At 40.3% G+C, this 72,089-nt stretch overlaps 3 protein-coding genes across 3 annotated transcripts; 1 reads left to right on the plus strand and 2 right to left on the minus strand.

Moving 5' to 3' along the window:
- Positions 1-6,351: 6,351 nt before the first annotated feature.
- On the plus strand, positions 6,352-11,734 carry PLAGL1 (PLAG1 like zinc finger 1; the record flags this gene model as incomplete). Its single annotated transcript, XM_084229068.1, has 2 exons — positions 6,352-6,503; positions 10,495-11,734. The coding sequence occupies 2 exons, from the start codon at positions 6,352-6,354 to the stop codon at positions 11,732-11,734; spliced, it is 1,392 nt and encodes a 463-aa protein (XP_084085194.1).
- A 3,575-nt stretch (positions 11,735-15,309) lies between these two features.
- On the minus strand, positions 15,310-40,880 carry ZC2HC1B (zinc finger C2HC-type containing 1B; the record flags this gene model as incomplete). Its single annotated transcript, XM_084257873.1, is given in 8 exon segments — positions 15,310-15,374; positions 20,540-20,648; positions 24,130-24,269; positions 30,449-30,587; positions 31,112-31,231; positions 33,236-33,313; positions 33,315-33,421; positions 40,853-40,880. Coding segments are annotated over 8 exon segments (786 nt in total).
- Positions 40,881-41,885: 1,005 nt separating this feature from the next.
- LTV1 (LTV1 ribosome biogenesis factor) lies at positions 41,886-52,132 on the minus strand (the record flags this gene model as incomplete). The annotated part of the gene is made up of 10 exons (XM_084257885.1): positions 41,886-41,996; positions 42,126-42,326; positions 42,510-42,562; positions 42,836-42,975; positions 43,840-43,967; positions 45,198-45,453; positions 45,814-45,955; positions 47,297-47,384; positions 50,958-51,131; positions 51,971-52,132. 10 exons carry the CDS (start codon positions 52,130-52,132, stop codon positions 41,886-41,888), a joined length of 1,455 nt encoding a protein of 484 aa, XP_084114011.1.
- Between the last annotated feature and the right edge of the window lie 19,957 nt (positions 52,133-72,089).

Here is a 72,089-nt window from a genome sequence, read left to right on the forward strand (position 1 = left end):
TCTAAGTCAAGTGCATAGATTCGATGTTCTAATGCTATAGTGCAATCAACTGGACAGTTCCTCATTAATTTTCTCTTCTGAACATTAAATAAATAAATCACTTCCAGCTTTCTTGTGTATTTTAGGCCTTGTTTCTAAGAAAATAAGAGCTTAGTCACTGGATGAACAAAATCAAGTCTCTGATCATGGTGACAGTAGGCAGCAAATGTGGCTGTTCAGCAGGCTGGGCTAAGGGGATCCAGAGGGAAAGCCAGTGGTGCTTCCTGCCACTGAGTGCTAAACACAGCTCCACTGTCCAAACATAAGGTAGAGATGCCCACGGGGCTGTTGAAGGGACAGTTCTGGAGGGAACACAGAACCACCTTCGGTGAAGGCGGTTTCTTACCAGTTTCCTCTTTAGCATTTGCTATGGTTTTCATAATCTTTTTTCTCCAACATGGACACCTTAGCCCAACCCCCTGGGTTGTCACCTGGACTGTTAGAGTCACTTTCTCTTGTGGTCTCGCAGTTTCACTTTTCTGAGGAAAAAGAACTCATTCCTGAGCCTGGAGTGACAGGGAGAAGTGGGGCTTTGCCTGGTGGACAGAGGTTTCAGGACACCCCAGGAAAGGGCACGTGTGGAAATGAGAGAAGCGTGAGAAAACCCAGCACTCAGATAAACAGCACAAGGGCTGATCTGTGGCCTTAGGAGCTTGTGAGCCACTGAAAGAGACTTGCAGGGTGACAAGCTGTGGATCTAACTGTGTGGATCTAACTGGGGCAAGAGCCTCTCTCCAAGTGGTGTGTTAGCTCTGGTATTGGTGTGTTTTCATGGTGATATCCTAGTACTTCACTGACACAAGATGTTTCATGGTGTGTGCTAGTACACACACTTTAATAAAAGATAGCTAACGATGCTGACCAGTGAGCTCTTGTGATTCTGAGGGCAGCCCGCCCTCTAGATGAAACGTAGGCCTGTCTTACATTTTATAAGATCTGTTAAATTGTCACGTACCCATATTTGAAATGAAATTTGTACTGCTTGAATACAGAACATTATTACCGAACCTCTTTAAAAAAAAAACAACTTTAATTTGCTAAAATGTAGTGATTGAGGTACAAAATGTATGAGCCATGGGTTAGGAAATACCAGTGCTTTGTGAAATATTGAACTGAATTGATAGCACCAAGAGGGATGCTCTTTTTTTTTTTTTTATTGAGGTACATGTTCTTTAGCCTGTTAGAATCGAAGACCTTTCAGAAAATCTGAAGAAAACTATGATCCCTCTTCCTATAATAATTCACTGCACATGCCTCTTGATTTTACACAGAATTTCAGAGAAATTCACAGGGCTCCCTGCTCTCACTGAAGGCTGAAACCCCAGCCATAGTTCTGGGGGCTGGTTCTCACCAAGGCCCTAGAGCCCCTTTTTTCGCTTGGTAGATGGATAATGAGCCCCAACTCTTCAAATATTATCTTAGTTCAGATACAACACCTAACAAACTTTACAATACTTGCACAAAATAAAAATAAGCAGTAATACCTGCCTAGAAGTTTCTGGGCATCTTCTTTCTTTTACCATCTTCTTTCTTTTTCTGAACAGTTGTTTTTTGTTTTGTTTTTTTTTTTTTTGGTTTGTTTTTTTAATGCTAAAAGTGGCTACCAAAGTCCTTCAAAGAACTGATACTGAGGGAAGTACCCTCCCTAGGAGCCTCTTAGACCCAAGGAAGTAATGAATTCCCACCCTCCTTCCACAATTAGCTGTTTCATATTTTTTAGTATAAGAAACAGAACCTAGTTAGTGATGCTTTTAGAATTGACCTTAACACATTTATATAAAAACAATCCCAGATTTTGGGAGAATGAAAGAGAAACATTTGGAGTAGGACTCTCTTATCCATAAGGAATGATGATGAATGGAGTAAAAGAACTTAAAGTGTGTCCCTGCTGGAAGACTAAAAATGGCAGTTCAGTTTCCTTTTAGAAGTGGGCCTTGCATTGTGTCACCAGGGACAATGGAAATAGAAGCCAGAAGTCATAGTTTATTTTGAGAATGCTGTAAAACATTTGTCCCCCATTAGATGATTGTGTTACGCACATTGGGGACGTCCTAGAGCTACACTTGTGCTCTGACCTCTCCCTCTGCCGTCCTATACCACCAGCCCTCAGGGAACACAGGCCTTCCTGGCTGTTGCCATATATACATGTTCTTATTCCAATCTGATCCTCTCTCATCCCCAAAATAATCAGCATGATCAGAATGAAGCAGATGGCACAGCCTTCTTTGGCATACTGGCAGATCTGTATCCCTCACTCAGTATTTTTAGAATCAAGGGGATTGAAAATTATGTCCTGAGATGTTTTGGGGGAAGACTTACTATCTTTCCAGGGTGACAGGTGTTGAAATATTAGCGTATTTAAGACTCAAATACAATCTGTACGTCAAGTCACAGAACAGACTGATTATCATCGGGACCCTTTGTCAGTTCTCTGTGAGGATTGTTGGTGGTTTGCCAGATAATAGAAAGTTAATCACAAGTCTGTTTTAAGGATGTGGTCAGAAAGCGCATCAGGTTTCAAGTAAAGATTGGAATCAGCAGCAACAACAGCCAGTTCTGGTCAAGTCCATGACGATGGGAGATGTTGTATTATCCACATGGTTTATTTTTAAAAAGTAGCTGAGCTTTGATCCTCAGCCACAATGAATTTATAGTCTCTTGGAAAGATGATTTTATAGGAGTTTGTGATTCTATCATGAAAATAGTACAAATATTTATATTTTAGGTCTATATGAATGACCTATTTAAATGCAAAGTTATGGTGCATGAAATTTTATAACATGACTTTCAGTTCATCATAAAAAAAGACTTCATGAAGAAATTAAGGAGTGTTTACTATCATATAATTCAAGTCAGCATTTGAGGATCAGTTGTGTATACTTTAGCATTTGGATTAATATAAAGACCTAAATCTCAAAAGATAAAAGTCTTGGGAAAAGACACTCATGCAATTAGTATGAAAATACTTAAAAGACACCTTTTTTCAGTCTTTGAAAGTTGGATGAGAAACAAGAAGTTGGAGGTGTGTCTCACATGTAAATAAAATATGACCATGTCTGATCTCCCTGATAACACCCACCGTCTTTGCAGCCCAGAGGAAATGTAGGTAATGCTGTCCATGACTGCTGGACTTTGGAATCTAGGGAAGAGGTTGAAAGTGTATTTTTCAATGTGAAAGGACAGTCATTTTTAAAAGTCAGTGAATCTTTTTCCTTTGTGTTCTTGGTGTGTTAGTCAGCAATCAGTCAAGGTTGCTATCTGTCGAGAAACAAAGAAGGCAGGCTTTTTCCTTGCAACCTCGTATGGCCTTTCTGTGTGTGTGAGCGTGTGTATTGTCCAGACAACCGGTTCCTCACACTATGAATAATGGATGGTGAATTATAGGTAGGGAAAGAACGCGTGTCTTTTTTCCATTACATCTGTGGCTAAGTAGTTAGACCCGTGCGCTAATGTGTAGCTGATGGCGTCTGCTGTAACCCTAGTGTCTCGGCAATACTATTTATTTGTATGGTGTGTTTTTAGATTAGCTTTCAGATCCCTCTTGTTTGGGGTAGTTGTATCAGGTGGGTATCGCAAATGAGAAAACAAACTCAGGACAAAGGTAACAAATGGGTAAGCTGGAATTTGAACTGGGGAATCTTTCCATGTATTCATAGCACCAGTGACGGGATCTGCATATCCCTCCCACGCTCAGGGCAGCACCTGATGGTGAATCAGCGACAAGGTTGTGTCTGAGGGAAAACATGGCCACGCCTTCCTCTCGACTGTGAAACTGAGTCTGTGGGTCCCACACAGCAGCCACAGACCGGTCATGTCTCATAAAATAAGAGTTGAGAGAATGAATTTACTGGGGGTTGAAAAAGATGTATGAAGTTGGGGGTTTGTGTAGGTGGGAGAAATACAAAAGCCTCACCACAGGAGCAGCTCCCTCTCCTCAGTGATGAGGGCTCAGGGAATAAAGGAAAGGTAAATTTCAAACTGTATGTTGTATATACCATTTTAATCTTTTTAAATAGACTTAGAGTAATTTCAAGTGAATGAAATACAATGATAAATTCTATTCCTTTTATAGCCGGGTGGTTATTACCGCCAGACTTAGGCTGGATGAGAAATAGGACGCATCATGAGACCTGGCAGCAAAAACTCGGCCACGCAGGGTAGAATTCCTCGAAGGTGTTATTTATTTTTTTTTTTTTTGTGGACAGGATAGTGGTTGGGGATGCCTCAAGGTAGGGCCTCTGGCTTGAGCTAGAATCTCAGAAGTAGGAGAGTTGGGGGAGGTGGGGGGATGGGTTTGGCTAGAGCCGGGAAGGGACTTCAGGTCAAGTCACATGTGGTCACGGTGGAATCAGGCATGAGCGTGCTGCCATCAGAAAGCGGGTCTGGTGCCAGGCTGCTGGCTGCGAAGGCCTGTGCCCTGGCTTTGGACCAGGGCTAGCTCTTCAGGTCAAAGTGCGCACGTCAGCTTTGAAGGTTCCAAGCAGGTGGGGCAGGACAGCAAGGGGTGTCTGCAGGGTGCCAGCTCCTTTATGAACTCTGACCAGACACTAAAACCACCTGAGCTTAGTTGATGAGGAATGAGAGAAATTCACTGCAATTTTTGCTCACTAGAAAGGGAATGTAGTTTTGCTGTGCATATGTGCTATGGGCTGGTATTTTTTAAAGATGCTTGAACTATTATAGTAAAAGTTCATCTAGCTAGAATCTGGTATCTGATCTGAATGTAACTGCAAAGGTAAATGAAAATTAAACTTAAACAATGAAGAACCAGTGTACGGGCCTGGCAGTGAATGAATGACTGCAGGTAGCTGATGCCTCAGCCGTCTGTGTGCTACTATCGGTCGGTCCGTTTACCATTCTTGTCCTACTTCTTTGACCAAGTTCAGAAAAGGCTGGCCTGTGGACAAAAGCTCCTTAAGAGTGTTTAATGCAAGACTTCTTACTCTTAACTTTTTTGTTTAAGTACTGGCACTCAAAAGGTTAGCATCCAGCCCCTGAGAATCACTCCCTAGAACTGCACAGTGTTCTAGGTAGCCAGGGGCGCACTGTTTGCTTGTGATGCAGCCTGAGCCTGGGAAGGCTCCTCAAAATATGGCCTCCCCAGTGGGAAGAGAAGAGCCTGGCCCCGGGTGACTTCGTCTGGGGTGGCAGAGTCTAATAATGTGGGTTTGAGAATAGCTACAGGCAGAGGAGGCAGCAGGCCACCCCCGAGAAGTGGCATACCCACAGGTAGTTGGGTTGGCTCTCCAGGGTGCGGCTGGGGAATGAGGAAGTGTCCCCAGAAATGAAAGGGGAAGCGATTAGCAGAATAGCTCATGGAGGATGGTGCCTGGTCACCTACGCAGCCGAGCCTTCTCTCCTGAGCCCTCGGTTTTATTTCCGTGGGAATATTTTCTGTCCCTGCAGGGGCACATCAGTGAAGTAAAGTAGCTTTACTCACGGTTTGTTTATGTCTGTCCTTCTGCTGGGTAACTTTACAAATTCACTTAGCATATACAGATTATTTCTTCTCATCCCCTGGAAGTTGAAACAGGTGTAATAAACAACTTCTGTTGTGCTAATGTGAGTGTAGGGGAATAGCCTGTGGTTTGAATAAGCAGGGGTGGTTTTTGTTTCTGTACCAATAAGACACTCGAATGCACCGGGGGGGAGTTTTCTTTTTTGAATCGGTTGACCTAGCCTCACGCTAACCTGAAATTGTGGCTTAAAGTAGAAATCCTGAGTTATGGAAATAGCTGTGTCTATCACAAAGGACAGTGTGCGCGCCACCATTGAGATGCTGGGTGTGCGACCCCTCTCCATTCAGTAGAGATGCAGACAGGTGGATTCGTATGCAGGAGGGCCTCTTAAAAAGCACATGGGAAAGCTGGAGAACTGTGCAGCCTTAGAGCCACTTAAAGAAATGTGTGGATTCTGAACTGGTGGGGGAGGAAAGGCATTGTTTTCCCATGGCTAATGCAAGAAAACTGTTCCTCTTCTCTCCACAGACAGTCTGGTGACCCGGGACATGTCCCAGCTCTAGTGATGCAGATTACCTTTCTGTTCCTGGAATCTCATCTGTGCCTCAGACTTTCTTCTCTCAGCTTGAGACTGCATAGAAATTGGGATGTGGGAAAGCAGGAAGCCGAGCTAGTGGTCACTGAGAGGCCCGTGTGTGTGTAGAAGCAGGCCCAGAACCACGACGCTGCCTCTCCCCTGGAGTTAAGCTGCCCTGGCTCTGCTGATGCGCTCAGTACCATCCTTGCATTTGTGCTTAAATGGCACAGCTCTTGGTCAGCGCATCTGAAAAGGAAAGTGTGAGAAGCAAAGCCCATGGCCACCTACCCCTGCCAATTATGTGGCAAGACGTTCCTCACCCTGGAGAAGTTCACTATCCACAATTATTCCCACTCCAGGGAGCGACCTTTCAAGTGCTTGCAGCCAGACTGTGGCAAAGCCTTCATTTCCAGATATAAATTAATGAGGTGAGAGGCTTTAGAAAAGGTTATGTACTTTCACACATACCTTGAAATGGCTTTGCAAGCCCTCAGCACAGACACTGTGAGGGCAAAGAGATGCAGCGCGTGGGTGCCTTTTAGCCTTTAAAGCTGTATCTCCAGTGATGACTGTGGTGTGGGGATAGTCTTGCTGTATGTGTCAGTTCGCTCCCTTCAGCAGATAATCCCTGTCCGCCTACAGTCTGCCCGGCCTGAGAACAGAATGCTGGAAAGAGCCCTGGCCAGGAGACAGTCATGCGCACACAAAATGCAGCTCAGGGCCGTGACAGAGCCTTGCGGGGAGGGAGTGATTCCCGGGAAGGCCTCTCAGGGGGGTACAGTCTTCAGCTGGGACATAGAATGACTAGGGGGTGGCAAGAGGGGGTTCCGGGACAGCCATAGCATTGACGTGCACGTGTTCAGAGGGACGGGGTGGGCGAAACGGAGCAGCTGCTGACAGGCCGTGTCCGCGGTCCCGAAGGGCTGGTTTTCTGCTCATGGGTCTCAGTGCTGGAAAACACGAGGAGCTCAGGATGTTAGAGTATCTGGTAGTATCTGGAGAAGAGGCCAGGAGACTGATTTGAGGTGTGAAAGGTGGAGGGCTGTGCAGATCCTCACAGTGAGGATGGAGAGCAGGAAACCACTCCTAGTTTCAGTTTTCCAGCAGCTTCTCAAGTTGGGTCTAAAACCACCCGACCAGGTGGAATCAGTTAGGTGTACACATGTTGAGTAAGTGCATCTAATCAGATTTTCAAGGTATTCATGATATACCGCAGGATAAAAGCCACTGTTTCAGCAGACAAGAACTTTAAAAAAAAAAAAAAAAGTACATTTAGTCTGCTTATTTTATAAACGCCTACTAGGTACTCATTCCAAGAAGGAAATGAATAAGATGTCGTTTCTGCCCTCCAAGGATATTTGTAATATGGAAAATACAAGTGACGCTCTTAAGTCAGTAAACGGGGCCGTGTTCTGACTGACAGCGAACACTGTGTGTGCTGAGTATGTGGACCGTGCAGAATTCCCGCCAGCGTGCCCTCCTCGTGGTACCTGGTTAAGGGAAATGTGCTGTTTGCCTCTAATATAAAGCGTCAGTCTTAAGACTGCTTACATGTAAATGCACCCACAGGTGAAGAGAGGCTTTCCGTAGAGTGGTATTAACATGGTCACATTATTAAGCTGTGGAGTGCTGCTGGAGGGAGGCACTTGAAAGACTTTAAAGAAATAGAAATTACACGCCTATTTCTTAAGAATATCAGTATTCTATGTAACGTAAAATAAGTTGCTTTTTAAAATAAGCCTATTTTTAAGTGTTTTAAAATTCATATATGTTCTTCACATAGACCATTCTCGAGTTGCTGTAAATGTAAGTACTGAGTGCCTACTGTGTGCACCAATTTGTTGTAAGGGCTTCCTGTTTTGCAAACAAGCTGCTGCTGTGTACACAGTAATTATCCTCCCCAAACTGAAAGCAGCGTTTGCTGCAGTGAAGCCACAATGAGGATATTATAACTGGGTAAAAACCGAAACACATATAGGAGATAAATATTTGGGAAAGACAGTGCAGCTAACAGATTATTGGAATGACAGGAATTAGGAGGGATTACTGTGGTAAACCACACTGAAGATGTCTTAAGCAATATTTAGGAGGTGGTAATTCTGAGCAGGGGAAACAACTGGTTCAGTTAAGGGTGTGAAGTGAGGCAGAAAAAAGGAAGCAGTGTACTTTGTGCAAGAACCGCCTTTGCTGACACAGCCTGACAGTTCTTGCCCCTCTGGCTCGAGCAGTGACCTAGTAAAGGAACAGAAGGGTGAGGTGGCAGGTGCTTTACGGTTTGCCCTTTTTTTTTTTTTAAGGTGGGGGGTGGATAGTATCCTAGCCCATTTCCCTCAGTCGCAACATAAGCGCCATTTTATAAGCAGAGGTTGAAGGAGAAAATAACTGACTTGCTTTTCACTAAAAAGGAGAGCATGGGTCCCAGCACAGCATCCCCTGAAAGCAGCCAGATGAAGACAGCAACAGGTGGACAAGATGATGTGGACGAGTCCCTGGGTGGAAGTCTTAATGTCAGTAGTTGTCCCCGAGAGTTTGATCATTGACACCATCCAGGTGACACCCAAGGGAGTGGTATTTGGTGTTGACTGTAGAACAGAATGAAACTGACTTTGTAGCTTGTGAAGCAAGCTGAGGGAAGTTAAGAGAAGGAAACAAGTTGTTAAAAGTAATTTCAAGAATAAAATGATAATGTTCTAAATTTAGACTGTTGCATTAATAAGTAAGGGATGAATGAAAAGGGAAAGAATTGGATACAAGGCAAAGAGTGGAAAAAGTTCGAGGGACAGGCGCTGGTGAAGGCTGGAAGTGATGTTACTGCCCAGATACTGGGAAAGCTGTGCCCTTCTCCGAGGTGGTCCGGGGGCACGGTAAGGAAATAACAGGTCCAAAACTGTTAATCTGTGATAGTGAAATCTAATCAGATACCCACCCCCCCAAAGAGGCAAGTATTGATGATCCAGGACAGCTTTGGGGTCCTGTTAACTAGCACTAACCAGAAAGAAAGGAAATGGTTTAAATGACAAGTTTGTAGACCCGTTCCCCTCATATCTATTCCTGATGATCTATCTGAGTATCTTGTAGATACTGGTTGTTTTACCCTCTGATAGGCTCTGAAAACCTTTTCTGCAACCTACAAATATGTTTAAATGCATCTGGAACTTGGTGACACCAGCGCCATTTCAGATTCTCCAGGACTAGTGCATTGGCTCCTACCCTCAGCACCCTTGGTCCCTGCCTCACAGAACCCACCGTGGCACAGGATCCCTTCACATGCTAGGCTCTGGTGTGCTCCAGGGAAGGGTTGGAACTGACTTTTTCTATCCTCTGCCACACAGCAGGCTACATGGTGTTTTTTTGGTTTTTATTTTGGAAGGGAGAAAGGCTAGATGTGTGGTTTTACAATGTTGTGCCTGTAAGACAGAGTTGCAATTAAGGATGTTATTTTGTAAGAAATACTGATATGTAGTACTTGGTGTTTAATATGACATTTGTTGAGTTTTTTAAAAACAATGGCTTAGATTTTAGGAATTCATTATAATTATGATAGAAATGGCATGGAGATGGTTTTCCCAGACTGATTTGTACTTTTTGAAGATCAATGTGAAATAGCTATTTAGAAATTTCAGATTGACTAGGACGACAGTGTCCTGAAGCCCAGCTAAAAGCTTATAACTGTTGTTAGGAGTCACTGCTGAGTCCTTCTGGAAAATGTCCTTTTGAATTCTGCTTATGAAACGACCATTGACTTTCAGGAAGGAGGGTGAAGGTGTCTGAGAGGGAGATGGGGCTGTACATACCTGAGATGACAGCTGACAGCAAATTATTCAATGAGCGAACCAAGACTTAATGGAAAGATCTTGTGGAAGGTTCACAGCATAGGTGGTGGGTTGGCATTCCGGGTCCAATTAGACACTACTTCTGAGGTTAAGAATAGCCTTTCCAGTATCTTCTGAACTTTTTCTCTGTCAAGATAAAGCTGGAATCATACATAAGAATAATAACCTAAAACTAGGGTTCTTGTGTAGAAAGCAAATTAAGTCACTTCTAGAAATCCAGAAATTTCTAAAAAGCATAGGGTATAGCCATTTAAACCTTTCTGAAAAAACTATTTTTCATGATCACACAAGCTTTTATTTCTTGTATTTGTTTAGCAATCTATCTGTACATACAGGAAAGTGTGTTCTCAGAGTATTCTTTGCAGGTGTGACAATCACATTACGCCTTTAGTAGTGCCTGCTTTTTTCATTATAAGGTTTTATGTGTTCGTAGTATCTGGAAAATATAGAAAAGTATTTTGGAAATGAAAACGATCTCTTCTGCCACCACATATCAAAAACTATTAACATTTGAATATTGTTTCTACACCTTCCTCCAGCTCTTAGAAAACAGTGTCTATTGTGAATTTTTTCCTTCTGCTCATAGGCACATGGCGACACATTCACCCCAGAAATCTCACCAGTGTGCGCACTGTGAGAAGACCTTCAACCGGAAAGACCACCTGAAGAACCACCTCCAAACCCATGACCCCAACAAAATGGCCTTTGGGTGCGAGGAGTGTGGAAAGAAGTACAACACCATGCTGGGCTACAAGAGGCACCTGGCCCTACACGCGGCCAGCAGCGGCGACCTCACCTGTGGGGTCTGCGCCCTGGAATTAGGGAGCACAGAGGTGCTGCTCAACCACCTCAAGGCCCACGCAGAGGAAAAGCCCCCTAGTGGAACCAAGGAAAAGAAGCACCAGTGCGACCACTGCGAGAGATGCTTCTACACCCGGAAAGACGTGCGGCGCCACCTGGTGGTCCACACAGGTTGCAAGGACTTCCTGTGCCAGTTTTGTGCCCAGAGATTTGGGCGCAAAGACCACCTCACCCGACATACCAAGAAGACGCACTCACAGGAGCTGATGAAAGAGAGTCTGCAGCCTGGAGACCTTCTGAGCACCTTACATGCCATCTCTCCCCAGTTCCAGCTGAAGGCTGCCACCACACTGTCTCCTTTCCCGTTAGGAGCGCCCGTACAGAATGGGCTTGCAAGTAGCTTGCCAGCTGAGGTACATGTCCACCCGCTCAATCCTGCAGAGCAACCCCCTCAACCCATACAGCCGCTGCCAGAGCCCCTTCCCCCCATGCACCCTGTAGCACCTCCTAACTCCCCTCCTTCAGCTCTCCAGAATCACAAGTACAACACCGGTTCTACCTCATACCCCCCACTTGCAAGCCTGCCCCTCAAAACGGAAACTAAAGGATTTTGCAATATTAATTTGCTTGAGGACTTGCCTCTGCAAGAGCCTCAGTCACCTCACAAGCTCAGCCCAGGTTTTGACCTGGTTAAGGGAAGTGCTGGTAAAATAAACCTGCCCAAGGAGCTCCCTGCAGATGCTGTGAACCTAACAATACCTGCCTCTTTGGACATTTCCCCTCTGTTGGGCTTCTGGCAGCTGCCCCCTGCTTCCCAAAATGCTTTTGGGAATAGCACTCTCACCCTGGGGCCTGGGGAGTCTCTGCCCCATAGGTTAAGCTGCCTGGGGCAGCAGCAACAAGACCCCTCACTAGCCATGAGCACTATGAGCCTGGGCCAGCTCGCCCTGCCTCCCATCCCTCATGTGTTCTCAGCTGGCACTGGTCCGGCTATCCTGCCTCATTTCCATCATGCATTCAGATGACTGCTTTGTAAGGCATACGTATTCTGGAAGATGTTCTTAAGAAGCATTTAAGCATCAGTTATAATACAAAGAAAGACATGGAAAACAGGACTGGACTATGGCTTATTCAGTAATGACTGCCTTTGAGATAAAGTTCTTGAACTGCATGTATTGTGCCAATCTGTCCTGAGTGTTCACGCTTTGTACCAAATGTAATAAGCAAGTATTCTGCAACACATATTGTCATAACCGACATCCAAATGAGGGCTGCTATATTTAGGTGTTTGTCATATTGAATTTAATCGTAAGCCATGATCATAATAATGTTAACTAAATAACTTTATGTGGCACTGCCTAGTAAGGAATCATGGAAAAGTCTGGATTTCTCCAAAAAGGGGACAATTTTTAAGATAAGAAAATAACCTTTATATTGCATCTTATAACTAGGCTGTGTATTTCTTTTCAGGGATTTTTCTACCTTCAGGGTTGGATGTAGTTTAGTTACTATTGTCATAGCCAACCTGTAGTTTTACAGAAACAATTCCTTGTGGAATAATAGACGTCTCCATTTTAAAAAAGCATTTTAAATGTAGTTTGAATATTTTCCACAAGATGCTACAATGTGAGTTATCATTTATTTCATTTATCTTAAAGACTAAACTGGTTGTCAGTTACAGCTGACAGAAAAAAGAAAAAAAAAAAAAACACTGTGTAGCCAGGTTAAGTGGTAAAATAATCCAGGCGTCAGTCAAGAAAAGCATTTTGCTGACTTTAATATTGATTATATTTTTAACAGGAATTTAAGAAAAATATTACTGGAATTTAAAAATATATATATTAAACAAGAATTTTCTTTGCTCTGTCTGGCTTAAAATACTACTCTGCTTTAAGTTCTTAAGTATTATTTTTAATCAATAAATAAATGCATTTAAGTCAATATTAGTTTTTATTCAAAAAATATTTTGCAATGTAACTATAATCTTTTGAATTTGGTATCTAATGAGTTTTAAAAATATAAAACCTAACCTTTTTTTTTTTAAAGCTTTTGTCTTTTGTGTTTAGAGGCTTTCTATATGAAGATATATCTTACATATAATAAACTACAAATTCTGCATATGGCTTGGTTAATTCTTCCATTCGACACCGCCTAATCATCAGATAGAGATATAAAACATTTCCAGCTCCCTCATGCCCCCTCCTGGTCATTAATTCCCCCACAGAAACTACTATTCTGACCTGTGTTCAGCATCTATTGGAAGCTATCTTATTTTTTTGATACATACATTGCTACAGTTAAATTGACAGTGCTAAGAACTTACTGTATACAGTAGGTTCTTAGTTCTTTAATGATTTCTGATGTGTAGGTCAGAATACTAGAGCAGTTGAGGCTACTGTCATTTCATTTTATAATGGAATCTACCATTTTTCATATAAATTAGATATTTGCTTATTCCTTACTGCAGTCTCGTCAGAAAGTATTCTGCCCACCAGGTTCAGGGCACGTGTTGGTCTTACCTGCATACAGGGAGGAGGGGCAGCAGGGAAAGGGATGCTTGAGTTCTCTTGCCCATCAAAGAAGCTTGTTTGCCAAATGTGAGACAGGCCTGAACTGTGATGCTGATGACCATAAAGAGTTCGGGCTTTGCAGGCGAAGTACCTGGGGAAGAAAATGAGAGAAGGGGCCACAGCAAACCTCATCAGTAAAAAGCTAAGCTCTGTGATGTCTAAGTCAATTCCCACACCCCTCTCACCTCTTCAAGGGCAAATGTCTTCCAAAGGAAAGGACAGGCCGGGGCAGGAGCAAGGTTCACCTCAGCTGAAATCTCCCAAGAGCCATTCATCTTCCACAAATAGTTGAACATGCTTAGTTGTTTTCAGTTGGATACAGAATGCATACCTCATTTACCCGAGCACAGAACAGTGTGTGGTCCCCATATAGGTCATGCAAGTTTCAGATGTTGTGTTGCTACACCACAAGTGGAGGAACTTGGAATTCTACTTACATTTAGGTGGGGAAAAAATGGCTTAATTCCTAATTGAAATTATCTGAGTTTAAGAAAAAAAAATAAAAATTCTTAGATTGAGTTAAGTATCAATGACTCTACAAAGGGCTTATTACCTATTAAAATGGCAAAGAAAAGGAATAGTTGACACACCACCTCCCAGCAGTGCTCTGTGAACCTAGCAATGGAGGAATGAACAGCTTGACTTGGCCAAGACGAGTAAATAACCTTCCAAGGGTGGAGAGTTTGCTCTACCCTGTTCCCTCCACCGCACACTGCCGTGTTCCCCCAAATCTCTGTACACTGGTGTCTGTGAGGCGGTTCTACATGGTCTACTGCGCGTGTATACATGCCCATGGCATAGAGGCAATCCTACATCTAAAACAGGAGTAGTGGGCCTCCCCGGTGGCGCAGCAGTTGAGCGCTGGGTTGCAAAGCTGCCCGCGGCCTCTGCGGCGCCGGTTCGATCCCCGGCTGCTCCCAGGCCACCGGAGGAGGATCCCACATGGTGCGCAGACCTCTCCTGCCACCCACTGCTCCCCTCGGCAGTGTACTTCAGTCCTTCTGCCTGCTCTGCTTCCCGCTCTAGCTCTGGTGAATTCTCTCACCCTCCCGCGCTTCTGACTGTACCCAGTGCATGTATAAACAAAACAAACAAATATAATAAATAAATAAATAAAAATGCCTCTATAAAAAAAAAATAAATAAAAAATAAAACAGGAGTAGTTACTAATTAGCAATTACTAATATTTATTAGAGGCAAATGTTAAAGCTGAGATTTCACAGCTAACATAAAAAATGAAGCTAAAAAAATTAATTTCCTCATAAGTAAATAATGCTGGTCCTCCAAAGACTTTCACTACAAAGCTCTAATATCAAAGCATTTTGTCTAAAAGCCTATTAAATATCCAAATTAAAAAAACTCAAGCGAATTTTTAAGTCAAGCATTATTCATATTGAGGTGTTCTTTAATGATTTTGTTTAAAAATTTTTGTAGGGTGTATACAGGAGAATTTGAGGCTAGTTTTTACTTGTACGTGATGTCTGAAGAGGTCTATAAACAGATGTCTGCTGTTCCTCCTTAGGTGGCATTCCTGGGTAGATGGTCACCCCGGCTGAGGAGCTGCAGGGAGCCAGTCTGAAAGCAAGAAGTGCAGGCATTTACTTTAGAATGCCATTGTTTCCACATGAGAAAATAATCTAGGCCTCATTAAAGTTTTAATTGTTCTAAACAATTCACAATGTAAAATAGTTTCCAATTTCATAGCACGCCTATTCAGTGTCAGTCTCAGGGAACTGTCCTTTTCTGGTGGGATGTTTGGAAAAAGGAACAGGGCAGAAGCCTTCTAGGTCAAAATGAGGCATCATTCCCTTTTGCTATTAAATCAATAATCAAGAACAATGTCACTTAACAAAAGAGTAAATTTCAAGAGGAGATATTTTATTAATCCATTCTAGGGTGTGCCCAAACTTCTCTTTGGTTTGCCTATTAAGGATTTATTCTCCTAAAGGCTAATTAGTTGTATCTACATGTTAGATGACCACAACACCTGGATTAGAGATTATTTCTTATTCTTACCTGGCCTCGAGGAATTAATCTTTTTTAGGAGATTTAGTAAATCCTGGTCTGAGTTTTGCTCCAGAAGCAGGGTCCACTGCTAATCTTTTGCAGACATAAACAGATTTGTTATTATGTAAAAGCAAACATTAGCAAGAAAAAAAAAGGAATGATTATGAAATCCTCACATTAGATTCAAGTCTTTCTTTTTTTGCTGTGCTGTGTTTTTAACGACAGACACATAGTCTCTTTCCTGGGCCAAATAAGGAAGCCAGGGACTGTCTCAGGACCCTTCTGTTCTCTGCCCCTCCCCCTTACTCACCACCCAGGGTGAAGCCCTTGGACTGCCATATTTGAGGCCCACATTTATACAACTGGGTTATTCACATCTCTCCCCACTTCTATACAGGCGTTCAAAATGTACCAGGATGCACACAATTCTTTGCCTGTCCTCATGCTAGAAAGGATTTGATGAGCCTATGAAAGCATAAGAGCCTTTCCATCTCTCAGGTTATTCCCACAGTAATGGGAATTACTATGGGAATAACCATTCTTTTCCTTTATGCCAGCAGCACAGGAGGTATGGTCAAGTAGGAGTTTATAGAAATGGGCACTTATGCCACAGTCTGTTCTGGGGTACATGATAGGGGGTGGAATTCCCAGAGAAATTGTTTTTTTGTTTTTTTTTCGTGAAAAGGAAGTAAGTCTCCTTTGTCCTGGAGACCTCCTTTCTAATCAACATTGTATGGACGAGGAGTAACCAAAGAACCCTATCAAAGGACCCAGGACTAGAAAGGGATTTCAGTGTTAGTTTTACTCAACAGCTACACATTTTACTTTTTCCAAAGCATCAGCAACTAAACTTTTGATACTACATTTGCCACACAATTGAATCAGGTCAGGAGGTAAAATGCTTTGTTTGACCAAATCCACTTGTTCCAAAAATATAAACAGAGCTCCCTCCAACAAAGCTGTCTAACACAACACAGTTCACTCAACTGATGAAGCAAGACAGCTCTAGAACCCAGACGATACCTTCATAGTGATCTGAAGTCTGTCTATATAAATGCACTGGAGAAACTGCTACTGAGAGATGCTTTCACAGTAAATCAGTCCCTCTTACATCAAAACCCTCCAAAAAAAGCCACTAGTAGTTATTTGATTACGAGGCTATAAACTCATTTCCCACCTCAACACAAGAATTTTTGTGAGAATGTGGTGAGTCATACTTTTTCCTAAAACAATTTTATACATGCACACACACTTAAATATAAATGCATACATTATATGCAGCTGACCCTTGAACAATGTGAGTTTGAACAAGACAAGATTTTTTTCTGTCTGAGGATTCCTCATTTGTAGATCCAACCCACCCCTCTTGTCGGTTCATTGAATCAGCAGAGGTGGAACCTGTGTGTATGGAAGAGAGGACGGACTCTAAGTTATACATGAATTTTTAACTTGGAGGAAAGTCAGTGGCCCTCACCCCCACACCTTCAAGCCCCATCCCCCATTGCTCAAGGGTCAACGGTACATGTACACTAAAATGGATGGACAAAAGTTCAATAGACTCTAGCATTTCCTATTCAGTTACTCAAGTTGTTTACCCTCTCTGAGCTTTCCTCACCTGTAGAGGTAAAAAGAGGTTTACCCCCTGTGTCACTGGAAAGATTCAATGAGTTAATACACAAAGTGTTTACAAGAGGATACAAAGTAAGTCTGGCTTATCTCCATGAAAAGGGATGTTTTTCGTATAGCAAAAAATGTAGAAATATCCTATCTGCTCAACATCAGAAAAAAATAGCTAAATAAATGGCACTGGGTTCTTTTGATCTGATACTATGTTTTAAAGAAATTCTTCTCCCATAGCGAAAAGTTCAACAGGTATTAATGAAAAAATGAGGATGTGCACATGGGCTGTGAGCCTGTCTGATTAAAAGAGAACAATAACCAAAAAAGAGGAGTATAGGTAGAAAAAAAATTGGAAGAAGATATCCATGTTAAGAGGGCCAGCTCAGGGATTGGAATTGTGGGTGACTTTTATTTTCTATGCTTTTCTCTCTATTTGCCAATACCTTCTACAGTAAGCATAAATTTCTTGCATGATCATTTTTAAAATGTTCTTTCTCAAAAGAAATTAGTAGGATAACTTAAAGCCGCTAGAAATGAAAGTTCCTGGCCATCACAATTGCCTATCTTACATAGGTGAGAGAGCCCATGGATGTGACATCAGCACCAGTCACAGAGCTGGGGTCTCTTGCAGAGCAGTGACAGCCCCAGCCCTATTGCCAGCCTCCCATTCTAAGTTTAACTTCTCTTTACACCCCAAAACTTCTCCATGCTTTGGCCAAATGCACCATATTTGTGTTTAGGTAAATCCTCAGCAATCTTCCTTTCATATTTTGTTCATTCCTTCTGTAGTTTCTCTCCAATAGTCAAAACCTAGCTCTTCTGAAAGCTCATCCCAAATGCCTCCACCTTCACAAGGTTCCTCTCTCTCAGACTGCCGCCTCCTCCATAAGGCCTCTTGAGAAATGCTGATCTCTATTGGATTTGGCTCCCCCTACACTTATAAGAATCCATGGGGACCCTGGGATGAATAAGGATTATGACTTAGGGCCTCCCCGGTGGTGCAGCGGTTGAACGCTGGGTTGCGAAGCTGCCCGCAGCCTCTGCAGTGCCGGTTCGATCCCCGGCTGCTCCCCGGCCACCGGAGGAGGGTCCCACATGGCGCGCAGACCTCTCCTGCCGCCCGCTGCTCCCCTCAGCAGTGTACTTCGGTCCTTCTGCCTGCTCTGCTCCCCGCTCTGGCTCTGGTGAATTGTCTCACCCTCCCACGCTTCTGACTGTACCCAGTGCTTGTATAAATAAATAAATAAATCTTAAAAAAAAAAAAAAAAAAAAAGAGTAATGGTCAGAGGAGATAGGATTTAAAAAAAAAAAAAAAAAAAAAAAAAAAAAAAAAAAAAAAAAGGATTATGACTTAAACATATCTCCCCAGAGTGTGAATTTAAAAACACACATGGGAAGTACTAATCCTTCTCTTACTCAAGAGAGTGGAAGAATGTAAACCAGAATTGTAGGGGGTTAACTATTGACCAGATGAAAGACAGTAATAGGACTCATGTGGAAGGGAGATGACACTACTGTCAGTTTAGAAGTAGCAAAGCCCATCGATAGTGATTGTAAAAAAAACCTTAATATTATAAATAGGTTAATACTGACCATAACAAGAGCAATGGACAATAGGTGCGAATCTGATTCTCAAGGAGACCAGTTTACATTAAGGAAAGGCACTCAATGCTTTTCTGAGTTGTAAGCATTTTGGGGAGTTCACCTCCCCTCAGTGTGCTTCTGCTTCCACCCCAAGAATGGCTCCAAATGAAATGTGACTAATAAAATGGCTCTCTAAACCTGGCAGTCATAATTTTATTTTTTTAAAAAGATTTATTTATTTATGCATATAAAAACGGAGGTACAGGCCAGAGGTGTGGGGGGGGGTGGTGGTGAGAGGATTCATCAGATCATAATTTTAAATGTAAACAGGTGAGGTCACAGGAAAGAACGAAATGTTAAAAATAATAAATAATGCCACAAAACTGTCCCATACAGCTAATTTACATGACAATTCCATTTGTATGCCGATAATTCAAGTGAGAATTAAGATATCAAGATACCTACTTGTCTGCCATCTATTTCATTCAAAAAGTATGGAGCGCCTCATATGTGCCAAGAACAATTCCAGCAGGCAGGTTTATGACAATAAAAAATCTGACAAATTAGACAAAGTCCTGCCTTCTAGAGCCATACTTTCCTTTTGGTGAAGGGGACAGGGAAACAAATATCTGTTAAATATTATCTGGCCTTAAATGCTTTTTTTAAAAAAAAACAAACTACAAAGGGAATCAAAGAGGGCTTGATTCATTTTAAATATAGGCATTGGGGGCCCTCACTGTGAAGATGACACTCAGCAGAGAACTGAAGGGAGTGAGCAGAGCAGACTGGCGGTGGTGGGAAGGGGCGAGGGTGTACTGGTTTTCTGGTGCTGATACTTTATGTGAAACTGGCAATTTCCACTCTAGTTTTGCTAAGATCTCAGAAATAATACTCCTGATCAGAGAGGGCTGTATGGTCAGAGACTAAGTCACGTAGCCTTCCTGGTGCATGTCAATTTATTCATGCAGCTTAATGGAGAGTGATATCACAGTAGGCATCTAATCTGGATTAGTGGTTTACTATCGTGAGCCTTGAACAAATAACCTCTCTGAGCCTGAATTTCCTTTTCCACAGATAGAAAACATTTGAAGAGTTATAGAAAGGAAACTTTTCCTCCTCAGCTTTGCTGAGATCTAACTGACATAAAACATTGTGTAAGAGCAAGGTATACAATGTAAAGATTTGGTGCAAAATGATTAGCATACTGAAGTTAATTAAATTTCCTCACATTGTTAGTGTGTGTGTGTGTGTGTGTGTGTGTGTGTGTGTAGAACATTTTAGATCTACTCTTAACAACTTTCAAGTACAGTATTGCTGATTAGAGTCACTATGGTTTACATTAGATTCCCAGAACTTACTCATCTTGTAACTGAATCTTGCACCTTTTGATCATCATCTCTCCCCATTCCTTCCTTCCTGTCCCCAACTCTGGCAACTACTATTCAACTTGTGTTTTTATGAACTTGACTTTTTAGATTCCACAGGTGAGATCACACAGTATTTGTCTTAGATACAACTTATCTCACCTAACATAACACCTCAATGTTCATTCACATTGCTAGATGGCAGGATGCCCTTCTTTTTTATGGCCGAGTAATATTCCATGCAATATATACCATATCTTTATCATTTAATCCATCAACAGGCACTGAGGTTGTTTTCCTACCAGGATTACTGTGAGAAATAGTGTAATGAACGGAGGAGTACAGATCGCTCAAGATACTCATTTCACTTCTTCCCTTATTTTCAACACAACTTTTATCTCCCGTGCTCAGTCTCTTTACAATTTTACTAGACCAGAGAGTGCTGGTTCTAGACCCCACTGCTATACTCAGTTCTGACTTCGTATATTGTCTGTTATCTAATTCTGATAAATTAGGAGACATTCCGTCTTAGTAAGTAATCATTAACCTCAAACCAACCCACATATCTTTATACCCCAACGCAACACTGAATGTCGGAGCTATTGTCAACAGCTGATCAATCCCAAAACCAAAAGGGTGCCCCTCACACTCTATCACCTGAGCTGTGATGCTCACTCCGACTCACCCGACCCAGCTGAAACCACACTGGGGCCCTCCAGGGCCCTGTTCTGTAGCAGAGTTCCCACAGCTCTTGTTACAGTTGGGTCGGTTTTTGGACTCATCTGAGGCCTACCCTACAGAAAGAGAAAGGTGGGGGATATTTTTGTATTCTCAGGTAGCACATAGGAGGTAAAGCTGTTTGCACTTAGCAGACAACTGAATCTATCTCCGGGGACCCACTGTACCCAGGGCAAAGGGACATACACCCAGCACCCAAGTTAGCCTGGGTGCTGTCCTCCCAGCTGGTACACAAAGCCATGTCTGGGTTTTGGAACTTTCATTCCATAATCAAGCCCTTGAGGGAGCAGTGATATGTTAATCCTGCAAAATCAGTTGTATGGAGCCATAAGAAATCACTTAATGTCAATAAGGATAGTTATGGAACATTTTAGTTTTTCATTATACTTGAAGATGATTTTGTTTTTAAATACATGAACAGAGAAGAAAAACAGACATTGGCAGGCAGCAAATGTTTTAAACATGGAATTCCAACATTCCGCTCCTACCCTCCTACCCAGCAGCAGTAGCAGCGCAGCTGTATTCATACAGAATAAGGACCAAAAGCTTCCTTGGGAATTCCTTTTTACCTTGCTATTGATCCCACCTCCATTTCCATGGACGCTACAGTATAGAGATAACCTGTTACTCTGAAAATTCTCTCTGGGGCAACAATGACTATGAGATTACAGAAGGCAGCTCATCCCCATCCAAACAAAGAACACTATTTTTAGAGGCCCATATTGGTCTCTTTTGGTTAAGGGTATAACACATTTTTAAAGCTGATTATGTTTAAAATAGAAACACATTTCAGCTGTTAACAGCCCTTCAAAACTGAAACAACCCTCCCTTTTCGTTCCACTTCTGAATCAGCCTCACTATTAGGCAAGGCCCTAGAGTGGTGAAGCTGGCATAAGGGGAACAGCGCTGCTGTTCAGATACACTCTACAGTGAGTTTACTCAGAAAGCAGGCAATTCAGAAAGCAAGCAATTTTTCTTCTGTGTCCCCAATCACCACTTAGCTCTGGAAAACAAGGAGAGGAACAGGGCCAAGTCACTGGTTACGCTCAGGACAGCCAGCTGGCCTTCTTCAGGAATAAAAAGCACTTCCTTTCGCAGCTTCCCTGTGTTCCCTTTGGCCCCACTGACTTCATGGCCAACTAACTTCATGGATGGGTTAGAAGAACCATTTGAAGAAATGTAACAAACCCTTTGCTTCTTTCAAAGCATAGGTAGAATTATACAGAAAAAACCCTTTCAAAATTAAGTTGAATTCAAGTGCAAAAGCAGACATACCCCCCACCCCCAACTCTCAGAGAGGGGAAGAGGGCTGGGGTGATGTGGGAGCAGGAAAGGCAAAGGAGTCCTGTGTGCCAGGCACTGAGCTAGGCACTGATACCATCTATACTCTACCCAGCAACTCAGCAAGGTATAGATTAAAGTGAGTCTCAAAGAATTTAAGTAACTTGTCCAAGTTTACCTACAGATGGCAAAGTATAGAATCTAGTGTCAAACCCTACTGATTGCAGGATGTGGCTCTTTGCACATTACACTGCTTCCCACACTATTTCAAGTGTACAGACTGAATCTCTACGCTTATTTTTATCACACCCACCCAGCCCTAACACTCCTGTCTCCTCCCTCCTGTGTCCTTTTATCTAGATGGGTAGCATTGACATCTACCAGCCTAGGCTCTAGAGCTGAAAACCTTGTCAACCCCAATTCTCTCTCACGCTCTAGCTAATCAGCTTTGCAGTCCCAACAACTATTTCAGAAACACCCCTACCACCTACATCCCATCTGTCCTCTTACTCCAGGCTCTCATTCTTTGCCTATTGCTGTGGTTCCTAACTGGTTTCCTACCAACTCAACTTGAAATTAATTGCAATATTTTTTCTCCTAAAAAATCTGATTCCAAGTCACTCCAGTCTGTACTCTTCAACCAGTCTACACTGCCTATAGAATGACTCCTGAGTCCAATAATTGACAACTGGACAGAGAGAAAAGCCATGAAATTTGGTCTGTGGAGAAAAGAGAACTCAGAAGCACCGGAGGAAGAAGAGAGATGATGGAAAGCTGGAAGGAAGACTCCCTGGGTTCCCCAGGGGCTTTCTAGTTCCTGTTCAGGGCCCTCAGGGGGGCTGACCTCAGATTTTAGAGCACACACCTGATCAACTCTTCTTTCCGTCCTCTCTGAACTAGCTGGATTTGAAGTCCCTGTAGATCTGCCTGCCCACCTTGCTGCCACTCCCCGCAGGCACTCTGGGCTCCCACCCCATGCTGGGCTCCAGGAGTGAAAGCAGGATGCTGCATATACCTTTCCCAACTCCAACTCCCAGCTAGTGAACCTGCGCAATGTGTTAGGAGAAATGTTTGTGCCTCCTTGAAGCCTCCCATGAATCACAGTGGCCTCTTCTTACACGGCATTCCTATATGATCAACTAACACACCGACATGCTGCTTTATTTCCAAACCCTCCTCTTCTGAACTAAAAATCCTTGGTCAACTAAGCAGGTAGATTTGCATCTGAACAGAGTAGATATTAACTAGCTATCTGATGGATATGGAGAATGAGCTCAAAATACAAATGCGGGATTGTATTGGAAATTATATACTGGGGGCCTCCCTGTTGGCCTAGGGGTTAAGTCTCAGTGTTATCACCCTGTCACTGCTAAGGCCTGAGCTCGATCCCCCGCCAGGGAGCTGACCCACATATGGCACAGCAGACCTCTCCTGTCTCACCTGCTGCTGCCCTCAGCAATGTATTTCAGTCAGTCTGCCTGTTCTGCTCCCCACTCTGTCTCTGATGAATTCTCTCACCATCCCCACTTCCCCCAGCCTATACCCCAGTTCTTCTAGCATAAATATTAAAAGAAAAAAAGGAAATCATATACTGGATCTCATGGAAATCTCACTAAAAAAATTACATTCTTGAGTATTTAGACAAATTTAATCTTTTCTTGGTATTTGAGCCTGGTTATGAAATTAACAGTTTTTATGCTATAAGTTATGTCCCAGGAGCTTTGATATATAAACGGTTGTCTGATGGCTCCAGTTCTGTCTTGGTTTATCTATCTATTGCCTACCTAGTCAGATTGTCATTTTATTTATTTGTACCTATTTGTAACTGCTGTTTCCATCTACCCACTTTAATTTGCTGATTCTGTGGCTTTTAATAAAGGGCTAAAGGCCCCTCTTCCCTGCAGAGCAAAACACATCACCCTAGAACATCTTCCTCCACTCAGGCCAGTTTACAACTGTTTTCTGGGTGGAATGTTGATAACCAACATTGTATAAACAGAGTTTTGCGATAATACTGTAGAAACACTACTGGTATATTCAAGTCTTTATTCTAAGAGGCTTCAGTCATTGTGGAAATAATATTCTACACCTTTTCATGCTGTTAGCTGAAAAGCATGCCTCAAAAGTACTCACTTCTCCTGGGGATAAAGGATTGTGATACTATCTTCATCCTTACACTTCTCAGGAGGGTAAATCTACCTCCTAGCCCCAAGTCTATAAGGGCACAAGAGCCAATACCTGGGGAGAGATATTTACCTGTGCTCTGGATGCTAATTTGGCTGCTGTCTGGGCTGGATCAAAGACTCGGCGAGAAGATTGGTTCTTGCAGAAATTAATATGTCGACTGGCAGCAGTTTCATTAAACCTTCTCCTACAGTATGGGCATTGAATATAATCTGAATGCAAAGATAACAATGAAAGGCAATAAACATTTCAAAAATATCTCTGGAGTCAACTATATGAATTGAAATAGACAGGAAAGGAACTCTGCCCCAACGTGAAAGAACAAGGTCCCAGACTCTGAGAAGTGACTGTCTGTTCTGAGGGGGAGGGAAGGCGGCAGAGGGGGAGTATGTCAGCATTCAAGTAAAGGGCATGACAGAGGGAAAAAAAATTCACTACCTAGACACTTATTTCATTTAAAGGTGTGCCCTTAAAATGTTTACATGATATAATCTTTAGAAAATTGATTATAACTAGGAACTTCCCAATTTAGGGTATTATTTAATGAGATCTCTGAAAACAAAATTGTCTTAGAAGCACAGAATTTAGTATTGATGACACAGAAGGACAAAGAAGATTCAAAGGCCCAGGTTGGGGTCATGGGTGGAGCAGAAGACCATTCAGGAGCTGTCAGGCAAGTGTGGCAAGATACCACTGCTTCTGTGGCAGCTAGATTCTTGCACTGAACTATGCAGTGCAAGAAAGGCAATGAGCAGGTAAATAAACAGTGAGTCCTCACTCATCATCATCGATAGGTTCTTGGAAATGGCAATGGCAATACAAGCAACATAAAACAAAAGCAGGTCTTCAAATGACACTGTTTCTTTCAACATTGGATAGGATTGGAGTTTTTTCCTCATCAACATTCTAACAAAAAGACACTACGTGAGGACCTCCCTGGTGGCGCAAGGGATTAAGCACCGCACTATGAAGCAATACACAGCCTCTGCAGCACGAGTTCGATCCCGCATCTCTGGCCTGTACCCCAGCTCTTATATGCATAAATAATTCTTTAAAAAAAAAAAAGACACTACATGAAGCAACATCGTTAGAGGACTCACTGTATTCAGGAAGGAGCTAAAGGAAAAAAGGTATGTGTACAGGGAGGGAGTTGGGGGGCGGGAAGCTCAGAAAAGGGAAAAGAAGAAAGTGAACTCCAGCAACAGCTTGGGTTTCCAATGTTCGCGTGTACCAGGGCTCTGGGTAATAGGTTCTGGGTAATACCCATTGGACTCAATAGAGCTTCATTTGCTATTAATACACAGTGAGAAAAATGGGAAGAGAGAAAGATCCAGGGTCTTCTTAGAACATTGGAGATACAGCAAAGCCAGATTGGGGGTTCCCCCTCTCAATCTAAAGCAAGCAGGGATGTGGGATTTTGTTTTGGTTTTTACTGTTCTATTTTAGATGCCTTTAAGATATGACAAAACAGATATGAGCAACTTAAGAGACCATCCTTCCCCAGGAAGGATCTGAGACAGCACTGACCTTAGACTCTGCCTAAAAGTTTGGATTAGTGTATAGCTGAAGTTTCTACATGTGTGGATGGATAGTTAAGGTAGTGATGGCTTCAAAGATTTTTTTTGAAGCTACCTTTTTAAACTATTTGTGGAGTTTTCTATTTGAATAAATCATTTCCTAAAATAAATACACAAAAATGTAAGAATTAGCATATGTAAGAAATGAAAGAAATTGAATGTAATTTTAAAAATAACACTGACTCTAATCTTTTAGTTACACTCTGGAAGGCAGTACTTAATTATTAATTCAGTACTTCTTGATTACCTAGTATGTACCAAACACTATTTTTTTTTTAAGATTCATTCACGCATACTGGAACTGGGGTACAGGCCAGAGCTGTGGGGGGGGGGGGGTGAAAGGACTCACCAGATACAGAGTGGGGAACAGAACAAGCAGACTGACTGAAATACACTGCAAGGGGAGCAGCTGGCAAGTCAGGAGAGGTCTGCTGCGCCAGGGGGGTTGCTCCCTGCCCAGGGATTGAACTTGTGCTGCAGAGGCTGTGGACAGCTTCATAGGTTGTGTCTTAACCCCTTGAGCCACCAGGGAGGTCCCCAAGCCCTATTTTATATAATATCTCTAGGGACAGAAGGTCTCTGCATTCAAGGCCTGAGCATTCCGGTACAGAAACAATTATTTCCCACCATGATAAATTTCTTGAAAGTAAAACAGGACAGTGTTGGGAACTGGTGAAGACCTGCAGCCTGCTTGACTGGTTTTGATCCCTACTTCTGCACTTCTATATGTGTAAACTTGGGCAAGTTGCTCAACCTCCTGAAGTTTCAATTTCCCCAGGACCTACGTATCACCCATTTCATCGGACTATTGTGAAAGTTACCTAAGATAATCCACACAAGGGCTTGTTGCATTGGGTGGGGTAGAACATGAGAATGGCCTAGAAAGGCTAGGTTTCCAACCACCAAATAGGAGAGGAACAACTTAGCAAAAACAGAAAGTGCATTATCAGGCAGAGCTCATTCATGATGGTGGAGAAAACCATTTAGAACTTGGCTCGACTTGGTCGTTATTTCTTCCATTTTGCCAGCTAAAAAGTCAAGTCTTCGATCAGAAATGCTGCCACCATAAACCCTCTCAGTTCAGGCAAAGACAATGCTTATGACCGTGAGTGTGTTGCTTCCTTGATCCCAATTGTTCATTCATTCTTTGCCACACCTCTGTGTTGGGTTCTGTATGCCACCCTGGAGTCAGAAAAGTTGAAGAATGTCTCCCTGCCAACAAAAACTTCAGAGATAATGAGAGAATGAGGCAAAGGGGCAGATGGTTATCTCCACTCCATGGGACAAGCCATGAAAGGATGAGGTATGGGGTCCTCTGGGAACCCCCAGGAGGGACATGCATGAAGCCCAGACCCATGGGGCAGAGGACGGGAATTTCATATACTCTGAGAACAGAAAAATATTTTCCTGCAACAATAATCTGAACACAGTGTGACTGAACCGCATGTTCTGTCCTCGTCTCAATCTGAGTCACCTCACTCTCTATCAATAATGATGTCATGGAAATTACTATGCACTATTTATTCCAATAGATAATGATTCTAAAAGCCCATCTACAAATGGATTCTTATGAGGACGACAGAAAAGGTGACCTGGACTCATAAAAAATTAAAGTAGAAAAACAAACATCGTTTTAAAATGAAACATTTTGTTGAGTTACCCTTGTCTATGCAACCCTATAAAATGGTTGACCACAAGTCCCGGGCCTCACAGAAAATCCCTGTTATAAATATTCTACATCACTGTGCCCATAAACTGTCACAACATCCTGGAAAGTTGAATAATTGACAGGCTTACTTAAGTCAGTAAGAATTAGAATAAATATATGCATGTCACAAAACTTGAGTCATGAAATAGGGAATTATGCTGGAAAAAAAAGGAATTTACTTGCAAACGCATGCATACTAGGCCCTTTATATGTAATTCTAGTTATTTCTGTATAAATTTTCTAGTTTTTAAGCCTGAGAATATATGGGCTAATATAAAATCCTTGCACAATCAAAATAATTGAATAGTAATGAAAATGTGCTATTGTATATAATCATTTTGTTTGGTGCATAAAATTATAATAAAGGCACAGGAAAGAATTTAATTATAAAATTTGATTTTAGCAAAAAAAAAAAAGGAAAAAAATAAATTGTATCCTTTATGAAGATTAACAAAGGGAATTATTTGTTTTAAAGAAACAGTCACATTTTAAATCTAACATGGAAATGAGAGAAATTCACACAGCAGGACATCTGACAAGGCTTCACTTATTCAAATAAAGAACTAGAAGGCAGTCATCATCCCTGTAGCTTCTGCTATTAAAATGATATTATTTCTCATAAAAGATGGTTTTGGTATATGAAGCTTATTGCCGAAGTATTATCAAAATTACAGCCATAGATCTATTTTCTGAACATTTTAAGATAACTCATTATTCTAAGCTACATTTTCATTAGCACCCAGCAAAAGTGAAGCAATTATTGAGGTTATTTTTTGGTATAGAAGTTCGATAATTTCATTTTCAGATGCTTTTTACAATGTAATTATAATCTTTTAAAAGTTTTGTTTTTACTTTTTTAAAATGAACTTTGGGTAACTTACATGCAATGAAATGCAACAATTTTAAGTGTACAGGTCAATGAGTTTTGACAAATGTATATATTTATATAACCACCCCAATTAAAAGATAGAGTAAGCCCATCACCCTGTCAAATTTCCTCATGGCCCTTTTCAGTCAATATTCCCCCAGATCCAGTCATTAGCCACCAGAGATCTGGTTTTCTGTCTCTAAAAGCAAGTTTGACATGTTGTATCATTTCACATGATAGAACATCCACAGTACTGCAGGTACAGTACAGCATGCGTCTCACTGTAGAGTTGTATTCCATTTTGTAAATATTCCACAATTTGTTTTTCCATTCACTTGTTGATAGACATTTTCAGTTTTTCCTAGTTCATTCTGCATGAATAAAGCTGCTGTGCTGCTGTTGAGCAATATGTGTGTCATTTAAAAAAAAGTCTTTTTTTTTTTTTTTTTTTTTTTGCTTAGGAATGGAATTGCTATATAGGTCAGTGTATATTTGACTTAACAAGAAAATACCCATGCAAAATGGTTGCATGATTTGATGATCCCATCAGCAGTGTATAAGACTTCTAGTTGTTCCACATCTTAGCTAACACTTGAATTGTCAGCCTTTAATTTTTGCAATTCAAGAGGGTGTGCAGTAATATCTCCTTGTGATTTTAATTTGCATTTCCCTGATGAAAATGAGGTTGGCTATCTTTTCATGTAATAATTGGCCATTTGGACCTCCTTGGTGGTTCAGGGGTTAAAAGACAGTGCGATCAAGCTACAGCCAGCCACTGCATCATGATCCCAGGTCAGCCAGGGAGCAACCCACATGACACAGGAGACCTCTACTGCCTCGCCTACTGCTCCCCTCAGCAGTGTACTTCAGTCGATGTGCCTATTCTGCTCCCCACTCTGTCTCTGGTGAATCCTCTCACACCCCGCACCTCTGGCTTACACCCAGTTCTTGTATACACAAATAAATAAATCTTTAAAAAAACAAAAAATAATAATTGGCCATTTGGTGATGTACCTGTTCAAATATAACTCTTGTGTTGTTCTTATTGGGTTGTCTTATATTGAGTTGTAACAGTTCTCTATACAGTCTTCATATGAGTCCTTTGTCAAACATATGTCACAAAATTCATAACATTTATGAATATTTTCTACCAGCCTGTGTCTTGCCTTTGCATTCTCTGCAGTGTCTCTCTCAAAACTGAAATTTTAAATTCTGGTGGAGACTAATTCATCAATTTCCCTTTTAAAAATTGTGCTTGGGCCTCCCTGGTGGTGCAAAGGGTTAAGCAATGTACTATAAAGCAATCCGCAGCCTCTGCAGCAAGAGTTAGATCCCTGGCCAGCCAGAGAGCACCCACATGGCAAAACAGACCTCTCTTGTCTCTCCTGCTGCTCCCCTCAGCAGATAATTTCAGTCAACCTGCCTGTTCTGTTCCCCACTGTGTCTCTGGTGAATCCTCTCACCCCCCATACTTCTGGCCTGTACCCCAGCTCTTGTATGCATAAATAAATAGTTAAAAAATTTTTTTTTTTAAATTGTGCTTTTTGTGTCATAAGAAACCATGTTGCTGCTTAGGAGATGTCTACTGAAATAATGAAGGGTAACTATCATGTTTGAAACTTTTAAATAGGAAAGAAAGAGAGAGAGAGAGAGAAACAAAGAAACACAGAGAGAAAGCACGCAAAAATATGACAATTGTCAACTTCCAGTGGAAGATTTAGGAGTGCTCATTGTAATATTCCTGCCTCTTTATTATGGATTTAAAAATTTGCAAAATAAAAAGTTTAAAATAAGAAAACTGTGGACCACTAAAGTGTACAACTTAGAGGGGTTGAATTTTATTTTATGGGAATTTTACTAAAGAAAGAATAAAGAGAATGCTGTGAGTGTCCGCAGCTGCGGAGCCAGAGTGGAGCCGCTCGCCAGCACAGCTCTGTTCTCAGGGTGCGCATGGCATCCCCCAGAGTTGGGCAAGGCCAGGCCCTGGCACAGTGGTGTCCCGTGGGTTCACTCCAATGCTCTTGAGAGCTAGAAGCAAATAATCTTTATGTAGAATTGAAATAATAGGATAAGATGAATTTTATATAATTTTTCTGTAATCTAATTTCTGTTAGTTAATTGTGATTGCTAATTTTAGAGTCTATAGAAAGGAGGATGGCATGATGGTTTGGCCCCAAATCAAGGACGACCTCAACAAGTGAGGACTAAACTGCACAAGCAAAGCAAGTGGCCACACACCTGGGTTGATGGACGGAGGGGGTGGAGGTGGGAGCGGCCGGCCTTCTTTAATGGCCAGTGTGCACTGCTTGGCTGTGCGAATTGCATTTATGAAGTCTTCATGTTGTTGTCGCCAATTAGATTTCCTCACAGGTTGAGCCTATGAAAAAGTAAATAAATAAAACCAACATATACTAACCCATCTTATGTAACTCTTAAGTTTTTTTAAGCTGGGATTTGAATTTGTAGGAAACAGAACTGTGAAATTTAGAGAAAAAGGAGAATTTGTTTTTCAAAGGTACCAAAAGAGGTTTGGAACATAGAGTAATTAAACTGGCAAGTTGCAGTAGTTGGGGGGAAAACACAAAATAACAATAAGAAAACAAACTACAAAACTCAAGGACTTAAATGTAAGATTAAGAGTGACTTTCTTCGAAGTTAATTGCTAGACTTAATGTTACTCTAATGAAAATATAAATGAGATTCTTTTTTCCCCACATCTGGAAAGTATCTGAAATACACTTGGAAATCTAAGTGAGCATGATTAAAAAGAAAATAGCAAAGGTAGATTATACTTACATGACATTACACTGCACTATCAAGGAAAAACGAGACAGTGAGCCAGAAATGGGATTTAATGTACTTAAGAATGTAATCAGGAACAAGAGGGGATGTGGATAGTACCTTGGTTTGAGGGGCCTTCCTCACAGTGGGAATGTCCGTGCCCTGTAATCTTTGCTTTAAGGAATTGAAAGGTTTACGCTTTTTGTTGAAGAGTTTCCTACATATTGGTCCATGCCTTTCCTAGGAAAGAAATTTTTTAAATTTACAATCCCCAAATTGTCATGCCTCAGTGCACTTAGCCCGTTCCCACTAAGGTGACTGTATTGCACCTTCAGAGCCAAGTTCATTCTCTTACTCTCAAATCACAGCAGAGCAAATCCATCTGGCTCTCTTCACCCAAGTTACACAAAACAAGATGCTGTGTTTGGGCAAGAACAATAAAAGATCTTTACAGAAAAAGAGACTTCAAATTTGATTTTACATATTTAATTCTACCAAATGGGCTATAGGAATGGTTCAAAGCATTAAATCATTATTTAATGAAAAGACATTAAATTTAATGAAAAGACAAACCTCTTAGTTAGTACCACTGTGAAATAACTCCTTACACACCAAGGAAAACCTGCTTCCTGCTAGTGAAATCTCCTCAAGAAAACTCTTCTTAGTATTCAGCAATTCAAAACTGAGTTGAACTGTGTCACTTTTCCACATATAGTAGATTAACTTAAATTCCCTAACTAAAAAGGAATGGAGAGATTTCAGAGAAATATTTGACAACATCTGCAGGAAACAACTGCGACAACCATACAAATAAATGAAGACAAACTAATTCCATTTGAGTTAAAGAAGATATTTCCCTCTAATTAATATAAACATGTCATACTCACGAAGTCATTTCAGAGCAAATCTAAGCTTATTATAATATTACACTTAAAAATATTTCAGTATGTACAAGATGATTGGCAGGGATAATGCTCTTCACTCCAGCCAGTAGTTTTTTATGTAGTCAGCTTTGTGGACCAAAAACCAGGGAACAACAATGGTTGTGCCACCATTATAAAGTCTGCTACTGTACCATCATGGGATTATACCAACCTTTCACTCTAAATCCTCTTCCTTGGTGGTTATGTAATATAATAACAATCACCAAATTGCTTTGAAGAGAACCAGCAAAGTACAGGGTCTATGAAAATCACTCACCTGGTTACAAGCAAACCAGTTTAAATAAAAGGAGGGGTAAATCGGATCACTTAATCAAATGCTCTGTGGCCTACAGACCATTGTAGGAAGTAAAACTCAATAGGACTCCAGATGAACTTGATATTAAGTGGTCCCTCTTCAAATGGTACCTCCCATTCTTTTGGGGTGCAAACTCATTACCAGGCTACAACAGGCCTGTCAATTCCTCTTCTAAATTTAGAACATTTGAACCACACTTAATTAGAAGAATAAACATTTCATTTTAAAGATTCCCAGAGAAATAAAACTTACAAGGCTTATAGTTCAGATCTCTTAAGTCTGCTATGTCTCCTTGATCTGAAATGTCCCAACTAACAACTGGATTATCATTTTAATTTTTTAATGATCATCTTTCTTGGAAATCCCTTTACAATATTGAGACCTAATACCTGTTTGATTCCCTAATTTTAAAATAAAGTTTTTATTCAACTTTATAGCAATCAGAGGACTTGACATGCAAGTAGCTTGAATCTGGTTAGATCTTAGAACAGGTCTTGTATCCATTTTGTTCAAATTACATACAACGCCTGAAATTGAAGGGTTCTGTCTTTAAACGTGGCAGAGCAGGAAACAGACGGAGGTTAAGGGAACTGTCAGAATTAGTGACAAATATGCAGCTAAAAGCCAAACTTCCAGATGCTCCAAATTCAATGTTCATTCCTCTCAACTAGCTAATTTCCCTGGTGCTTTGGCCTTAAAATTTGAATTTTTGATGCTTATAGAAAAGACGAAAAAGCCAGAACCTCTCAAGAGACATCAGCTTTGCCAAGACACTTTCATCTGGCAGCCTTGTAGTAAGAGGGCTGAGCCTAGCAAGCTCTTTTGCATGGGGCAGCATCGACCTAACTCAGTGTCCTCCGGGCCCACCAGCCATAGGTTATGGACTTGTCTTCCCTAGCTAACCCTCCACATCTGTCTTTAATCTTTGCCACTGTGGCCTCCTTACTAACTTGACAGTTCATTTAACTCCAATGAAACACATCTACAAAATGTCGTTATGTTTACCAGAGCATCTGCTGCAAAGCGTCTTCCACAGACTTCACAGGGAAACAATTTCTGATTGCCATCTGTAGAAGATCCAAGAGCACATTATGTTAGTTTCATGGAATTGCCTGCCTGAGAAGAAATGACTAACTGCAGGAGACCTCAATAGCTTGATATCCTCACTCTTTTCCCTCCCCACCAACTTCTCTTAGGAAGATCCTTTGTATACTCACCTGTGTTTTCCTCTCCTAGCAAACTTGACTTCACTGAACAGGTAAATTTCATATTCTTCAGGCAACCAGAGTATAATTATTTTATATCCAAGATTTTCTTAAACTAAGTGGCTGATGGTTTGGCATTGGACATAAGTACAATGTTAATCCCTTTCTATAAAAGCCATAAATATTCCAACAGTAACATCTTTTGGACTCCTACTAGACTGTAAGTTCTGTGCATGTGCAAAATGAAGGCACATCAATTTATCATAGACCATATGAAAAGGGCTGCCTAATCATCTAAATTAAGGTAAACTTTCCTGAGAATGGGTTTCTCTTGCCTAATAAATTTTTTGGGGAGAAAAGTCTACCTGAGAGAAAGAAAGTAAAAGAAACTGGTGAAATGGACCAAGTAGAACTGGAGGACTTTGATCCAATCAGGAAAGACGGTGCCATTACAATGGAATAGCATCTGAAGATGTGACTCATTACCCCAGAGTGGTGGTGTGTGTCAGACCTCTTAATAGGGCTAGTGAATAATAACTCTGCTGGCTTTTGTATGCATTCCTGTACACGTGAAAGGCTAAAATCACAATATGCTCACTAGTTTCTAGTGTTTTTGTTTTATTATTCAACTAGTGTCTTAAAATTTAAATGACAAACTAAAATATAAAAGGGAAAAATAAAAAAAAGGCTGAGATACTGCAATGCCTCAAAGTACTTGACCCATAGGCAGGTGATCCCTGACTGCATGGTCTAATTAAGCTTGTTTCTATCGTAGGACCAATCATTCATTCAATAAATGACTACATATCTGCTCTATGCAACTCTGTGGGAATATTAAGAGAAACCATACATGGGTCCAGCATAGAAAAGGAGATGAAGTATGCACATAAATTACTTCAAATGAGGTTAGAAAGTGTCATGAGAGAAGCAAAACATTATGGAATGTTGAGAAAAGTTTCATTTCATATTCATCTGCAGTTGAATAGATTTAAAAAGCAGTTTGATTATAGGGCAGATTTTATAGTAGACAGTCTGTACTTTATTCTACAAACAAGGGAAGCAATCAAGGACCTTGAGTGAAGAACAGGAACAAAGTTGTGGAATGTTACAGAGGTAAGGAGAGAAAATGTGATATTAAAAAACTAAAGGTGTCGACCTGAAAAGGAAACAAAATGGGAGACACAATGTGGTCAGAGTCCACTTGACTGGGTTTGTGGGGAGCTGGGAGGTGGCAATAAGAGAATGTTAAGGGACTGAGAAAATGGTAGGGGAGTAGAGAGAAAGAGATAATTTGAAAAGGGCCATCTTAGTAAGAAAAATGACCTCAGTTTTGGAAACCCTGAACTTGAGAGCAAGTACTCCAGCCAGCAGGATGGAAATGAGGGAGGTCAAGGCTAGAAACACAGATGTAGGCTTTGTTTGGAGAGTGATGTAAAGGCGTGATATTGCCAGGGAAGAGGTCATGGAAAGAGAAGTACAGAGATGATCCCTAGAGAACTCCACATTTGAGGGCCAAAAAGATGATGATGATAAGCCAGAAGGAGAAGCAGGAGAGAACAAGGTCAGGGAAACCAAGGGAAGATAGTTTGAAAAAGAAAGGCCTGATTAACAGAAATCAGATGGTAGCTCATTACAGACATTGTTGATTTAAATGATTTCTTCTCACATCTGCCAAATGGTATTGGATTTGTAACACAGGTCATCCATTACAGCATACCGAAACACCACTCTCCTCTGTTTTATTCTCCTTCCAAGTGTAAAACTGAACCTTCATTTTTCTTTTTCAGCAACGCTATTCCAATCCCCTATACTTATGTTAATAAAAGCTATTCATCCTAATGATAAAACTTTAAAAAACACTAATAAAGGACACTTTTTATGAATGTTTGCATGTTGTTTTCCTGTTCCCAAACACTTTTCCTATGAACGTCATTTAATCCTCAGAGACGGTTTTTTTTTTAAACAGATAAAAAATGGAACCTACCTCAAGTTTAGGTGATGTCTTGAAGACCACAGGTATTAAATGGTTACGCTGAATGAGACTTAAAACTGAGTCTCTATTTCCAAAGTATTGTTTCTTCAGCCCTTACCATAATATAGATCTGTCAGTACTAAACTGCAAAGCAAATGGAAGTCCCTACAGGATCAATGGCCTTTGATTTAAATCAAAGAATTTTAACTAGTTAAAGAAATTTAAAATGATGACAGACACAATATGATTAAATTGAGCACCCTGAAGACATCAGTTGTACACATACATATATCTGAGTGGTAAGATTAAACATTATTTCTTCAGTTTCCTGCATATTCAATTTTCTACAAAGATTATTCATTACTATTTTAAAAATCAGAAGGAAAACATGATATTCAAAAAAGAATCTTTTTGATAGAAAAGATTCTATCTTTATCCTAACTGGAGTCTAATTTAGACTATTAAAGTGCCTATTATTTTTATACATTGGGTTATAATCTTAGACAATTTTTAACATGAGGAAAGGAAAGTGATCTGGAAATGATCAACAGTTTAACATGTAACAATGAAAAGTAAGCATTACAAAAATTTCAGTTCAAAAATTGTATAAGAAGCCTGAATTATTGCTAAAGTGAAATTGATTAATATTCTACTTTTCACTAGATACTCTTTCTGAGTTGGAAGTTAAGAATGTTTTGTAAAGACATCTATCAATCCACATTTTTCTTTTAATGGCAGGGCAGGAAGGAAAAAGGAAGACATTGTTTTCATTCAGTTGTCAAAGAGCCCAAAAGTCTTTTAAGTTCTTTGTAGACCAAAACATGTAAACATTAGCAATATCAGCACCTTCCACGGCCCCTTGGCAAGGGGGTGGCATACTGGTCTCAATAACTTATCCCAGGAACACGTGTTATGAAATAAGGAAATAAGACAGATGAGTTAGGATGGCAGAGAAAATACCCCATTTAATTTTGTTTTTCTCCAAAGTCCCCGTAAAACTACAGTAAAGGGGTATCGAAACAGAGAGAACCACAAGAATAGTGAGGGAAGAAGATAACAATGAAATAAACTTGAATCTGGAAAACTGATGAACGTAGTAGCTGACTTGGAGGACTTAAAAGCTATATAAAAATTCATTTCTCAAACTGACAATAGGGAGAATTGAGAACCATCCCGATTTGCACTGTGAACCCTCAAAAAGTCATAGGACCCTGGGAGCAGCACATCTCTCCGAAACTGGGACAGGATGGAGAAGGTGGGTGGGGTGGTGAGGAAGTAACAAGAGGCTGCTTAAATATGAAGATTCACAGTAAAAATTCAAAGATTCTTACATCCCCTCCCTAACTCCCCCTTGACTGACATCTCTTTAGCAAAAAACCAACCATTACTCCTAGGAAAATACAGAATAAGGTGCCTGTGAGCCTCTAGCACATTCTTGTCAACCTATGAAAACACAACCTTGTTTTATGTATTTCTGTTTAAACACACAATTTAATACGTTTGGTTGATTCATTCAATAACATCTAACTCATGACCAACAACACCCTAACTCATGCCTGAATGAAGCTTTTCTAACAGATGTATTTTCTTCATAAGGCACATCACAGATTGTGCTTACAAATACTAGACAGCACTTCAACACTATGCTTGGAGACCATTTGTAACAAATGAAATCACCAAGTAAACGTGCAAACATGAAAAACATGGCACTAAATAGACCATGAAAAGGAAACTTGTTTATAGTACGAGAGCTGAAAGAACACAGAGCATCACCTTCTCTCCCTTAGCTGGGAATAGGCATGTTGGTGACTCAACTTTCTAACTACTCTAGCATGTCTGTGAATGACCATAAAAGTGCCATAAGTATTGGGTTTGGGCGTACAAATAGGTTTTAGTGAGTAGACAGATTTGCAAGTAGGGGCTCCATGAAAAATGAGGATCAATTATGATGTATGTGTAATCATATATAATCTAGTGAATAATCTCATAGTTAAGATGAAAGCAAAGAATACCTCACACCCACTTTCCTCTACTTGACTCACAGAACTCTGCCTACCAGACCCTTACTCACAAGGCAAAATGTAAACTTCCTTGGGAATGTGACCATTCCCTGGGGAAAGAGCTAAAGATGCTGACAATGGTTAGAGTTCCAAATAGCTCACTCAAGACAACCCTACATTGAAGTTCAAAATCATCAAATGTTAATCATTCAATTTCTGCTGTTTTCTTCCTCCAGTCTTAATAATGAACAGGAATATCCAAAGATCTGAGGACGGTCTCTAGTATTTAAACTCAAAACAAACAAAAAGCAATTTAAAGGACAATTAAATCTCTTGGAAATTACAAGCTTGATAAGAGAAATGAAAAATTCAATAGTAAGAGTGGAAGATAAACTTAGGCTGACCACCTAGAAAGTAGAAGAAAATGGAGTAGAAATGGGAGCAAAACATATGGTGGGCAACAAATCAGATTACCTGTCAAGAGGTATTATTCCAAATAATAACAGTTCAAGAGAGAAAAGGAGGAAACATAAATGAGAAAATAAAAATAATTTTAAACTATTCCCAGAAGTGAAATATATGAGCATCTGATTGAAAGGACCCAGGCACAATGAATGAAAATAGATCTATAATAGTAAACATTATTATAAAAGTTTAGAATGCTGGAGATTCTTATACCTTGAGAAAAAAAAAGTTACACACACAGTGTTAGGAATCAGAATAGCTTCAGATTCCCCAACAGTAAAAAACGAAAATAGGGAAAATCCTTTAAACTTATGAGGGAAAAAAAAAAAAAATCATGAATTTTATACCCAGTTAAGCTATCAATCAAATACGAAGGTAGAATCCACTTCTAGACGTGCAAGATTTGAAAAGTTTACATTCCATGTACCCTGTCTCAAGAATTACTGGGGAACTTGCTCTACAAAACAGGAAGAAGTAATTCAACATAGAAGAGGAGGGAGTTCTCAGGGTAACAACTGGCCACTAGAACTAGATAGCAATCAATCAGACAGAAGTGTGTGATTCAAGGCAGACAGGTTGAAGACTGTCGTCACCAAGATATTCACTGTCATTGTAATCTGAGGACAAGGGCAGGTCCTAGTATACATATATTCTGTATTTGGCTTGACCATGTCCCAGTGAAGTGCCTGCTCTTCCCTTCTTATTGTGATGCACAGAACAGCTCATTTCACTCCACAGGAAGGTTCTCCATGGATTTTGGGAGATGGAGGTAGGTCATGGAAAGCACAGAGCCAGAAAATACAAAACAAGCATCCAATCTCAAGGCATATTTCTGCTGGAGATCCAGGATACCCTCAATTGTGAGGACTTGTAGTCCTCTAGGACTCTTCATCACCTTACTTAATGCTATCTCTACATAGGGTTCTTGTAAAGTCTAGAAGCTAGTCAGACTCAGAGACCAATTAGTTCATTTTCTCAATGACTTCATCAAATGGTAGCAAATGCTGCCTTCCAAGAACTCTAAGAGTCAGATTAGTTACCTAGATTTATGCTCTACAACGTGTTCAAAACCAGACATTATGCATTGCACTATTGTTTCACAATGAAAATATAAGGCGGGGGCCTCCCCAGCGGCGCAGTGGTTGAGCACTGGGTTGCAAAGCTGCCCGCAGCCTCTGCAGCGCTGGTTTGATCCCTGGCTGCTCCCTGGCCACCGGAGGAAGGTCCCACATGGCGCGCAGACCTCTCCTGCCGCCCGCTGCTCCCCTCAGCAGTGTACTTCGGTCCTTCTGCCTGCTCTGCTCCCTGCTCTGGCTCTGGTGAATTCTCTCACCCTCCCGCGCTTCTGACTGTACCCAGTGCTTGTATAAATAAATAAATAAATAAATAAATAAATCTTAAAAAAAAAAAAAAAAAAAGAAAATATAAGGCAGGCCATTAGAATTCTTGCCTTCTCCTGAATTTCAACCAACTTAACTTTAACTTGTTTAACATACAGGCTGGATCAAACACACAGGGAAGAAACATATAAGCATTAAGTGTATCAATGAAGTTCTAAGGTGGCCAGAGCTGTCTTCCAACTGAGGTAATTTGATGACATCACAATGAAGGTGTGATGACAAAACACACACAGGTAATATACATAAATCACAGGTAATATACATAAATGGTAGCAGCTTTTGAATACCTTGACTTGTGAAATAAGTGGTACTAAGTTATCTGAAAAAGCTATTTTAAACCAATCATAGATAATGCTTAAATGAAACAGATCCTTAAGATACAGTAAATTCTTCCCTTCTTTCCTGTTACTAGCATTAACTCTTTTCTATTTCACTATTTAAGCAATTTTTTACTGAAATGTCTTTCCCTACTATCCTCTCATTCATATACTACTTAGTTTACCAAATGTCAGAGAGTTACAGACCCTGGGATAAAGCAGTAACCAAAAATTGTTTGTTCTAGAGAGGAGACTGAAAAACAAGGCCTAACTCCACAGCACCTACATACCAGTAGGGGCTGTGGAAAACACAAAACAGGAAAGGAACAATAAAGAATGCAGAGGAAGGATGTGTGGGTTATTTTTAAATACATGATCAGGGAGTTTATAAGGGAGGTGACAACTGAGCACCAACCTTAAGGAAGGCTTATTTGCAGTAAGAGCACTTCAGGGGGAACAGCAAGTACCAGGATCTGTATTTCAAGTGGTACTTATCATAGTGACTTGGCGTTACTAGTTATATTTTCTGCATACACCCTGCCTCTGATATGATAAGGTCCCGGAAGGCAAAAAACTAACACTTTGGACTCCCAACATTTAGTAGGAAGTTTAAGTTCCATGGGTGAAGTTAGTAGCCATTGATCATAAATGATTAAAATCATATATATATTCCAAAATATTGTGAGGTAATTCAAAATATGATAGAATTTGTTCTCCAAATAAAATTTAAGAGTTGTAGATTTAGAAGACAGCCACAATATGCTTCAACAAGATTCATGAAGTCATGTTCTCTAAATTCCCAAATACATTATGTATTGATTTAAACCCTTTTACCAGGTGTAGTAAAATTAGTTCTTTAGAATTTGAATAGCACCAAAAGAAGTAACATTCCATGTCTACATGATTCTTGCTAATTGAGAACTTTCAACAGAGAGCTATGAAAATAATGGAAATGACCTTTTAGAATTTAGCACATTCCCAACACTCTCATAAACCATTATGTGACCCTTCGCTTCTGCAATCTGGGATTTCAGTGCTTACTTTCCAGTATTCCACTTCCACGAGCTCTTCAGTCAAGATTTTTGCATCGATGTTAGTAGACTATCTAAAGCTACTGATTTCCACCACTCAAAAAAAATACAATTAAGATTTAGAATTGATAACACTCAGAGCAAGGTAACACCTACCAGAGTTTTGAAAAGGCCATCGTCAATTGAATTACAGATGAAGATGCTAATAATTTAGATACCAAATGCAGCTCACCTGCTAAAATCAGTTCTGCGTCAGTCATTTTGTTTCAAACTCAGACCAGTGCCCAGAGATTTTTCTCAGAATAGTCCAGATAAAACATTCATGTGCCCTGGTTCATGGGCATATGAACCAGGGTCACTGAGAACCTGTCTGCAGCAAGGAATTCAGTTTACCAAATAATAAAGAATTGTGATGGTGTCACAGCTTGAACCTTGAAAAGGCTTGAAGAACTCAGAAAAAATAACTCACCAAAAAACAGGGAAAGGTTTCAACTATGTTTTTTAATCAAGTATGAATTGTTCCAAGCATTAAATAATGTTTAAAAGACAAACTTTCTAGTTTAATCTGAGTATTTCTGATTTTGAGCCAGTTACTAACTGAGCCAAGGAAATTTTCTTGATTATGTCTTCTGTTTCCTGCCTTCACTGTTCCTAAATCCCAAAAGTAAGTCTTCCAGTGACCAAGTCCCAACAACATTAATATTCAGTTTTACCATCATTTTGCAAAAGCTCTTTGTGCAGAGCAAGGGGAAATTTAGTTTCCTGCAAGTGGGACCTTCTCAGGAAAACTCTTCGTAGCACTCACCATTTCAAAATTGAGTTTAAATGAGTGCCACTTTTCTTCATATAGCAAATTAAGTCACTTAATTCCTGAAAAGGAGTGGAGAGGCTTCCAAGAAATATTTGAGAACATCTGCAGAAAACAACTGGGACAACCGTATAAAAAAAAAAGACAAACCAATTCCATTTAGGTTATGAAGATATTTTCCTTTAATGTGTCCAAACATTTCATATTCCTGAAGTCACTTATTTCAGAGCAGCAAATCTAAGCTTATAAAATTAAATTTTAAAATATTGAAATATTTACAAAACTGCAGAGAAAACTTAACTGTTATAAATACAAATATTGTACTGCTTTCTTTTCAATATCTGCCAGTAAAAAATGGCAGATCAAACAGTTGTGTCTCTTTGAAGACCCTCAGTCGTTATTGTAAATATCAAGGAGCCCCTAGTGGGGAATGCGCCTTACCCTAAAGGTCCCACTGTCAAAGCTTTAAACCCTCAACATTCTTCTTCAAGTTCAGCAGCTCTTTTTCCTGCCTACTTTTCTCCAGTTTGAAGGCTAATTTGTTAGCTTTCTTCTCCACTCTCCGTTCCTAAAGAAGAACAAGTTCATGTTATTCAAACCTTCACAGGGAGGCAAAACTAATTTTACAAAAGAAAATTCCCATGACTCCCCACACCCCTAACTCTTTAAAATCTCATAATTGAGGAAAGTACATTACCTTGCGCTCTTCCTTTATAGCTTGCTTCCTTGCTTTTTTATCTTCTTTGCTTTCATTTTTAGGACGTGGTTGGGTTGACACCTTAGGCAGATCACTGTCATTAATCATTTGCATTCGTTCAACTTGCTTTGCTGTGAGTCCTTTCTTAGGTAAGACATTGAGAGGTATTCCTGTTTTAGAAGATAATTTGATTTGTTTGGGCTGAAATAAAGATAAAATGGCACTAGTGTTATTATCCATTCCTACCAAAAAAAGATAATATATATTGTTGTTGCTTTTCCTAACAGTATTGTCACAAAAGGATAAAGGTATGGCGAAAAATAATCTGTATACATTTCTTGCATTTATTTCATATTTCAAATAGTTCTCACCACTAAGACTTACCTTTGGTTGATACTTGATAAGTTGTGGGTGGTTATATAAGTTTGAGTACGTACCTAAAAAAAAAAAATTATGTATCAATAAATGTACTTTTAATTCAGCAAAATATTACTGAGTTCCTACTACATTCCCAACTTTGGTGTTTTACAATTCAAAATAACACTCAAGTCTCTCTTGTAAAGGATTTAAAACTGATACAATTCAGTAATAGGAATATTACTTTTTCTAAAACATTTTTTTTCATATTTTTCAAAAAGTCAATGTGTACTTAATATTTTTAAATTATTATCATAATTTTAGCAGTACAATGGACCCTATGAGATACTTACTACAAATAGATTCACAGTCCCACTTCTCTTTAGAGTCTTCAAGAACTACAGTAACAATCTCTTCCTCCTCAGACCCATCAAGTTCATTCATTGGTGGCTCCTGATCCTCAAAGGGCTCAAGAGTATTTAACTTCACACAACTATTCATTGAAGATGGGGGTTGGGAAAAAGAAATGCCTATTATTATTCCATGGAAATAACAGCAATTTTAAAAATCCACAAATTCACATGTGCCTTCTGTCATTTTGTGTCAAGATCAGCTCTACCCAGCCCTGCCCTCCCCCGGAGCAGATTTCAGGGATTCACTGTTCTGACAGGAAGGAAAGATGCATCCGCATGTTTGCTAGGTTAGAACTCATTAAACAAGACAGCAGTTTTCCCACACAGAGTCTTTTTTTTTAAAGTCTTGAAAAACACTGCCCATCTCTTTCCAGAGTATTCAAATAATTTAAAGTATGTAGCCCCTGCCCTATTGTAGGATCTGCACATAACAGTGATGATGGAACATCAGGTTCCAATAAACAGAGACATCACCTTGATGTGGATGCTGATTTGCCAATTAATTTGACCAGCTGTATATTAATCTGACTAGAGAGATAAATTCCTATCTTTCTATATGCCATAAATACCTACATCTGAAATTGTTGACATTTCAGGAGGACGAAGAATGTATACACTCAGAAGTCAGAATTCTTCTTCAGCCAAAGACGCTAGAAGCTACCTTATTCTCAGGTGGAATGTGAGTTCCATCTGCCCACTCAGACCTGTTATTCCCCAGGACGATTAGGTCAAAACTGTAGACAAGCTGTTTTCAGTATGCTCCCACCCAGTGTCATATCCAACTACAGAACTCTTAGTAGCAAAACATGGTTACAGACGACGTACTACTTTTCTCAAAAGGATTCTGCCTAGATGATTTGCTAGATTCAGCTATAATCACAGACCTTATTTAAAAATGAAAAAAAAAAAAAAAAAACAAGGTAAGCAGGAAAAAGTCACCATACTTCTCTGTCTTCTCTTTATAGTAGTCATTCAAAACTTCTTCTAAGCGATTGCTGTCTACTTGAATGGAACCTTCCAATTCAGCATTATCCAGAGCTCCAATTTCATCATCATCATATTGCTCATAAAACTTGAATTTAAAGGAAAAATGTACCATGAAAAATGCAAGTATTCATTGAAAATAGAGCATTTAAATGTCATTTTTACATTAAATTTATTCTTACACAATATTTAATTACTGTCATGAGATCACAACTAAATTAACATATTGGCATAGACTTGGTACCCTAACAATATGACATGGAAGGTATTCTATATGCGGCAATTTAAGACTTAACATTTAGATTATAAATAGGATGACACTAATACGAAAATGAAAAGGCAATCATTCTGTTCAGCTTGGCGAACAAAAGGCTAAATAGAAATCTTTACCATAAAATAGTTTACAAATATACCTTCAAATATGAGCATGCACACTAAAAGGTCATGCAACATTTTAAATAGACTCTTATTAATGCACACATTTCATTTCTTTTAGGTGTTGTTTACTATGTTACTCAAAAGTTATTAACATTGCTTGTCTTCATGAAAGCAAGCCCAGGATGATATAATTCAACAGTGAGGTATAATAGTAACAGTTTGACTGTCTCTTGGAGAGAAGAGAAACTAGTACTCAGTGAAAGGGCAGCAAAGTTAGAAACTTTATCTTAACTTCACTTTGAAGGAAACCATCCATTCATTCATTCAACATTTGTTCAACAGTTCAAATTCACTTTAGGTCTTGCAATACACCAATGAGAAAAATACACCCAAAAAACCCTAAAAGAAATATTTTACTTATGCTCAGGGAAACAGCAATCTTGGGGACTGTGATCATAGAAGTTCAAATTCAAAATGTCAGAATTTTAGGAGGAAGTCAAGTCTGATCATCTTTTGACCTATACTAATTCTTTCCAAATTAGAGATAGGGGGATTTTATAGTATATTTTAGTATAAGACAAAAGCTGTTTCTAATGCGGAATTTTTTTTTTTAAAGATTTATTTATGCAAGCACTGGGTACAGTCAGAAGCACAGGAGGGTGAGAGAAGTCCCAGGGCCAGAGTGGAAGCAGAGCAGGCAGACTGAAGTACACTGCTGAGGGGAGCAGCGGGTACAGCAGGAGAGGTCTGCGCACCACGTGGGACACTCATCAGCGGCCGGGGATCGAACCGGCGCTACAGAGGCTGCGGGCAGCTTCACAGCCCAGTGCTCAACCGCCGCGCCACCGGGGAGGCCCTGTTGTTGTTTTGTTTTGATTCTGACGTTACATAAAACTTACTAGGCATTAGTATTAGAAGGTCCCTCACTCAGGAAATTTACCTTCTCAAATCTCTCATCATGTAGGGTCAATTGTTCGTTTCTCCTCATGACTGAGGACGTCATAGAATACTCAGTAAAGCGACTTTTCGTCTCCTCTTCCCAGAACAAGTGATTTTCTGTAACCCCAAGAGGCTTTCCAGGGGTAGATGTATCATCTGATAACGAGCCTGCAGAGTCATAGTTAGCATCATCACTACCGCCTTCATTCTCATCATCCATATCTTCCCACTCGTTGCCATCTTCAGCTTCAGATTTCCTAAAGTCAGAGTCAAATTAACTGTCAAAACAACTTTAAAAACAACAGAACTAGATGACTTTACACAAGTAAAATTTGAGGGTATTTCAGGGAGGATTCTTGTTTAGGCAGGAACAGCTGTGTTGCCTGACCCATCTGGTATGGTTGGAAAAGTAATGAACTAGTAATCAGGCAACTTGGACTTTAGCCCCATCTATCGATAGTTCTAAAGACCTCAAGTCTCACATTTTCTGCTCTAAAATACAGAAATCTCAGACTAAATAATCTTGAAGATATCTTCAGAGAGAACATCCATTGTTTGCCACCCTACTAACAAAGCAACAGCCAAGTCATCCCGGCTCTGAAACAAACCACACATACTGTATATCCCTTCCCTCTTCCTCTTCTATTGGCTTATTGGCCTGAAGAATAAAATCATCTTCAAGCAGATTATCTGGATTGTCAAAGTCAAAATCATCATCAAGAGCTGCAACAATGTCAGGATCAAAATCCAGTCGAGGTCCTAGAAGGCAAACAAAAATTGAGCAATTCTCAAGAAAGCAAGATTCCTTCACTTAACTGACATAATCTGAGTACCTATTATATACCAGATTCTACCTATATAGTGAAGATAAAAGAATGACTAAGAACTTTAAAAAGTTCAGTCTAGTGAGTAGACACACAGATGGGTAACTGCAAAAAAATGTGGGGGAAAAAATGCTTCCCCCTTTAAAACCATTGGTAAAATCTCTTCCATTAGAGATCTACAATATCAAACTGTGTCTATTTAGCCAAAGTGAAAGCCTTCACCTGCAGGAAGAAACTGGGCTTTTAATTCAACTGTTAGAAGTAACTCAAAGTATCTGTTGCCTGCTAAACTCTGCATTTTCAGACTATGAAATTTTAATAAATCCTAACTTGTTCTTTCATCTTTGGTCTTCTATATGTAAAAGCACAAAATCTAAGAATAACTTTCAAATTAAAACTTGGCTGCCAACACCCTTAACATGGTCACTGTCTAACTCTCCAGCCTCATTTCATATTAATTCTTACCCTTCATTCATGCTAAAGCGTGCAGTTTCCTATATTCATGTTTTCTTACTTTAGCACATCATTTCCTATCTGGAAAATCCTCTCCTCCTCACCTCATCCTCCATCATCTATTTACCTACCTTCTGTGTAAGAAGTCAATCTAAACTTATCACTTCCTCAAGACGCTTTGGCCAGCTCCCTGACAGGAGGGTTGGTGCCAACCACTATTTGTTCACTTGTACTGTGATTATAATTTCCCATTTATTATTTCTCTTTCCAAACTGATGGTAAATCCTTCAGGTCAGGTAATGTTTTATTCTGGCTTAACCCAATTCTGTCACATAGAAGCAACTCAAAAATCTGTAGAGTGAATTAATGAATGAATGGATGTTACATGTTGGCCAATAATTAAGGGAATTTAGGAGGAAATACCAAACACCATTTCTTAAAATACAATGTTGGCACTGCAAAAAAAAAAAAAAAAAAAAATTATAATTTTTTTAGTGTATTTGGAATAGATGGTAAAATAGACTAAAGCGCTTCGATACTCTCAGGGGAAATTTTGAAAGTTAACAGACTGAGATTTGGAATTGATTGATTAAAAAGAGGTGGGGTCAAGACAAAAATAATATTCCCACTTTGCCTCCAAGAAGGAATGCCAAAAGCCAAGAATTTGATGGAGATAAAAGGATGCTAATCATACTCGTCCCTACCTAATGAACTCTAATCTGAATTCAGTCATATTTCAATTGTTTCAGTAATTTACTACAGATAAAAATATTATCATTACTGTTTCTCTTTCCACCTGAACAGTTAAGAAAATTAAACACACCTGAGACAGGAGCAGCTTTATTTAATAATCCAACGTCTTCCTCAAACTCTGATGCAAACACCGATGAAGGCAACTTAATCCCAGTGCTCTTGAAAAAAAAAAATTACACGATTAGGTTTATTTAGAAATAGTTCTACACCAGTATACAGGGTTAAAAAGTGTCTCCTTTCCCGGCCCCTCGAAATTCATGTCTGCTCATAAGCTCAGAATATGACTACAGCTAAGAAATAAGACCTGCAGATGTAACCAGTTAAGATGAGGTGATACTATGTTATGGTGGGACCTAATCTAAAAATCAGTATATGCTTCTAAGAAAGTCATATGAAGCACAAAGACACACAGAGAATGTCTTGTGAAGACAAGGAAGATGGGAGCAATGCATCTACAAGGAAGATCAAGGATTACCAGCAACCACCAGAAGATAAGACACAGGCATGGAACAGATTCTCTCTCAGCCCCCAAGAAGGAACCAACTCTGCCAAAGCCTTGATTTCAAAACTCTAGTCTTTAAAATTGCAAAAGAATAAATTTCAATTGCTTTAAGCCACCCAATGGAAATTTGTGTTACTTGTTACAGTAGTCCTAGGAAACAAACACAACTATATTCTGCATTCGTGTTTACTTCTTCCAGTTATTTTAAACATGAATATCCCTTCATCAGCTCAATACTTCATAAAGTATTCTCCAGTATATTATTCCATTTTAATCCTCATGAGGATTCAGCATGTTTTAGCGAAACAAAAGAAAGTCTAAATGGAATGTCTGCCTGATACTAGTCAAGTTCTGGGATTCAAATCCACCCCATATAATGCCATTCTTAAATTTCAAAATAAAATTATTTTTCCCATTTAAACCAGAAACTAAGTCCCATTCTCTGGTAATGGCACAGGTTTTCTCTAAAGTCATAAACCCCAGTCAGTCATGAAACATTTCTCGCTATCCTTGGATACCTCTGATTTCTCTTACATAGTGATTTCACACCAGACTTTTGGGCACCATCTCACTCATGGTTAACTGTGACACAGTTCACTGCAATCACTGCTTGGCTGCTGGACACCTAATTCAAGCCTCCTATCACTGCCAGTTTAAGCCCCTTGAATATTCTATAATGTGACCTTGCTAATAAATTTGTACCACGTTTTGATTTTTCACTCTTTATGTTCAAGGTCCTGTGGAAGAAGTAGTTCATGAAGCACACATGTGTCAAGCACAATACTATCATAGGTCCCTTTCCTGACTGAAATATTCCTTCCTCCTCAATAGAACCTATCCTTTATTGGACTGCTCAGTTCTTCCCTCTTCCATGAGAAGCTACAATAGAAGTCTCTAGATTACTGTCCCAGAATATTTCTTTGAACTGTCCTCACTCTTCACACCACACAAGTCACTTCAACATGTGCTGCCATATATCAAGTTCATCGTGTTAACTTAACAATCAATATTCAGAGGATCACCATAAGTTATATCTTCACGCACCTCATCACCCACCACCCTGTCCTCAGTCTAGTAGCAGGCCCTAAGCTGGGAAGTCACAGTCAATGGCTCACAGAGCATGCTGAGCTGAATGAAATCTCTGAGGAGCATGAGTAAAGGCTACATACAGTAGTACATACTTAGCAACCGTTAGTTTCCATAATGAGTTTATTGGTGGCATAAATGGGCAAAGATTTAATTATTGTGTGGACTCATATTTAAGTTTTACTGAGAAATAATTCACCCATATAAAGTGCACAAAAGATTTGATATATTAAAGATTTTTTTTTTTTAATTATGTGAGCTATATAGGTGGTGTTGGTTCGTATTAAAGATACTGTCATTATCTTTGGAAAATGAGATTTTGAAAAAGGATCAGCTTGTGTTAAGTGAATTTACCTTTGGAAACAATTTTCGATGTAGAAGAACAAAGAATCACATCCACAATCAGAGTACAGATAGTGATTACCATTTTCTTAAGAGGAGTATGCTTTTTCAGGGTTGCAACAGCTCTGAATTATGAGTTTGCACAGCTGCCTTGACCATGGCAGCACCTGCTTTTCTCCGTGGGAAAATCAAGGGTCATTCAAGCATGACTAAGTTCTCTACTGTCTTACTTTCCATTTTTACAGCTTATTCAATAGTTCTGGTTTACTCAATTTTGGTGGTTTGTTACAAATTGCTTTCAAGTCAAAAAAGCACATGGGACTCACCCATATTGTCACACTGTGCAACAGAAAACCGAAGGCACTTCTGTCCTTAAACATAATTCCCTCATCCTTGTAAACATTACTGGAGTGTCTATTTAAGAATCCTATTTTGTTAAAATTCAACTAGATATGGAGACTACTTTCACCCAAAATAAATTAAGGGTTATAAGCTAATCTTGTACTGATTAATACAATTCTGCCAAAAGAATATTAAGACTTTATCCAAACTCTTCTGTATAAAATAAAGAAGTCGAGCCATTACTGGACCCTTTCCCCCCCCACCCCCCACAATGAATTGATGTGGAGCTCTGGGAAGAAAGAGTAGAGATTGGTTCTACCATGGTAGAGATATAGTAGTAGAGTCTGTGGCTTTGCAAGACAGCTACAGCCTAGGGAATGAATGAACTACTACAGTTATTATCAATTTCTTTGCGTAGTACCCTGATACCAAATTCTTTTAACTATTCTTAAGCAATAAACTATGGACAGGAGAAACCTTAATCACATCTTCCCTGAAGAAAAGAATGCCTAGACCACAACAGGATTGGAAAATGAAAATGAGAAGCATTCTGTCTTTTTTCTTTTTTTTACTCTCTGCCATGTGTCAAACCCAACAAATAAATGTCTTCTATTTTTTTTTACCTGTCAGGTTACATAAAAGTCTCACAGAGAAATTTCCTTATACTAAGACTAAATAAGATCACCGAGGCATGCCGCCATGTTAAGGGTGGCCTTAACATAAACTGGGGGAAAAAAAGAACTTCAATTAATGACACTAATTTCATATAAATATGTACTCACTTGTACTTAAGGGATAAAGTATTAATAATAAATTTAAAATACAAAAAAAGAGAGTAATAAAGTACATCACACTTTTGTTAAGACCGTTAACAGGAATTTCATTTCAATATGTTGATTTGAACCTCTCTTATGGTTAGCCTGCTATTTTCACAAGTTAAAGATCTGCACCTTCCACAAAAGTTCTATTTTAGGACAGTGTGGATGATGCTGAAACACTCAAGTTAACATCTAGAATGCAAGCTGCTTTTCACTGAGTGAAAAGTTCCCTCTACTTTCACCATGTCCTGTAATCAAGAACTCTAACACTGTCAGAGGCTGTTTTCTTGACTCTCTGCCACCAGTGAACAGACTGACCTTCTCTCTCTCAATGGCACATGTGAGCACTTCCACACACGCAATTTTAAATGCAGGCGCAGACTATCTCTGTGCTCTTCAGACTGATATCACTTCATGCCCTAAACAGTTATGTTGTCTTAAAAATGGTTACTTCACTGGGCCTTCCCTGGTGGCGCAGCGGTTGAGCGCTGGGTTGCGAGGCTGCCCGCAGCCTCTGCAGCGCCAGTTCAATCCCCAGCCACCAGCGAGGGTCCCACCAAAAAAAAAAAAAAAAAAAAAAAAAAAAAAGTTACTCATTCCTACATACTTTCCCTCACAATTAAGTTGCTAAAAAGTCTTACTGGAATTATTAAAGTTTCTTCTTTTTCATCTCTCTTGTTGGATGCACTGAAGGTACTTGTGGGAATAAGCTCTGAAGGCCCAGATGGTTCCCGCAGGTGCTGCAGGTAGTCATAATCATCATCAAAGAACACTCCGTACTTTCTCTGTTCCGCTCGCCTTTCTTCATCATTTACCTGGGATCAAAACATAGTGGAATTAGTACCCCTTGTAAGGTAAGGCAGAGGAATCCTCCAATAAAGACAGATTTCAGATAGGTGGCAAAGTGTACATGAACATTTTTGCTGATAGGAAAGACACACAAAATTCTTAAAAAATTCAGAAAACAGACTTTCTAATCGAGAGCGCACCTAAATTAAAATGGACTGAAGAGTGTCTCCTTTCATTATTTCTTTGCAAATATTCAAGACACAAACACATACTGTTTTAACAAAAACTTGGAGGATTAGAAACAAGACTAAGGGGCCTTGAAAGTAGATTATTGTATTTATGTGCAAAGAAACTTCTCAATATACAAGACAAACTGGCTTTACTGAAAAAGTAAACATGGCTGATGGCCCCCAACATTTCCTTAGTTTATCCTAGTAATTAACACTTAACAAGTTTATCCTGATAATTAACAAATGAACCTTTTAAAGGTTCATTTTACATTTTCTGAAGCTAACGCATGAGTTCCAATGGTTTCTGTTTCATGAGATGAGTAGGCGGCAAACTGCAGTTTGTGGTTGAGCAATGGCAAGATCTTAAGGAAAACAGAGATTGGGTATCTGGCTGTGCCAAATACATCATGCAGCACTGTAGTTGATAGTTAATAACATTAAGAGTTTACCTTTATAAGATTTGCTCATTTAAATTTATCCCCCCCCAAATCTGCATATCCTCTATCAAAATAAACACGCATGATGCAAAAATCAACAATTTGTTTCCCATAAGGTCAGTTATCTGAGAATAGCAGGGAGCGGCCTTATTTATTAAAAAGTCTACTTACAAACCTATTGGTTAAAACAAGACCTACTTTTTGTGTAGGCAACAGAACCCTTTGGGGTGCAGTCTCGTCTGCCGCTAAAGGATCCCGTTGACTCCGGTGGACCAGATGAAAGGACACAGCTTTCTTCTTCTCTATAAAGGGTTTTTTCTTTCTGTGAGGCTTCAAAGGAACAGAATCAGAACAAGCCATTAATGCAGAAAACAAGAGGGAGTAGGCATCCTCAGTAAGTTATATGATGGCTCAACCAATTTTTAAAACCTACACTTCTAGGGCAGGCAACAGCAACAATATTCTACTCAAGGTAGAGTTATCCTTCTCCAATAAACATTTCATTACCTTATTATGGGTAATGAAAATACAGGTACGGTAACCTCAAAGTTCCTATTTTTAGTAAACAAATCATCAACAAAATGATTTCAGGTAAAGAAAAAATTAAACACAGTGAGTGCAAACAAGGTCGATAGTTATTTTATTTTTCCATGAGTTGCTTTAGATTGGGTTGCTGGGAGAGGGTTCCTGACAGGCTGAACCAGAATGGGAAGGAGTCTACCACAAGAAAAGGTGGGGCAGACAATTCCAAACAGGGTACATACCATATACCAACTATTACAAGATAGGAGACAACCACAACTAAAGGTTGTAAGAGTCATCTTCCTTTCAGATTCTTACTCCCCAGCTCAATCTTAACTTTCCAAATTGAGAAAGCATCATCTCAGTTGAGTAAGAGGGCTTGCTTTGGGCCCAACCTTACACTCTCTGGCAAGGTCCTTTCCCCAGAGTAAACAGATGAGCTGACACCTGTTAATTCCTGGGGAGAGCAGCCAACTCTCTCTCCATCCGACTTCAGGAAGGGCTGGGTGGCACGGCTGGTCCTCCGTCACGGGTTTTTAGGCTACTCGGGTCACCTGTCCTTTTTTTTCCTTAAAGATTTATTTATCTATGCATACAAGAGCTGGGGTACAGGCCAGAGATGGGGGGGTTAGAGAACTCACCAGAGACAGATTGGGGAACAGAAAAGACAGACCCAAACACACTGCTGAGGGGAGCAGCTGGCGAGTCAGGAGAGGTCTGCCGCACCATGTGGGTTACTCCCTGGCTGGCCGGGGCTCGAACTCGTGCTGCAGAGGCTGCGGATTGCTTCACAGCACGGTGCTTAACCCCTTGCGCCACCAGGGAGGCCCTCACCTGTCCTTTATTGGGGGCGTTTTGGCCATGGAAGACTCACTCTAACTGGAAAATTACGGCCGCGGTGATGAGGGGGACCCACAGCCGAGCCCCCCCGTCCAGGCCGCAGTACCCACAGGCATTAGGGGCACCAGTCTGGCCTGGGCAGACCCAGGGCGCCCCGCCCCCGAGACAACAGGGCCGGCTCACCATGCTGCAGCCGCGCGGCGCTCACCCCAAAGAGAAGCGGCGCCTGCACGCCGAGTCCCAAGGACGCGACAAGCCACGTCCCGGGCGACCCCCGGCCCAGCTCCCGGCCGCGTCTGCCGGCCTCGCCGCACGTGCACGCCCGGGACCCGGAAGAAAAGTCGCGCAGCCGGCCCTGGAAATGGACCAATCACCGTGCAGCTGACAGCTCGCGGCCGGAAAGGCGGGGCCCGCAACGATCGCGAGAAGCCATTGGTCCCACCCCTAGGTGGGCGGGGCTCTTCCGGGCCGAGTTAGGCTGCGGGAAGGGGAGTCGCTGCGGCGTCTGTGATGCTGCGTCGCCGGGGCGGGGGGCGGCTTGCGGGAGGACAACTCCATCATTGGGTCCTCAGCTGAGAAACTGAGGTGACGATTCTAGCATGCCCGCGGATCGTTGTGACTGCCTAGTCCTAACAGTAGAAAAGAACACACAAACACACCGTGTATACCGAGGGCGAGCAGCCTTCGGGGTCCCCGAGCTTTGGGGCTCCCTCTCTTCGGGGCTGGCGCAGAGTCGGTTGCCCTAGCAACGGAGGATCCAGGGGCCTTCTTGTCTGGGCTGCGCCAGGCTTAGGCTTTTATTTTCCACCTTTTGAACTGAGTTAAAGACTACACGGTAGATCTTTGAACTAATAAAATACAGAGTCTCTGAGGTTGGCAAACCTCAACTTACAAAGTGGGACCTGGTGTTCTTCCCTCTTCCGAGTCCTTCCTCAGTTTTATTTTAAGCAGATAGGCCAGAAGCACACCTTAGGATAATTTCAGGCAGGTGCTGGCTGGCTCAGATTTTCCTCGTAAATACATTCGAGGTTTCGTCAGAAGATTGTTTTCCCCCCTCAATATTTTTTGTGTTTCCTTTTCTCAATTTCTGATGTCTTTCCAATCTGAGTTATCTTGGATTGTGTCTTTATGACCTACCTATTATCACTATATTTATTTATGGAATATTATTTTCTCACAACAAAATTATGGAAACAATTTTGGATAGAACCACAGAATTTGTCTTGTGCAGAGACAAATTGTATATAACACTGCTATGTATGAGACATTCATTATAATTGTGGTCCAAGTGGGCATATTTGCTTTGTTTTGATCTGCTGTATTTGCCAGTGTTTCTATCCTGGCACATACACTCAATATTTGTTTAAGTAAGTTAATATGCTGGCACATTACCTGAATTATTTCATGTCTTCTATGCAAGAGGTGCAGTTATCTTCAATATCTTAAAAATACTGAAACTGGGCCTCCCTGGTGGTGCAAGGGGTTAAGACACAACCTAAGAAGCTGTCCTCAGCCACTACAGCACGAGTTCAATCCCTGGCCAGGGAGGTACCCACATGGCACAGCAGACCTCTCCTGTCTTGCACGTTGCTCCCCTGAGCAGTGTATTTCAGTCGATCTGCCTGTTCTGTTCACCACTCTGTCTCTGGTGAATCCTCTCACCGGCCCGCCGCACACCTCTGGCCTGAACCCCAGTTCTTGTATCCATAAATAAATAGATCTTAAAAAAAAATACCGAACCTGAGGCATATGAAAGCTAATTAACTTTTTCAAGGTGACACAATTACTGAAGGACAGAGTAGGGATTTTAACCAGAGCCTGACTGCAGTCTGGCCACTTAATCCTAGTACTTACTTAGTTTTTCTTTTGAGAAATAGTCTGTTACTTTGTATGTTTACTGATCTAACACCAACATTAAACACATGGTGTTATGCATTTTGTATTCATTACATCATTTAATTCCTGCCTTAAGCCTGCAAAGTACAGTTAGATAGCGCTAAGCCTGTCTTACAACTGTAGAGCCTGGCATTCAGAGAACTGGAGTGATTCACCTAAGGTCAGACAGCAAGCAGAAGAGCGTAGATGTATAGCCCATTGATATGGGTCACAAAAGCAACACCCGTAGTTATATACCACACCGCCTTCTAAGGCAACCAATCAGCCAGTTCTAGCTATTCTACATTCTAAATATCCAAATGTAGTACCTTATTGGCCTATTGATCAAATTGAACATTTTAAATAACCTAATCCAAAATGGCATTTCTTTTTATAAAAACCTTTCAATGTCTACCCTCTGGCCTCACGATAAAGTCTAAACAGAAATTTTATATCACCTATTAGTTTAACATTGTGTTCATTTACTCCCCCACATCGTGCATGCAACCCTAGCAAACTCTTTGCAGTTCCCAAATGTGCCTATAAAAGATTGACTTTCCATGCCCATCTAAAAGGTACTTTTTCTCCACTCTGTTTTTTCAAGTGTTAGTTTAGCCATTTCTGCTTCTAGGAAACATACTCTTCAAAACTAGGGCCTAAAATGCTTCCACTGCATTCTGTTAACACTACCTAGTTACACTAAATTTTAGATCCTTATTATTTTCATCTGTGTTCAGTAAACTACTTGATTGAGGACAAGGATTTTTGTCTTGACAACTTTACTTCCCTAGCATAGCATAGTAAAAGCCTTAATTGCACTGTTCAAAGCACTTTACATATATTTACTCATTAAATCTTACAAAAGGATTGGAGATTGAGGAATAGAAAGCTAATTTGCCTTTTACTCCAGGGGCACACAGCCACAAGTAATGAAGTAAAAATGTGAACCCAGGGGTAGCTTGAGAGTCATACACTTAACTATTAAAATAAGGGGGCAGGAATGGGCACAGGGCAGGTTTTCTGATCCAGCAGACCAGGTAAAGAAGGAGAGAGTCATGGAGCCCTCAGTTGCTTTTATAGGCTTTTATTGGGATTTACCAGATACACAGCAGGCAGGGGTGCTGGGGGGCCGGGATGCTGGCAGGCCACCCCGCCCCCAGCAAGTCTTCACTCTATCTGGGCTCTCTGGCCTTCTCTCATGGCCTTGTTCTCTGCTCCTCTCGTGGTTTTGCTTCTCTTGGTTCCGTTTCTTGTGGTTCTGTTTCAGTGTCTCTTTCCATGACACTGCCCTTATAAGCCCAGTCTTAGCCCAGGTGAATCCCTACATATGCCCAAAGCCTATTCCAGGTGCCCGCCATCAGGCATGCCTTCAGGACCATAGGGTTCCGTCATCTATCCTAATGGCGGGAGGGCAGAAAAGCCTGAAACTTTTACCTTACCCTACAACCCCATTGCAAAAAGTCAACACATCTGTGAGTTACCATGTGTCAGAGACTTTTCCGTGTACTGTTTATGTAGTAGATCATTTAATATCTGTAGATATTGGACATAATATCTAGCAAAACATATTATGAAAATTATATATATATTAAACCCTGGTTTGTCTTAACACAGTAAAATGTTATTTCCTATCATTAAAATCACCCCAAATTGGTATTTTATAGTCATGATGATAAATCCAAGCCATACTTTTCCTACTATCATATTAACACTAGTTAGTGGGCCCCATTTCAAAATAATTAAGCAGAATCTTTGTTTTAATCTTGACTTTTTATTTTTTCACATAAAGTCAGCTTGCCTGTTGAAATTATATTTATCATCTTAGCTCCATTTATTTCACTTTCAGTGCTTGTTTTTTATTAGCATCTTTAAGTACCAGGAAACCAATGTACACAAAAGTGGAGGAAACTTGCTTGGGATAGCTAACCTAACTAGGCCCTGAAACAGTATCTTTGGGAATTAAAAACTATAGGTTTGACAATATTTATGGAGCTATGGAGGGACTGAATTTACAAAAAGCATAAATACATTCAGATGAATGTTCCAAGACATACAGTGTAAGACTGTGTGTACTAAAAAAATAATAAAACAATTAAATTTGCAATAGTTAGGGATTGTTTGGGGAAAAAAACAAGCCATTCAAGCTATAGGCTGCGGTGAGGCTGTTAGAAAAGGCACATGGACAGGGCCTCCCCGGTGGCGCAGTGGTTGAGCTCTGGGCTGTGAGGCTGCCCGCAGCCTCTGCAGCGCCGGTTCGTTCCCCGGCCGCCAGACGAGGGTCCCACAAAAAAAAAAGAAAAGAAAAGAAAAGGCAAATGGACACATACTGCATGTATTAAGTCAGAATAAAAGTAGATTGCAGAATGCCATGATAGGTGCATATTGTTTGTTTAAAGATATGTGCACATAAAAACATTTCAAGAGGTATCATAGAGCAAGCACAGAAAAGGACCTGCTTGACTCTGCAGCAAATTGCCCAGAGCAATTTTCCAAAAGAAGGGAACTTTCAATGTTTATTTTGGATGTTTTTTTATTGTTGACATGACTACAGTGAGGACTTGAAATATTACATTTGGTATACAAAAAAATTGAAGATACTTTAAAACAACAACTAACATGGAGGCAAGCTAGATAGCGATATAATCTGGCTGAATAAAAAATTGTTGAAAGGTAGTTTTTTCAATGGTAAAATCTTGACCATACCTAAGATAACATGAGCACATGTTCAGTATTTTATTTAACATAGTATCAATGAGGGAACCAGTAAGATGGTACAATTAGTTCAGAGGACAAAAGAACAGAAACATTTATACAACAGGAATATTGAGAAGCTTGTGCAAATGGAGACAAAACTGGCTTCTTCCCCAGTGAGCAAAGGAAAACAGTTAAACCTCCACTGGACAGAATTTATGTATGTGTCTAGAGACAAGAATTATTCTGCATTACCATCAGATTTCCACAACTTGCAAAGTTATGAAATAGCTCAAAGGCAAGGAACGTCAGAATTGGAAGGGTGGTGTTTGTCTACAAAATGCATTATTTTCCAATGAAGCACAAAATTTTCCCAACAGTATTAAGTGGAAACTGTGGTGAGCCTCCTGTGCTAACTGAATGAAGTTCCTGGTTTTTGTTTCAATTTTTTTTTTTTTAGTGGGGAGCATTTTATAGAAAATAGTATAAATTCTGGGCCTCCCTGGTTGTGCAAGGAGTTAAGTCTCAGCACTGTGAAGTGCTCTGCAGCCACTGCAGCACAAGTTCAATCCTGGTCAGGGAGCTCATCCACATGGCACAGCAGACCTCTCCTGTCTCGACTGTGCTCCCCTCAGCAGTGTATTTCAGTCAATCTGCCTGTTCTGTTCCCACTCTGTCTCTGGTAAATACTCTCACCTGCTGCCACACCCCTGCCCTACATCCCAGCTCTGGTATGCACAAATAAATCTTTAAAAAAAGAGAAAATAGGGCCTCCCTGGTGGTGCAATGGGTTAAGCACCGCACTATGAAGCAATCCGAAGCCTCTGCAGCACGAGTTCAATCCCCGGCCAGCCGGGGAGCAACCCACATGGCACAGCAGACCTCTCCTGATTCACCCGCTGCTCCCCTCAGCAGTGTATTTCACTCAGTCTGCCTATTATGTTCCCCACTTGGTTTGTAGTGAATCCTCTCACCCCCGCATCTCTGGCCTGTACCCCAGCTCTTGTATGCATAAATAAATAAATCTTAAAAAAAGAGCAAGAGAAAATAGTATAAATTTGGGAGTTAGGCATCTCTGGGTTCATATTTTAGTGTGACTTTATGATCTTGATTGAAATACCTAACCTCTCTGAATTTCACTTTCCTTGGCAGTCAAATAAGGATTATAAATGTACTCCCCCACCTCCATTACGTGTGGTGAGAAATAATAAAGAGGACCAAGATGGACAGTCTAGACATGAGCCATCGCTCTACCAGGGGGCCTCCTTTCTGCCTGCCCCCACTAGGCCATGCAGCTCTCTACAGGATCCCTTGCACCTGGAGCCAATGTGGTCAGTGCATGGATTCTTCACTAGCACCCTCCACTTAGTATGTCCTTCTGGAGTTAGTCTTGGTTGGACACGAGGAAGAGCACTTGGGACAAGTTCCAATTAAAACTTGCACTTCCCCAAGTTTCCATTAACTCCACCTATAGAATGTCTTCAGCAATAGCACCCTGCTAATTCAGCCTCCTGACAGTGGGGTGACCTGGCTGTTCTCCTCCCAGAACTGGTCCAACCTTATTGGCAGACTTGCTTGCTGATTTCTGGACTCTGTGATACACCTTTCTTTTTCACTAGAAGACCCCTCAAAGTGATTATATATTTCAGTCTCCTTTCAAAGATGAAACACAAGGAGTAGCAATCTATTTGTGAGAGACTTGCCCCCAAGAAAACTCATTTGCATGCTCAGGTTCTGATGAAGACCTTTAAGGAGACTGGATTGAGATTTCACACTGTGCTGCAGGGATCTCTGGGGAACTCAGGGCTGGAGTAATCTTTTCTCCTTACCATGACACCCCATCCCTGCTTCCTTTCTTTTGTTTCAACTTTGGGCATCTTTGCCACACACCATGCAGGCCCATCTCTAGCCCTGAGGACGTTTCTGGCCTACATGTATAAATAGACCCTTTACCGCCCTCTTCTTGGAGGCAAAATCTCGACTGAATTACTTCTAATTAAACTCATGCTTTACTCATACATTACCTACTTTTCTGTAGGATAAGTGATTATCAGGCTTTTCTGCCCTCCCACCATTAGCATTGATGATGGATCCCTGAAGTCCTATATGCATGCCTGATGGCGGGCGCCTGGAGTGGGGTGTGGGCATGCATAGGTGGCCACACCTAGGCTGAGACTGGACTTATAAGGGCGGCATTACAGGGATGCCAGTGGAACGGAACCAAGAGAAAGAGTAGTAGAACAAGAGAATGCCAGGGAGCCCAGAAAGAGTTAGGATTTACCGAGGGCTGGGAAGGCTGGGAGACCTGCCAGCCTCCTTGCCCCACAGCACCACTGCCTGCCTTGTACCTGGTAAAAGCTCAATAAAAGCCTGAAAAAGCCACCAAGGGCTCCAGGACTCTCCTTTACCCATCTGCTTGGATCATAGAGATCTTGCTCTGTGCCCTTCCTGCCCCTACATGTCCCTTCTCATATTCTCTAGAAAATCCTCTTACTATGCCAACATGCACTGTTATCAGACTTACCCAAATGCTGTGGTCATTCTTATTATGTAACATGGGCAAGTGAGCTTCTATTTACTCACCTGAGTGGAAAACAGGAATGACAGTATTTTGAATACTTACCCCATAGGGTTGTTGTTGGGTTAAATGCTTGGACCTGTGCCTGCCTTGTGATAAGTGTGCAATGAAGTGTGCATGGTCTGCTTCTCAGCTAAGTGCAGTTTTTCCTCCCATTGCACTATGGCCACAGGAGGACCATCCCCTGATGCTAGTGCCTCCAGCATCTGGGATTTGTTAGGGGTCATGTAATTTGCCTCAAATTAGTTTCCTATCATGGGACTCTGTTACCTTGTATCTTCATCCATCTTATCTGCTTCCTGGTATCCTTTTTGCTTTCTCTCAAATTCTGGTACCTTACAGGTTGGGATTATATACTTAACATTCTTTTCCTTGCTTCTATCCCTCAGTAATTGTATGTTCTTTAAAGTTATTTTTTTTTTAAGATTTATTTACTTATACAAGCACTGGGTACACATCAGAAGCGCGGAAGGGTGAGAGAATTCACCAGCACCACAGGGGGGCAGAACAGGCAGACTGACGAAATACATTGTTGAGGGGAGCAGCAGGTGCGGCAAGAGAGGTCTGTGCGCCATGTGGGACCCTCGCCGGTGGCCAGGGATCCAACTGGCACTGCAGAGGCTGCAGGCAGCTTCGCAGCCCAGCAGCGCTCAACCGCTGAGCCACCAGGGGCGGCCCTTTAAAGGTCTTTTTAACTGCTCAAACTCTTGCTGTTCCTTGACTTTCTGTTTACTGACTTCTGTTCTTAGACTCAAACATACATACACGTCATTGATGAGTGTTCTTTGGAAATAGTGATCCAAATTAATTTTCTTTACTATGCATTTCTAACTCCCAAATGATATTTGAGTCCTCTTGTTATGTCTCAGTTGCACTCATTATAGCTTTATGAAGAGCTCACAAATTGCTCTGATCCCCTTTCTTTCGAGTAACAATGACACTATTGAGACAGATGAAAACGTGTGGAAATTATGGAGTAATTACATCATGCATGCATTTAATTTATGCATTTCACTTTATGCTTTAACAAAGGAGAGAAATAAAATTTGAGTAGCATTACTATTGAGGGATTACATTGCTATGGAGTGATGCTACCAGTTATTGCATCAAAGAACTGAGACTTTTACTACCTGTCTTCCAACACTCTGTTCCCTGTGCTTGTTATGAGCACCTCACTGCACTGGGGTAATTCTTATGATTAAAGGTAAGGGTTTACCTTTTTAAACATACTGTCGCACCTAAATGTAAATTTTCTCACATGTAGCTAAATTAAGGAAATAACCACATAATTGTTTGTAGATGTATAAATAGGCTGTTTGGATTCATTGAGATAGTATATCTGTATATCATGTTTGGGTCAATAAAAGCTATTTTCAGACACATTTTTTGCTTTTCAACTTAATTCCCTGCATAAGGTGCTACTCCATTTTATTTAAATGAAGTTAACCAGTAAAACTCAGTTAAATTAGAAGATTGCACCCTGCAAAGCATTCAGATGATGTGCAAATTGTGATTTTATGGTCTTGGAAACAAAGCCAAGCAATGAAAAAATACTTTACTAAATTTTCACTGTAGTAATTTTCTTCACAGTCTTGAATTACATTGTCTGTTGGGGAGGCCTATCAGTTTCCATAGCTTCAGTTAGATGTGCTAATGATTCTCAACTTCCTTTCTGCAGTCCAGAACTTTTTCCCGGTCTTCAGGCTCATATATTCAACTACTGAGCATCTATCCTGACGTACATGTCCCAAAAGGCAGGTAATTCAACCAAATGAATTTCATATCAACAGTTGAGTACATCACTACTGCCTCACCTCTCCTCACCTCCACCTCCCATCTTACAAACATCTTACCTCTGCTGTTTTCTTTTTTGTTGTTTGTTTAAAGATTTATTTTATTTATACAAGAACCGGGGTACAGGCCAGATGCGCGGCAGGGTGAGAGGATTCACCAGAAACAGAGCGGGGAACAGAACAGGCAGACTGATGAAATACACCGCTGAGGGGAGTAGTGGGCGAGACAGGAGAGGTCTGCTCGCCATGTGGGTTGCTCTGAGGGTGGTGGGGATCGAACCGGAACTACTGAGGCTGCGGACAGCTTCATAGCGCTGTGCTCAACCGCCTGCGCCACCAGGGAGGCCCCCTCCCTGTTTTCTTTCTCAGCAAGCGGCACTGTCACCATTCACCTATTTGCCCAAGTCAGAAGCACGGCATTAGTCTTTACACTTCCAGCTTCCTCATTTCCCATCTGTAGCATTGCTTCTATCTCTCAGCTGTCCCTTGAATTCTCTCAGTCTCTTTATTCCAACAGTTCACACCTTGATTGAGATGCCATGACTTCCCAACCAGACTACCCCAATAGTGAGTTTCCAGGGTTCTGAGATCGCATCCTCAGTTTCATCCTTCATGGCCAATGTGATGAAAATAAATCTGAGGATGTTACCCCTGAGCTGAAATACTGTAGTGGATCCCTCTGGTCCTAAGGATGAACTCCACTTTTAGAAGGTTGATACGGACTTTGCTGAGCTTTTTATTCTTCAATCCTCTTAGCTTCCATCTTCAGCTCAGCTTTCATTTTTAATTGTGCCATGTCAGCATAATTACAGAGTTAGGGCTCAGGGACAAATGAAACTGGACTTGGTTATGGAGCAAATGCAGACTTAAACTGTCATTTAAGTGAGTTGTGTCTAGTCAAAGGGAAAGTATATGGTGCCTCCCTGGTGAAGCAGGGGTTAGAGACACAGCACTATCAAGCTATTGCCAGCACTGCCTCACGAGTTCGATCCTAGGCCACTGAGCTGACCCACATGGCACAGCAGACCTCTCCTGCCCTGCCTTCTGTTCCCCTCAGCAGTGTATTTCAGTGGATCTGTCTATTCAGCTCCCCTCTCTGTCTCTGGTGAATCCTCCCCCTCTCCACTGACCTACACCCCAGTTCTTCAATACATAAATAAATAAACCTTTTTTTTTAAAAAAAGATAAAGAGAACGCATATGATAAAAATTGCAAAATTTCAAGGAGTGAAATATTGTTGAACAGATTTAAGTGTAACCCAGGAGTACAGATTTCCTTCTGTCTTATAAAAAAAAAAAGAATAGTTTAGGATATAGTTCAAATCTGGTTTAACAAGGCCAATCCTTGCTGAAGTCTGTGGATTTGGAAACCTCTCAAGTTAAAGGGATTGAAAATGATTCTGAATATATCTCTGTTGTTCAAACAGATTTTTCCCAGAAGTAGGAAGCTCATAAAATGCATTTCTCAGTACTGGATTTTTGATCTTTAAGCAAATGATGAATCATTAATCCAGTAATTTCAGCTTGCTTAAAGTTTTAAAATCTGCTTTTCATAGTGCCTAAATATTTCTAAAAACCAAGGAAGATTTAGAATTGTGGGTACATTATTTTGTGTGATGTTATATCTTACAATTATTGGGACAATTTGTTAATATATGTCCTTGGCATTAAAGTATTTGTATTAAAAAAACCCAGAATATTGTTGAATCTGACCAATTAGCCATGCAATTCCAATTTTAAATTATATAACTAGTTTCAGATTTATAAAGTTCAAAAAACATATTTTTACATTTGTAAACAATAATGCAGTGCTTAAGAAAATCTTATTTACAACTTTTACAATGTATCAGATTTGAACATGTTGATAAAATGCTATGCACAGTCACATCTGGGGATTTGAATGCTTATAAGAACTCAAATTTGTGAAATTCTTATGTGCAGTTTACATTTTAAAGAAACTATAATGCAAAGCTGGAGAAGACATTTGAAATCCTTCCTAGGAGAATGGGTGGGACATTAGTAGAGGTTCCAGTTGGTGGGAATGGTGTAAACAAAGTTGTGGAATTGGAAGGGTGCATATTGTATTGGGGAAATAATGGGCTTCCTTCATTGTGACCTAAGGAACAGAAGGAGACTGATCTGAAACTGGTGTGTGGCAGAAGTACAGAAGACCTTGAGGGCCAGATGAACAACTTGGGAGTTAGTCAGAAGGGAGGAGGACTCAGTGGAGAATTCTGAGTAGGACTAGGAGAGTTGCCCTTTAGGAAGAATGATGTGGTAGTGGATTAAAAGTGGATTGGTTGGGGAAGACTCAGAGAGGTAATGACCACAATTTCAGAGGTAATCAGACACTGTACTAAATTTAAACCGACTGTGGGAAAAGATGTCCTATAGCTTAAGTCTGAACTGCTGAGTGCCCCTCCGGGAACACTTTATAAGACAAATTTTTCCAATGTTGATTGCTCCTTGCTCTAGATTGTCTGATTTGGGCAGTCAAGGTCAAAAGTCCATCCAGGAACAAATCTTTGGGTCAACAAGCACTGAAAATGCTATTTTTCTCCTCCCCAGCACAGTTCTCTAATTATGAAAAGTTATCTTCTACAACTTCCCCCCCATTTAGTCCCTAGAAATGGTGTATTTTTCACAAAAGAGCAGAAAAAACCTCTCATAACACAACATACAAACTTCAGCTTCTCAGGCTGTCCCTAGAGTTTAGTGTGCTCTATTATTAGTGACCACCTTTTAAAGGACAAAGAGTTCAAAACTCCTGAGCTGAGCAAGGACTTGGGTTGTCTGTGGCCATAGCAGCTAATAACAGCAATTCTGTACAGATGTCTGAGTTGAGGTCCAAGAAGAAATTCGATTACAATAAATCCAGTGGCTTAAAGCACAGCATACAATGAAAAAAAAAATCCATTTCTTGAGCTTTAGAAAGGTATATTTCAATGTAGAAGCTGGTTTAGTGTGAGCAAAAATGGCAAGTAGTTGTTGAACTATTATACCTAACAGCAATGTATTGCTAATTTTTTTTTAAAGATTTATTTATTTATTTATACAAGCACTGGGTACAGTCAGAAGCACAGGAGGGTGAGAGAATTCACCAGAGCCAGAGCGGGGAGCAGCGCAGGCAGAAGGACTGAAGTACACTGCAGAGTGGAGCAGTGGGCAGCAGGAGAGGTCTGCACGCCATATGGCCTGTGCGCCGGTGGCCGGGGAGCAGCCAGGGATTGAACTGGCGCTGCAGAGGCTGCGAGCAGCTTCGCAACCCAGCGCTCAACCGCTGCGCCACCAGGGAGGCCCTGTATTGCTAATTTTTAATAGCACACTTGAGTCCAAATTTTCAGACCTATTTTCAGTTTTTTGGTCTCAATCTTCATCTCTTATAAAATCTGGCTAGGCTAATAGTAACCAGATTGTTTTTCAGCTTCTCTCTCAATAGTGTTGCCCTTGACCTGGAGTTAAAGGAGGCTAAGTTATGGCTTGTAAAGACATGGAAAAACATGAAGAATATATTCCAGTTTCTTTTTCTGGACAAATTATGTTTCTAGCCTTTCTTTTTGTGTATAATACATTAATAGTAAACATAATTAGGAAATTTATTTTCTATATTATAAACTCTAAAGGGAGTTTCTTTTTATACACTATAACATCAATAAAAACACTCAACATCAAATATTCTCAGATATAGAAAGATAGAAAATTAAAAAATATATACTGCAAGTTGCTGCTTAAAGCAGTAATTCTTTAGATAAATATTTTAAATAAAATGTACAGATCACAAGGCCTTCTATACAAGAACATTTTGTTTGGTCAAGGTGAAGAAATAGGCAATTAGAATAGCTATCTCATTCCTGTTTTACAAGTGAAGACTTTGTGAGTTTTTTTTTTTTTTAAAGAGTTATTTATTTATTTGTTTGTTTGTTTTGTTTGTTTGTTTATACAAGCACTGGGTACAGTCAGAAGCACGGGAGGGTGAGAGAATTCATCAGAGCCAGAGCAGGGAGCAGAGCAGGCAGAAGGACTGAAGTACACTGCTGAGGGGAGCAGCGGGCAGCAGGAGAGGTCTGCGCGCCATGCGGGACCCCCCTCCAGTGGCTGGGGAGCAGCTGGGGATAGAACCGGTGCTGCAGAGGCTGTGGGCAGCTTCGCAATCCAGCGCTCAACCGCTGCGCCACCAGGGAGGCTTTGTGAGTTTTTTACTTAAATGAACCGAGCACTGTCTGAATACAAGACAAATTGGAACCAAGCAAAGGTAGGGATTTCCCAATGATTTTTATTGAGGTAACCGTTCCCAATTTTATACATATATGCATTTATGTATACTTGAAAGCTAAACAATGTTCTAAGGCACTTGGAATTGTGCACAGCAAGGTATCCTATAATATTATACAACTAAATAGAGCATAATTTTGCTTTTTAAATAACACAAACAGCAATACAGAATAAAAAAGATAATACATAGTTTCTTTCATGTTACAATAGTGGAATACATATACATATGTGTGTATACTTGTAGATATTTATACCCACATACTATAATACAGTACAGATCAAGAACAACCACAAAAAAGAGAAACTGTCATGTTAATCAGTATACAGTTCCAGTTATTTACACTCACAGATATTATACCTGTGTAATATATAGAATTAGACCACTCACTGGAAATCAGGAATCATTCAGTCAGTCTGATAATGATCACAGCTTACTATTGTTATCATTTTAACCAAAACTTGCAATAACAAAAGAATGCATATAGTCTTTATTTTAAAATCACTGTTACATAGAAAAAAAGAGAAAAGTTTGAGTTTTTAGTTCTAAATCTGGTGAAATCGGTGCAGAATGTTTTGAACACATTGGCACATTTCTAAGCCACAGAACAATTATTTAAAAAAAATTAGTGCCTGTATTTTTAGGGATGAAAGTGGTTTGACCCTAGATTCATTCAGCTTGTTTTTGGATGCTAGTTAGCATTACAATGGCGACTTCTCTCTGCATATGCTCTCTCAAGACCTAATAACACAAACTAGAGCAAAAGTATCCAGTCAGGGAAAAGTCCCTCCAAATTGGCAAGTGGCACAAATATTATTGGCATTTTAATACACCATAAAATTGACCTGAGGGTCGAGTGGCATTTTGCCCCATTTACTCCCTTCCATTTATTCTTTTAAAAAATTGCTACACAGCAAGATAAGGCTTAAGCACCATCTAAAATTTCACAATAGAAACCCAGCTTTATCGACTCCCAGTTGCTCTGCCTCAAAAAGGATATTTAGAAATTTTAATATTTAAAAAAGGCATAGTGGCTAACTTAATTCCCACTATGAATTAGCCAATTCATCCAAATAATGCCAAGACATGTTTATCATTCAGTTTCAGTAATAAACAAGGCAGAGGGTAAGTATGTTTATATATTCTTAGTATAGTTTAATAATGTTCCACCCCAGTAAAACCATCTTGTTTTGTGTTAGAACCAACATCAAAGTATGAACAATGTGTACACAAGCCATAGTTAATGCAGGTTTCCTCATAGTTCAGTATTCACATATCTCACAAAGGTCCAACTGCGTGACTACATTTATACAGGGGGATCGAATTAAGCATATGTACATAGATTGAATACGTGTTTTGGAATTTAGGGGATGCAGTTTACCAAGTGAAAGCTAATGGTGATTTTCATAGAATACCAGTTTTGTATATGTGACTGGTTAGCTGCGGTTAAGCCATGCATCTATTCTGATGATATTGACAAGCATTAAAACCTACAGTGTAGTTCCAGTAAAAGTGTGAGGCAAAGGAAAAAAAGAAGTTTCCTTACTGTAAAATCTCTCCTTTATGTACAAGGCAAAAGACTACTCCCACTGGAACTACCCAGGTGTCCAGGAACCGTCTCCCTGAAGACCTGGCAAATGAAAGCTGCACAGAAGGAGAAGGCTTGTAAAAGCAGAGGTGGAAGACATTATAAAGGGCTCAAGGAAATGCAAGGCAATGAATGAAGATATTGTTTTGAGGTAGGCACTTTCCCTGTGTCCTCAAATTGACAGTGGTATTCAAGGGAGAAGGTCCTGCCTTCCTAAACAGGCATTTGGACATGGTGGAGGGCTCTTTGCTTTTGGATTTTACAAAGACTGGAGATGCTATTGATATTTAGGCAGAAAGGGGCCTGGGATATTAAGCATCTTGCAATGTAGTAGAGACTTCTGTACAACAAAGAATTGCCCAGCTGTAAATTGAGAAACATCGATCAACAGTGATTTGCTCACATGTGTAGCTGTGCTAGCAATGCGACAAGCTGAATGACATTGTGAGTGTGTGTGCAATAAATTCTAGCATAGCAAAAAGTGACTCTTGCCTATAGGGTTGATTTGATGCAGGGACAGCTGCCACAGGATTCTTTTTTTTTTTTTTTTGCCATCTTACAGCGTATGGAATTCTTATTTTGAATAGGTTGACTATGTTTCAGTTATTTTCTAGTAATATTAATGATGGTTTGCATTTCCATGAAGAGCTTAAGCTTAATGATTGTAAAAAGTAAATGGAAAGTGAATATGAGAATGGTCTTGGCGTATTCTTTGTCCCCACCACCATTCGTCACTAGTAAAATTGGACCTGCTGGTTGCTCTTTGAAACCTGTCTTTGAATTATTTTGAGGTGTGCTTTTTCTGAGAAAGATGATACTATCACCAAATTAATTGCATTGTGTAAAACCTGGCATGGGATTTAAGGACTTATTTTCGATATTTCGTGCTTTTGAGGGGTATATTCAATTCCTCTACTGCCTTAACAGGTTTTTACTTCCATTTCAGAACTTTCTGCTAACAATAGATTTACTGACAATAGAGGAAGATAAGTGACTATCACCAAGGTGTCTATAGAGGGTATGATAAGAATACCAGAAAAATGTGTTTTCTGGATAAATCAGAGAGAAATGAGTTTGCTTTTTCATCCTTTTAAATCAGTTATTTAAATAACTGAAATGATCCTCTGAATATAGTTTTTATCTAGGTTACTTAATGAAGATAAACAATATTGACTATAAAAAATGCAAGGCATTTCACCTACACAAGACATTCTCAGGCAGGTAACCTTAAATTAACCCTGATCACCAGAGAACTGATTTTGTCAGACGGATCGGTCATGACCAACAAGATGTGGATAAAGCACATGGTATCTTCCTAGTACCATGATATTAATGTTCTTTTGCTTCATTTAAAAAAAAAAGGGAAAAAAGCTTGGGCTTTTACATTCTCTCTGGGCTGCCTTTCCTTCTTACCTGGAACCTTCCTGCAGGTGGGCTTGATTTCTTCCTTACCCTATCTTGTGGACTCAGGAAAATCTACTCACTTCCTCTCTGTTAATCTAATGTCACACTTCAAACAGGGAAAAACCTGCAGTTCTGCTACAACCACCCAATTCACATACACATTGATTTTCTTTCTAGAGCTGCAGCTAATGGCTGCACTGGGCAGAGGCATGGTTATTTGTAAGGTGGTCTACACCTTTGTATCCTTTTATGGCTGCCAGTGAAGAGCCCACTGAATGGGCTGCTGGGGCAGATGTGCAGTGTTTCTGCTTTTTAAAATTAGTCACTATAACTGAACCTTATTCTGCAAAAAGTTTAGCTCATAATCCTTCGCTTCTAGCTAGAGCTTGCTGTTTGAAGACTCATTTTAATGAAATAATTGGTGGTTCCATTCTTACATATTAGGCTGGCAGTAATTTTTAAAAGTTTCTCTCTTTAAAAATTTTCTCTAAGCATGTCAAGTTGTATGAAGAAAAAGTGTAGGTGGTTCATAAATGTGATCTCTCCTACGAGAAAACAATATACTGAGGTGCCAGAGTCTCATTTCTATACTGGGTGCATCTCACTGCATGGAATAAAAAAATGCATCACATGCATGCACCACTAGTGGGAAAAGACTGTTCCTTTTTTCAGCCAAATAGAGACTTTCTATGATAGGTATGTTGAGTGATAAAATGGCAATGTCTTATATTTGCTGTTTTTTTTATAGAGGCCTTATGATTAGAAATCAAAACAATGTTCAAAGCTTAAGTACATAAAATTAGAACTGACACCGCCTGTTCTTTCTCCCAAGCAATTAAGATGGTACTAAAATATTATCAAAAAGAAAAGATGACCGGCAAAAAATTAGAAAGATCTATGGCTGGATTTAAACATAAATGGACAAACCTTTAGTTTCAGGGAGATACTTGAGAAGGCAGAGAATGTTTTAAAGTAAAAATATGCCTTATCTTATTAATGAGATGACAACAGAGCAGGCAAGGCTGCAGCGATGCTGGCTCCTTGTTTTAGTGACAAAATGGTCCTGGCTTTTTGTGACAGGTCAACTGGGACTAAACTGTTTTTATTTCTAAGCAAAATCATCCAATTTACGTGAATCTTTAAGACATAAATGAATGGCAGGATCCAAAGTGATCCTCCAGATTATATGTTGGCTTGTTGGCTGAGATAAAAAATTAGAGTCTTCTATACTATTACCAGAACCATTTCAGAACATGCTAGCTTATGTTCTGTGAGTAAAATAAAGTCCATTTAGGTTTTGTTTAGTTATTATACATTGTGTGTGTGTTTAATCAAAGGGGCGCAACACACTCAAAAGGACACATGAATGTAAAGCAGTATTTATATATCGTCATGTGTATTTGGGAGTGGTATTATGCCCAAGTCTCCACAGGAAAAAGCAAGATGACAACTGAGGATTTCTTAATGTAAACAATATTGATCACAGGCTCATAAGTAAACTTCAGTGACTATTCTCACTGATTCTTTCTCATGGAAAGTTGATATATTCATGGATACAACCTACAGACTCTTAAAATACAAGAAGAGGGTTTCCTCACCAGCGACTTTGCCAAAATTTTCCGTGTTATTTTAAGACTTTGGTTGAGTATTTTTTTGACTATGTGCTTTATTCTTATAATAGCAGCAATTCAACTTAACGCAGTGCTGAAAACAGGTAATCCTTTGTGTTCCCACTCAGACTAACTGCTGGCAACAGACTTGTACTTCTTTAAAGTTCTAACTTTGGATTCAGATTTTTTTAAAGGTATCATGATTGTCAATATCATCTTCCTTAGGTAAAGTATGGTTATTTTGACTTTGAGGATAAACATAAAGGGAAAGATCAGGAGACTTCATTCTAAAGCTTGCTACAGATTTTTAGGGTTACATTGTATCTGATTTTATTCCCAGACATATTGGCATATTAGGTAAGGAATATTAAAAAAAAAGCAAAGTGTGAATAGTTATGCTACTTAAAGCATGCAACAAAATTTGGTTAAGCATGCTTGTTAAGAGTCAGTAGAAGCTGCTTGCATTAAGAAAAAGATGCATGAAAACACTCAGACTTATTTTCTGGCAATTGGATTCACTGGCACAACATAAAATAATGGTACTATACTGTACCAACATAATGGTGAAATAAGAACTTTCTTCTAGAATCAGGCCTTTAAGGAATCCACTTTGGGATTTCCCAAATTTCTAAAGTTCTCCAATATCCATTTCAAAAATACACTTATACTTCAATTTTCTTTTTTTTCATTAACGTAATGAAATATTCCTCTTTCTTTTTGATTCTCAACCCCACCCCATCCCATTCCCCAGCAATGCCAGTCCACATTTTTCTTTGACCTGCACTCTAAAACTTGGCTTTCTGGTTAACAGGCAGCCTGCAATTGATTGTCTTCTGCTCATCTTCTCTGATTAAAAACTCTCAATGAAGAGTAACTGGAGTAGCCATGGTGTCCCTTACCGTCTCCACACATGCTGGAGAGTAAAGGCCACGCACCCCGCCCTTTGGCTTGTGGCCCCATCGGGCTGCAGGTGGGGAATACTTCCCAGCGCTTTGCACATGCTTCCCGCACCACCAGTTAAAAGGAAACACACACATTCAAATCCCAGTGCAATATCAGGTTTTCAGGAAGTGAGATTTCCTCCAAAGATGATCAGTCTGTTTCCAAAGAGTCTCCCACTTCATTATGGACGGTGAAACCTGAAATC

This window comes from Talpa europaea, assembly GCF_964194135.1.
Source record: "Talpa europaea genome assembly, chromosome: 2".
Lineage (NCBI taxonomy): Eukaryota > Metazoa > Chordata > Mammalia > Eulipotyphla > Talpidae > Talpa > Talpa europaea.